Source organism: Hyperoodon ampullatus (assembly GCF_949752795.1).
Source record: "Hyperoodon ampullatus genome assembly, chromosome: X".
Classification (NCBI taxonomy): domain Eukaryota; kingdom Metazoa; phylum Chordata; class Mammalia; order Artiodactyla; family Ziphiidae; genus Hyperoodon; species Hyperoodon ampullatus.
In genome coordinates, this window is record NC_136913.1 from 60,962,816 (window position 1) to 61,034,314 (window position 71,499).

General features: G+C 45.9%; 4 pseudogenes across 4 annotated transcripts; all 4 read right to left on the reverse strand.

Moving 5' to 3' along the window:
• Positions 1-3,233: 3,233 nt before the first annotated feature.
• Positions 3,234-9,194, reverse strand: LOC307069703 (uncharacterized protein CXorf49 homolog; annotated as a pseudogene). Its single transcript has 5 exons — positions 7,975-9,194; positions 6,567-6,643; positions 5,629-5,670; positions 3,606-3,685; positions 3,234-3,529 (listed from the first exon to the last, which is right to left on the reverse strand). The product of its transcript is annotated as an uncharacterized protein CXorf49 homolog (transcript).
• Positions 9,195-20,145: 10,951 nt separating this feature from the next.
• On the reverse strand, positions 20,146-26,122 carry LOC307069704 (uncharacterized protein CXorf49 homolog; annotated as a pseudogene). Its single transcript has 5 exons — positions 24,903-26,122; positions 23,479-23,555; positions 22,541-22,582; positions 20,518-20,597; positions 20,146-20,441 (listed from the first exon to the last, which is right to left on the reverse strand). The product of its transcript is annotated as an uncharacterized protein CXorf49 homolog (transcript).
• Positions 26,123-43,543: 17,421 nt separating this feature from the next.
• On the reverse strand, positions 43,544-47,320 carry LOC307069705 (uncharacterized protein CXorf49 homolog; annotated as a pseudogene). The gene is made up of 4 exons: positions 46,102-47,320; positions 44,682-44,758; positions 44,183-44,291; positions 43,544-43,639 (listed from the first exon to the last, which is right to left on the reverse strand). The product of its transcript is annotated as an uncharacterized protein CXorf49 homolog (transcript).
• A 15,534-nt stretch (positions 47,321-62,854) lies between these two features.
• On the reverse strand, positions 62,855-64,219 carry LOC307069706 (uncharacterized protein CXorf49 homolog; annotated as a pseudogene). Its single transcript has 2 exons — positions 63,001-64,219; positions 62,855-62,902 (listed from the first exon to the last, which is right to left on the reverse strand). The product of its transcript is annotated as an uncharacterized protein CXorf49 homolog (transcript).
• Positions 64,220-71,499: the final 7,280 nt, after the last annotated feature.

Consider the following 71,499-nt stretch of genomic DNA (forward strand, 5'->3'; position numbering starts at 1 on the left):
TTTTTTTTTTCTTGGTCAGTCTGCCTAAGGTTTGTGATTTGTTATCTTTTTAAAAAACCATCGTTTGGTTTCATTGTGTTGTCCAAGAAAATTAATCAATAGTCAATCGAAGAAAAATGGAAATTTTTATTTGAGCCAACCTGAGGACTATAACCTGGGAGACAATCTTCAGAAAACTCTGAGGACTGTTCCACCCATTGGAGGTAAAACCGTGATATAAGTTTTTGAGACAAAGTAGCATATTAATAGTTTACATAGTCCAACAAGGCGAGTAGTGGGTATTAATGAGGCATTACAGGATTGAGAAAGGAAAGTTATCTCTTAAGGAGTTACCTCGCTGATTCCAGGAGGAAATTTCTTTTTCTTCTTTCTTTCTTTCTTTTCTTTCTTTCTTTCTTTCTTTCTTTCTTTCTTTCTTTCTTTCTTTCTTTCTTTTTTTTTCTTTTCTTTTTTTTGGTGTGTGGGCATTCCTGTATCTTTTAAGGGGATCTAGTTAATGTATAATGTGATGCACAAATCACACTAAAGGGGAGAGGGTAGTGGCTCAAATGGGCAGAGAGAGAATTTTATGTTTAAAATGTTTCTTGTCCTGCCTGAAAATAATTTTATTTCATTAATTCCACTTTTGATCATTAATCTTTCAATAGAAAGCATTAGGTGATCAAGTATTTGGTCCCTAAATGCTAGGGTGGTTCTTTACGTGCCTTGGGTCCATCATGTCCCTCGATGCTGGGTCCTAATAGCCCGGTTCTTTCTTTCCTTTTAGGGGGTGCTACTAGTAAGATGTCTGGCAAGGACTAACGGCCAATTCCAAGTTGTCCAATAGGACTTGCACCAATTTTACCTTGCATGTGCATTGTGCATGTCCATTATTTTATAGAGAACTATAGATGTGATCAATAGTTTCCAGTTGTTTAGATATCATTATCTTAGTAGGAGCAGGTGATACACAGTGCAAAAAACAAGAAACTAAAACTTTATAAGTTACACAAACTGTAATCAAAGTTGGAAATAGGAGCAACAATATCATTAGTAAAGATTTAAGCCAATATCCTCTGGAACCATACCATTTTCCTAGCCTTTCCCTTAAACTGGGAAGACGATCATTCAGAGTGGAAATCCAATTTTTCATACGCATCATAAGCGGGGGTTGCATTAGAAGACTCATCAGGTATAAGAACAAAACATTCACTATGTATTACAGCATAAGCTCCCCTTTGGGAAGCTGTTAGAATATTGAGGGCCATGCAGTTCTGTAGGACTGCTTTTCTCATCATGGAAATTTCTGAACTGAGCAAACACACGGCTTGGTTACTATCATTTAAGGCTTGCTGGGTGAATTTTGTTAAAGCCTCTATATGAGTAATGATATCTTCTATTCCAAGTGAAGGAATAAATATTGCAGCCAAATAATCATACCATTGGAAAACTGATTGAACCCAACATGCCCACATTGAAAGCAGGATGACAGCGGCTGTTTTCAAGGCTACCTGTAGGTGACATTGAGCCTAAAGGAAACCAATTGTACACCTTCCTAACCAATCTGGGGAGATCCAAGGTCAAAAATTTGTTGTATAAACCTATTGGGTCCTGTTAGAAGCTATCCCACAACTTTAACATCTGGTGAAAACTGTCTTTCAGACATTGAAACATACACCCAAAGGTTATCAAATATTAGGTAGGATTCATTTGGGATTTAAAAACATTTACTAATGTGTATCTTGAGGCCATCGTTCTGCAACTTGCAGTTTGAAGTCAGGAGGATGCTTTCTTCTTTTAGTGTCTCTCTTGTGGTTTGATGATTTTCTTCAGTGTTATGTTTGTGTTCCTTTCTCTCTAGTTTTGGTATATCTATAGTAGGTCTTTGATTTATGGTTACCATGGAGTTCATTTATGTTGACCTATAACTATTTGATTTAAACCGATAGTCATATATATTCAAACACATTCTGAAAGCTCTACATTTTTTACTCACCTCCCAGCATTTTGTGTTTTTGATGTCATATTTCACATCTTCATGTCTATCATTTAACTGTTTATTGTAGTTACAGTTGATTTTACAATTTTTGTCTTTTAACCTTTGTACTAGCTTATTTAACTGGTAAATACACAGCCTTTATGATATAATTGCTTCACCAGTATATTTTCCCCGTCCTTTAATTCCTTATTTCCTGTTGTAGCCAGTGTTTTTTTTTTTTTTTTTTTTTTTTACTTCAAGAAGACCTTTTAACCCTTCTTGTAAGGTTGGTCTAGTATTGATGAACTCTTTTAATTTTTGCTTGTCTGAGAAGCCTTTATCTCTCCTTCAATTCTGAATGATACCCTTGCTGGGTAAAGTATCCTAGGTTGTAGGGTTTTCCCTCTCAGCACTTTAAATCTTATCCTGCCACTCCCTTCTGACATGCAAAGTTTATGCAGAAAAATTAGCTGATAGGCTTATGGGACTTCCCTTGTATGTGACTCTTGTTTTTCTCTTGCTACCTTTAGAATTCTCTCTTTAACTTTTGCCCTTTTAATTATATGTCTTGATGTGGGTGTGTATGGGTTCATTTTGTTTGGGACTCTCTGTGCTTCCTCTGTGTTTCTTTCTTCAGATTAGGGAAGTTTTCAGCCATAATTTCATCAAATACATTTTCAACCCCTTTCTCTCTCTCTTCTCCTCTGGGACCCCTATAATGCAAATGTGAGTATGCTTGATGTTGTCCCACAGCTCCCTTAAATTATTCACATTAAAAAAATTGTTTTTTGCACTTATGATTGAGTGATTTCCAGTATTCTACTTTCCAGACTGCTTATGTGTTCTTCTCTGTCACCTAATCTGCTGTTAATTCCCTCTAGTGTATTTGTAATTTCAGTTATTATATTCGGCTCTGACTTGTCCTTTTCATATTTTCTAGTTCTTTGTTAAAAATTCTCACTGTGTTCATCTATTCTTTGCCCCAGTTCAGTTAGCATTCATATTACTACTGCTATGAACTCTTCATCAGTTAAATTATTTATCAGTTTCCTTAGGGTTTTTTTCAGCATGTTTTCTTGTCCTTAATTTGAAACATGTTCCCCTGTCTACTCATCTTTTTAAAACTTTCTCTGTCTCTATGAAATTAGGTGAGACAGTTATCTATCCCAGTCTTGAGGGTGTGTTCTTGTGTGGGACCATCCCTGTTCAGTCTGCATGTGCCCAGTGGCTCTGGAGGGAGAGCTAGATATGAAGTGAGCATGGGCTGCATCTTCCCCTAGGGCGTGGTGGCAGTCACTGCCCGGGTGGGAAACAGGTCTGGAGTTGAAGGGGCTAGAGCCAGAATAAGGTGTGAGCTGGGGCTGCTTCTCTGCTCAATGGCCCTCACTGCCCTTTCAGGTGTGGGGTTGGGACCTGAGGGGCCAGAGTTAAGAGCCCTGAGGAAGTTGGGTTTCTCCCAGGTGTGATGGCAGTCTCCACATTGGTCTGGGATATAGCCGGGTCCTGAGGGCTTGGGGCAGTATTTCTCTTCTGGTTTCACTTTTCCCCCAGTGTGCACACTGTGGTTAGAGGCTAGAGGGAATGGGCTCTGAGCCAGAGCGGTTCAGGCCAGAAGGGATGGTGCCATACCACTGAGCTGGTCCCATACCCTCCATAGTGTGCACTGGGAAGAGAGTTCCTGTGATGGTGGTCTCCAGCCTGTACTTAGCTTCACACTCTCTAGAGTGTCTGCAGGGACACAAGACCTGGAATGACTGTCTCTACAGGTTAGAGGCAGGTCCATAGTCTAAGCTGGCTCTGTTTCCTCGAAGTGCACACACACTCATTGGTAATGGCCTCAGCTCAGTGGGGAGCAGTGCCGAAGCAAGAGGGGCTAGAACATAAGCCTGGTACAGGCTGGACTGGGGGGGGGCACTGGGTACATCCTAAGAATCCAGCCAGAGGCCTGGGCAGCAATCAAGCCCACCTTCTCCAGGGAGGGGTTTGAGTGGATTAAGTCCCACGAATGTTCTTTTCTGACCCTGAGGTCTGTGACTGCCCCATCCCACATGTGGTCTGTCCACCTGAGCTCATGCCATGGACTCTGGAAGCGAGTCACTGTGAGAATATGGGGGAAGGGTGGACTCAAGTGCTCCCCATTGTCCAGGCGCAGTCACTCCTTACTTCCCATCCTCACTGCGCCCACCCTGCCCCTGTCCCGGGTAGCTCATGTTGGGTGGTCTCTTATGTGGGTCCCCTGATTCTAAGATGAGCTACTCTGAGGAGCCACTCTTCCCAATCTCATTCCATCCACAACCACAGTAGCTGTCAGACATCATAGGATCACAGAGGAGGATCGAGAGCCTCCTCCAGCGAATCCAACATTTCGAGCATCCCGACACCCTGTCGTGGGGTTTGGTGACTTCTGCACCCTCCCCCGCCTATGCTTTGGGAATTTAACGACAACCCTTGAACAAAACAGATCCGACCCTTGCTTTTGCTCATTCGATGCCTTACAGAACCTGGACCAGCCTCTACTCCCTTTACTCCCTGAATCACATCTTTCTCCCTCAAGGGAGATTATCGCTGATTACTTTTATTCACACACAGGGACACACAGTCACCAACCTTGAATGTCCTATCTACCATCATACCCCCTTTTGTGTAGTAAAACACCGGTCTTTTGGGAAGGGTGCCAGGCAGAATCACTGCACTCAAACACAGATCTGTCCGAGTCTCAGGCTAGTACAGCCCTGGGTCCCGGCTGAGGGAAGGAAGTGCTCCCCAACCTCCAGTGAGGGGGAAATTGAACATGGAGCTCAGACTCAATCTCGTGTGTCGTAAAGAGGCAGTCTGGGAGATTGAGCTGGGACACAGAAATATAATTTCCAGGAAGATCTGTGTCATGGGGCTGGTGGAAGAGTATTTGATGGGGACCATGCAAGAACACAGATCTACTAACCACCCTTGCCATAGAACCTGACGGGCCAATTTCCACTCAAGGGTATAGAGACGACCAGGCTGGAGGAGGGTGGTCAGCTGGTGAGGGCAGGGAGGATGTGAATGCTTCCTGAGTGGAGCTCTGGAAGGGGGTCATGAGTTCCTGCTGATGGGGAGGGTGGATGGCAGAGATGAATGGGAACCACCAGACCCCAAAGGAGGAGGGTGGTTTGGAGAGAATTAGAAGAGGGCCTTCGGGGGCAAGGGAGGACGTGTCAATGTGGCCAGGGAGAGCACACAGAGGACCCAGACCTGGGGCAGTCCGCTGACTTGACTGCAGGGATGGTAGCAGAGGCTGGTCCAGAGTCCCCACCACAGGATGCGACAGATACTGTTCTGGAAAAGGCTCTGACGTGGAGCAGTGCCCCGCCCCGGCACCCTAACCCTACCCCTACCCCTCCAGAGAGAAGGCAGAACAAATAATATTAGAGGTACTTTATTTGGAAACTGCTGTGAAACTGGGAAGGGGGCAAAACAAGGGTAGAGGAAGCCCTAGCTGAGGCAGAACAGGAGGGAACGAGTTTGGCCACAGCTCCCGGGCTCCAAAGGTACCAGCTGCTCCTCTTGCAGGAAGACGATGGGCTCAACCTGTAAAACAGCAGAGTCAGGGAAGAGCCTCAAGCCAGGGCCAGCCCCCAGCCCTGCTCAACAGCCAGGACTGTGGGAAGGGGTACGGTGTGTGTAACACTCACTTCAAAGTGTCAGGATCATGAGAGCCATGTCCTTCATGGTGTCTGCAACAGGGACAGGCATTAGTAGGCACTCCAGAGAGAGGGATATGGAAGCCCGTCCCCCTATCCCCGTGAGGAACCGCGTAGCCCTGAAACCTGAAATCCCCTCCAGACCCGATGCAAAGAGCTCCGGGCCAGATCACTCCCCACCACCTGAATTGAATGTGGAACTGGTTCCTAAAGGGAAACAAAGTGTGCCAGCAGCTCTGATGCTGTGGGCCGTGCCACAACCAGTCAGATCTCGTCACACACACAAACAAACAATCCAACAAGAACCTTAGAAGCCACACCAAGCAGCAGTTCAAGGGAAAATCAACGAGGCATCTCTAAAAGTCCTATCAGAACGAGATTCCCTAGGACTGGTCTGGTTGGCAAAGTGTGCATGCAGTCCAGACAGTACTTTGCTACTTGTACACACGCCCAGCTGTACATGCACAGCCGGCTCCAGGGCCAGGCCTGCTAGGTTCTCCTCCCCACAGTGATGTTGGTCCCTGCGAGGCCGACTGCACCTGCAGCCCAGCCCCACCCCAGGTGCCCACCCGGGTTCTGAACTAAGACACCGCTCTCCGTCCCTGGTTCCTCATACCACGTTTCTTCTTAAGGTCGTCTACTTCTCTCTGTAGCACGAGACACTAGGCCAGCAGACACAGGAGGAAGAGAAATGATTAGTATAATCTGGCCTCCTCTCTCCTCCACCTTCTCCTCTCCACCGGGCCCTGCACCCCAAAGCCGGGTGGCTAGAATGGCAAGCGCTCCTCAGTGGAAAGCAGGTGGGCTCCCTCCATGGGGTACGTGATGGGGGCAGGGGAGGGGTGGCCCCACACATGTCAGCTGAACTTGGACCCAGATCCCACCCTCGAGTTTGGGCCTGCATTTCCAGGAGCCAGACGAAGCATTACCCAAGGACAGCTCGGCATTCCCAGTGGCTGCTGCGGTGTTTCCGGTCTTGGGGGATGGTCAAGTGGCTCCCAGTCACCTGAGAGGGAAAGGACACACAATCCAGCTTCCCAGGCTCCCAGTGAGGTGGAAAGGGTCAAGTGGGGTCTACCGTGAGGTGAGGCAGCACCACCCTCTGCTGGCAACCAGCCGCCCCTGCTCTGTCCAGAAGCCCGAACCTTCTCTCTGGGCCTGCCTCCTCTGTTACCCGGGGGCAGCCATTTCGCCATTGTGGTCCCCAAGCTATGTGCCTCTGGATTCGCCCCTCCCATAGCTGCAGCCACAGCCAGCACGTGGGAGAGCAATGTGGGCGAAAAGGACTTAACAGAAAAGGCTGTTCCCCTGTAAATCTGCACCCGGAGGAGCTGTTTGTGGCACTGCCACCGATCAGCCCCGCCGCACAAACACCACACACAGGATGATGTGGCTCAAGGCCAGCCCTGCCGGCACCCCGTCTCCTGTGGGAGAAGCTGCCTGGGAGAAAGGCTGTGCCCCCAACAGAGACAGAGCCAGAGCTTTCTGCCCTCCACCCCTCTCCCCTCCCCTCATATCAAACCCACGACACTCACCTGAGGGGCCAGGCCCACTGGGCATGACTTCTCCCTGGTTCAGGGCCAAGGGCTCTGAGTTTCCTGGATCTTGGGGGCCTCTGGGGTCGACCTCGCCACTGCTGGCTTTTCCACAATGCATGTGCGGATAAGATGTCCCTGGCCTGTGAGCTGGCAGCTGAAACAAAAATTTTTCACCGATTTGGACTAAGGAAGTGTGTGTGTGTGTGTGTGTGTGTGTGTGTGTGTGTGAGCGAGAGAGAGAGAGAGAGAGAGAGAGAGAGAGTGAGTTGTGTGATTCAGGCCGGGGTGAGGCAGGGAATTGGGAAGGGAACTGAAAGGCTGATCTCATTAGCACTTTCTCCCTCCGTCAGCCCCAGGCCAGCAGGCAGAGGTGATCTAGGGACAACAGTGGGGCACTGAGTAAGCCCAGGGCCCCTGCAAGGAAGGTCTGGGGAACACCTAGGAAATAGGATTCAGGAAGCTGGTGAGTCTAAATACTGAGGCTTTTTGGGGAAGCTTTTAAGGGATCCCCCGACCCAATTCAGCTACCAGCCCTCCCTTCCATCCCAGCCCCAGTCTCTCAGAGGACGCTGGAAACAGGCCAAGGGTGGAGAACCAGGCCCAGCACACCCGAAGTGCTACCTTACTGTTTGTCCCTAGTAAAAGGAGCCCGATCAGGCATCATAATGACCCAGTGACCGAGGGGCACCCAATGACGACCCCTGAGGGGTGGACAGAGGCAGCATGGGTGAAGACGTGTGCTCTGGGTGCGGTGGGGGCGGGGAAGAGTGGGGAGAGAGGAGGAGCCTGGCCTACTCACTTGGCCCTTTGGGGCTGGGTCTCTATTTGGGTCCTTATCTTCTCCCGCCACAGCTTCAGACTCCCTTGTCCACGTGACCACGGATTTCTTCCCAGCGCTGGTGTGCTTGGCCTGTTTGGTTCCGGAAGGGACCAAGGTATACCTCTTGGATCTCCCAAGCAGCGGAATACCAGAGACTGGGGGGAAGGTGGCCGGTTCCAGCGGAGGTGCCCAGATTCGCTGCCCCCAGGAAGGGAAGTTTTTCCCCAGGGCAAGTGTGGAGGCTCCCCCGAGGGATTTCTTCTCCAGGGTCCCCTTCTTCCTAGGAGTGACCTGCGGCAGGCCACCTGCCGTAGCAGCAGCAGCAGCAGCTCCCGGGTAGCTGGGCTTGCTGCCCCCGTTCCCCCAGAGCACGCTCTGCATTTTCTTAGGGGAAGAGATGCCCTGCCCTCCCACGCCCTGCCTTTCCACAACCGAAGAGAGTCGAGCCTGTCACGTGAAGGAAATTCTCCCTGACTTGGGAAATTCGAGTGTCTGGGAGTGTCCCCGGGATCCTCGGGTCTGCTGGGCTCGGCCTGGCCTCCTCCTCCGGGGTAAGTACTCACCGGCATCAGCTCTGTCTCACTGAACTCATCTGAGGACTCGGAGTCGGATAGCTGCCGGGCCAGGCCTTCCTCGGAGAAGCGCTGGTGATCCGCAGCCACGTTCAACCTACGCTTAGTGGCTCTCTTAGGATTCCCCCAGGCCCGGCCCGCTTCGGGCCCACCGAGGTGGAGAGGGCCGGCCAGAGCCGGCGGCGCTTCCCCACAGCTCTGGGCGGTCGCTCCTGGACCGCCGGGACCCGCCTCGAGGCCGGCGGACACTTCGAAGGAGGCGCAGGGCTCCGCTAACGGGTATGTGCAGAAGCCCAGCACGTCCCAGTCGTACAGCTGCTGCGTGGTGCCCGCCGCAGACTCCTCGGCCAGGTCCAGGAGGTCCCTCGTGTCGTCAGCCGGGGAGCCAGGTCGGCCTTCGCGGCCACACAGCACCGGCCCTCCCGCTTCCAGCATCTCCCGCTCTGACTGGAAGCCCCTGGGATCCGGGCAGCCGCTCCCACCCCCGCCGCTCGGCGGCTTCCTGGGCTCGGGGCCGCGGTCGGGTCCCCGCGGAACTGCGCGGCCGGCCGGGTGGACGCCGGCCCGCTCCTCGCCCTCTGGGCCGAAACCCGTTCCCCACACAGACACCTCATCTGGGGAGCTCATGTCGCGACCCGGGCGGCCGCGGAACCGGGGCGACTGTTGATGGCCCGAGTCGCGGTCGCGGTCACGGCGGACGAGGCGGGTGGCGCTCAGAGGGCAGCGCCAACCACCTCAGGCGCCGCACGAGCTCGCCTCAAACGAAACGACGCGCCACTTTCAGAGCACCGCCCACGCCCGCGCCGCGGCCTCCTCATTGGTCCGGCCCCCGCCAACCAGCGGGCGCCTTGTTCGCCTGTCCCCTCGAGGCCTAACCAATGAGGTCGGGGACCTCTTCTTTGCCCTCAAGCCCGTGGGCGGTCCGAGCAGTTGGCTGGTGAAGGGGATGGTGGGAGTGCCTCCCTCTGTCAAGACTCTCGGCCCGCCTCCCCTTTCCAGTTAGAGTCACAGCTCTGAGCCTCCGTTTCCCATCTATACAGGGGGTCGGGGAGTGAGGGCGCCGGGCTCCAGGGGTGGTGAGGATGAAATGTCAAGATGGAGGCACTGGACGCCTAGCACGCGCCGAAAGCATTTGCCAGCCTCCCTTCCACCGCAAGCCTTACGACCCAACAGGAGAATGGGCATGGGAGTCCCGCAGTCAGTGATCAGGGGTCGGCCAGAGAGCAAAGGGATCGTATTTTCGTTCTGTAAGGTCTCTGTCTCAACTGCTCCATGAAATGTGGCTCAGCAAACGTCATTGGCAGGCGGGTTTGGCGGACAGACTGGGGTTGGCGGACAGATTGGGGTTGGCCTCGCTCCATCAGCCCTTCCCCCTCTCTGAGGCAAATTCAAAGAAGAGGAAATCGCAGTGGCCAGTTACACCCCAAAAGATGCTCGCCACCGCTGATCCTGGAGATGTGAACTAAAACCACGAATCGGGTTTCACACACTAGGTTGACAACCTTCAAAGAGCTTAACCATTCCGAGGGTGGGAGAGGTGAGGAGCAAACCCCTGTGGCGGTGGTGCAAGAGACCCATTTGGGAGGTAATTTGGCAGAATCCATTGAAAGCAACTTAGTGCCAGCACGGACTCTGTGCCTGGCACTCTTCTAAGCGCTGGGCATAAATAGTAATGCATCAGCGTGACACTCCTAGAACTATAGTACCAACTATTACTGGCCTCTTACCGGTGAGCAAACAGGCACTGAGAGGTTCAGCCACTGGCCCAAGGTCATTCGGCTCGTGGGGATCAGCGGCAGGATTGAAACCAATCAATCTGACTCCAGAGTCCTTGCTTTGAGCCGAAGACCTTAAAAAGGAAGCAAAAAAAAAAAAAAATAGGTATTTCCTCTATGTTCCGGCAAGTCCGCTGCCTGGTACTTCTCCCGGAGACACGCTGGTACCTGTAGTGTACAGGAGCCCATGCACAAGGGTGTTGGTGATGGGAAAACCTGGGAACACTCCAAATTCCCATCAGTAAGGAAATGGATGAATGCAACGTGGCTTAGCATCCAGTAGCATAAAGCGTGGCAGTCCAACGGAATGCATCAGGCCATTCTCACAGCTTTCGAAAGCACCTGCCTGACTTCAAACTGCAAGTTGCAGAACGATGGCTTTGGATTCACATTTGTAAGTTAAATCACTTGCGTGCGTGGGCACACACACACACCAGTCAATCCTATGTAATATATGAGAATTCATTTAAGTATATGTACAAGTATGTTTTTAAAGTTTTGAAGGACGCACAACCAAGGCCTACCAGTTGTGATGGCGGTCGGTGTGGATAGCCAGGTGTCTCTCAATTTTTCTTGGAACTGTCAGTTCTCAGCTTCCCTGAGCTGAGCAGTACTGATGTCTGGGGGGTGGTGCCTCCCTTGGTTTCTATATGGCCCATGGGTGTTAGAATTTCCCTTGTCTGCCACCCAACTCCTACTCTGACACCCCTCCATTCCTCCCATACCTTCCTTCTGCTCCTTCCCGTTCATACTCCTCTGTCTTCAGTCACCTCTCTCTCCTGCATCCTGCTCTGGCTGACCTCCTGGAGAGTCCTGGCGTGTCTGAACCGCTGTTGCCTGTGGAACCCAAAGGCCCAGTTTTCTGGGCCTGCGTTTCTGCACCTGAGAAGCTAGCCATGCTGGAGAAGTTACAGAGCAGGGGAGACTGGGTGCACTGTAAATCTGCAATCCTCCTCCTCGAGCCTGCCCCCGATGGTGCCTGCCTGTTTGTGGATACCGCCCTCTTCCCCTTCTCCCAGTGACTTTTTAAGGCATGGTGTGCTATTTCAAATATGTTAAAATGGATAAGGAAGGATATAGCAAAATCTCCTGCATCCACCAGCATCCTATGAAACATTACCAGTGGATCCAGTGGAAGCCTCCATCTTCCCTCTCACCAGTTCCATTCCCTTCCTCCCTCCCCCATAGAGAGACTCCCGGAACTTCTCACCTTCTTCACTCTCTTCGTCCCTGTGGCTCTCCTACCTCCTCTTCCCATACATCCCATACGTCTCCAATGATGTCACTAATCTCTGCTTTACCCCGTTATGCTCACCAGGATCCAATACTGGTTTTGACGTACTCTCTTGGCCCGGGGTGGGAGCCAGTGGCAGAGGTTCCTCCTGGCTTTCCCCACCGTGATAGCTCTTACTCCACAGACCAATGACCCAATGTGTAGGTCATTGCTCCAACTGCCAAGTGTATCACTTAGAATTATCAGCTTGGGGACTGGAGAAATGACCACTATGTTTGTCCAGGGACCCAGTCAGCTCACCGTGAACTGATCTCTATCCCCAACTCCTTTTACTGCCAGAACCTCATAAGCCCCACTCTAATGGGGCCCCATCATGACACTTTGGGCTTCCGGGATCAATGTCAGCTCAGAAACTGTGTCCAGTAGTCCTAGATATGTCTGTGTCCGGTGCCAGTGTGCAGTCACCCAAGCATCTAAGAAAAGTGCTATGAACATTTGCATACAGATTTTTTGTGAATATGAGTTTTCATTTCTCTTGGGTAAATATCTAGGAGTTAACTTGCTGGATTGAATCGTTAGTGTATTTTTAACTGTTTCCAGAGAGTCTATACCATTTTTTGCATTCTCACCAACAATGCAGGAGAGTTCTAGCTGTTCCTCAGTCTGTCTAGCACTTGGTATTGTCTGTATTTTGTTTTTATTTCAGCCATGTTTATAGCTATGTTGTCGTATTTCATTCTGGCTTTAGTTATTTCCCTAATGACTAATGAGGTGAAACATCTTCTCAGTAGCTTACTGACCATCCAGTAAGCACAATGTCAGTTCGATTTTTTTTTTTTTGCTCATTGTTTATTGTGTTGTTTGATTTCTCATTACTGAATATCGAATGTTGTTTATCTCTTTCGGATACAAGTTTTTTATCATGTGTGCTTTGCAAATATTGTTTCCCAGTCTGTGGCTTATGCTTTCAAAAACAAAGAAACAGACAAAACCCAAATAACACAATTTAAAAATGGACAAAGGAATTGATTAGATATTTCTCCAAAGAAGACACATAAATGGCCTACAGGTATATGAAAAATGCTCAACATCACTAGTCAACAGGGAAATGCAATTCAAAACCACAATGAGTTATCACCTCACAACTGTTAACATGGCCAGTATTAAAAAAAACAACAACTCAAAATAGCAAGTGTTGGCAAGGTAGTGAAGAAAATGAATTCCTTGTGCATTGCTGGTGGGAGTGTAAAATTGTGCACCCGCCATGGAAAACAGTATGGAAGTTCCTAAAAAAATAAAAATAGAACTCCCATATGATCCAGCATTCTCACTTCCGTATATTTACATTTACATTACAAAATAATTGAAATCAGGATCTTGCATAGATCATTGCACTCCCATGTTCACTGTAGCATTATTCACAATAGCCAAGGGGTGAAGACAACCTAAATATCTATCAACAGGTGAATAGATAAAAGGTGGTGTATATAATGTATACATATAAGAGAATATTATTCAGCCTTTAAAAAGAAGGAAATCTTGCTATATGCTGTAGTATGGATGAACTTTGAGGATATTATACTAAGTGAAGTAAGCCACTCACAAAGGACAAATAGTGCATGTTTCCACTTATATGGGGTACCTAAAGTAGTCAAACTCTTAGAAGCAGAAAGTAGAATCCTGGTTGCCAAGGGCTTGGGGGAGGGGGAAATGGGGAGTTGTTGTTCCACGAGTATAGATTTGCAGTCATGCAAGATGAAGAATTCCAGAGTTCTTATTACAACAATGTTCATATAGTTAACAACACTGTACACTAAAAAATTGTTAATAAGGTAGGTTTCCTATTATGTGTTTTTGCAATAAAAATGAATTAAAAATAAAGTGCCTTATTCAATGGCTTTTCGTATATTCACAGTTGTGCATCTATCACAATCAATTTTAGGATATTTTTGTTAGCCCAAGAAGACACCCTGTATCCCTTACCCAACTCCCCGAACCCCCCAACCCACCCCCAGCCCTATAGGCAAGTAATAAACTACTTTCTGTCTCTATGATTTGCCTATTTAGGAAATTTTGTATAAATGGAATCACACAATATATAGTACATGTTGTCTGGCTTCTTTCACTTAATGTAATGTTTTCGAGGTTCACCCATGTTGTAGCATGTATCAGTACTTCAGTTATTTTTATTGCCAAATAATATTCCATGGTATGGGTATACCACATTCTATTTATACATTCATCAGTTTATGGGCATTTGGGTTGTGTTTAGTTTGGGAATGTTATGGATAATATTCCCAAACTCAATGCTGTTAAGCATATTCATATACATTTTGAGTTCATGAGTTTTTGTGTGAACATGTGTTTTCAGTTCTCTTCGGTAGATCCCTAGGAATGGACATTCTGGATCATATGGTAACTCTATGTTTAACTTTTTAAGAAAACACCAGAATATTTTCCAAAAAGATTCAACTATTTTACATTATCACCAGAAGTGCATGAGGATTCAAATTTCTCCAAACCCAAATATTTGTTATTATCTGTATTTTGGATTATAGCCATCCTATTGTTTTTGCAACATGGTATCTCATTATGGTTTTGATTTATATTTCCCTACTGACTAGTGGTTGTGAACATCCTTTCATATGCTTATTAACCATTTCTATACCTTCTTTGGTTAAATGTCTATACAAATCTTTTACCCAATTTTTTAATGGGATCATTTTCTTATTTATTTATTATTCTTCTTCTTTATTCTGCATACAAGTTCTTTGTTAGATCTGTGACTTTCAAATATTTTCTCCCAGTCTGTACCTTGTCTTTTCATTTTCTGAATAGTGCCTTCTGAAGCATAAATGTTTTAAATTTTGACGAAGTCCAATTTATCAAGTTTTTCTTTTATGGATCATGCTTTTGGTGTTGTATCTAAGAAATCATCGCCTAGCTCCTGCGTACAAATATTTTTCTCCTAGGGTTTCTTTTAACAGATTTATAGTTGTAGGTTTTACTTTTAAGTCTCTGATCCATTTTGCATTAAGTTTTGTGTGTGCTGTGAAGTAAGGTTCTAAGTTTGTATTTTTGCATGATATCCAGTTGTGCCAGCACCATATGTTGAAAAGACTATCCTTTCCCCATTGAATTGAAAATCATTGACCATAAATATAAGGAGAGTTCGTTATTTCTAAACTCTCGATTCTGTTCCATTGATCTATCTCTATGTCAGTATCACACTAACTTGATTATCTGTATTTTTATCGTAAGTTTTGAAATCAGAAAGTGGAATCTTCCAAGTTTGTTCTTTTTTGAAGTAGTTTTGGATATTCTGTTTTGTTTTGTTTTTCATTTCCATATGAATTTTCTGGATCAGCCTGTGAGTTTCTACAAAGAAAGCCTGCTGAAATTTCGATAGAGATTGACTTGAATCTATATGTCAATTTGGGGAGAATTACCATATAAATATTGAGTCTTACAACCATGAGCATGCAATGCCTTTGCATTTATTTCGATCATCTTTAATTTCTCTCAACAAACATCAATTTGTGTTTCTCAGTGCATAAGTATTACATTTGGTTTGTTAAATATATGCCTAAGCATTTTATTCTTTTTGATGCTATTGTAGCTAGAATTAAGTGTTCCTTAATTTCATTTTTGGATTATTTGCTACATGTATATAGCAATAAAATTTGTTTTATATATTACTCTTGTATTCTGTGATCTGTTGAACTTCTTTATTAGTTCTACCGTTAGATCCGTTTTTGTGGATTCCTTAGGATTGTCTGCATATGAAATCATGTCATCTGAGAATAAAACAAACTCCCTTTTTATTTCCTATCTGGATGACTTTTAGTTCTTCTTCTTCCCTGTTTGAACTGGCTCAAACTTCCAGTGCAATAATGAATAAAAGTAGTGAACATGTCTTTGTTGCTGACTTTAGGGAAAAGGTATGCAGTCTTTCACTACTAAATATGATGTTAGCTGTAGGTTTTTCATAGATATCCTTTATGATGCTGAAGAAATTTCTTTCTATTCCTAGGTTTTTTTAATTGTTTTTATCATGAAAGGTGGTGGAATTTTGTCACATGCTCTTTCTGTGTCAGTTAATATGATAATGTTTCAGTGCTTTCTTCTTTTAAACTAGTGTATTACATAAATTGATTTTTAGATGTTAAACCAACCTTGTATTTCTAGAATAAATCCCACTTGGTTATGGTATATAATCCTTTTTATATGTTTCTGAATTCAGTTTGTTAATATTTTCTTGAGGGTTATTTCATCTATATTCATGAGAAAGATTGGTATGCAATTTTCTTTATTTTGGATGTCTTTGTGTGTTTTGGGCATCAGGGTAATTGTGCTGGTCTCAGCCAATCGATAGTGATACTGTCAGCTAGAAATACCTGGAGGCACTTATCTGTACTCCAAGGCGAGCCCCCACAGATATTTCCCCTTTCAGATCCAATGTTGTGGTTGAACTAGCCCTTGTGGTTCTTATTATAATTGCAAGATGCACCTCAGCAATAACCTTTAGGAGGCTGTGAAAGGACGAAGTTTATTACTCATAAGTCATGGAGGGTACATGGCATGCCTTGGACCACACAGAAAGGTTGTGGGTGGAGAAAGAGAGCTGGGCCCTGGGGTTATGTTTTTATCGGGGTCAAGAGTGAGGGGCCTAGGGTTTCTCAGATTCACTCTTTATTGATGAATTTAACACAGAATGGGAATTAAAGCACAAGAAGGGAAAAACAAGCAGCCAAAGGGTCAGTTATCTAAGTCAATCAGAGATCTCTAAAACAAAGGAAACTTCAGGGGTGTGGTGGCCTGACTCTTTACCTAGTCGTGTAGTTGGCAGTTTGTTCTTTTTGATATAGCTGTCTTTGAAGTGGTGCCTCAGCAATCAAAAGCTTAATGTCAGGCACTTGCATTACAATTAAGAAAAAAAAAACTGTCAGAGGCTCACACTACAGTAATATTGGCCTACTAGAGCTATTTTGAAAGTGTTCATTCCTCTTCTATTTTCTGGAAGAATTTCTGGAGTGTTGCTATTATTTCCGTCTGAAATGTTTGATAGCATTCAGCAGTGATGCCATCTGGACAGGAGCATCATTGTGGGAATATTTTTAATTATTAATTTAATTGATTGTCTATTATTGAGTCTGTTTTGAAGTTTGTGTCTCTCTACAAATGTTTTCATTGCATATATGTGTCTAATTTGTTGGTATAAAATTTTTCATACTATTTTCTTATGTTTTTTTAAATTCAATAGGCTCAATGGTGATGTCTCCCTTTTCAGCCCTGATTTTAGGGATTCCTTAGGAATCTTTTTTTTTTCTTGGTCAGTCTGCCTAAGGTTTGTGATTTGTTATCTTTTTAAAAAACCATCGTTTGGTTTCATTGTGTTGTCCAAGAAAATTAATCAATAGTCAATCGAAGAAAAATGGAAATTTTTATTTGAGCCAACCTGAGGACTATAACCTGGGAGACAATCTTCAGAAAACTCTGAGGACTGTTCCACCCATTGGAGGTAAAACCGTGATATAAGTTTTTGAGACAAAGTAGCATATTAATAGTTTACATAGTCCAACAAGGCGAGTAGTGGGTATTAATGAGGCATTACAGGATTGAGAAAGGAAAGTTATCTCTTAAGGAGTTACCTCGCTGATTCCAGGAGGAAATTTCTTTTTCTTCTTTCTTTCTTTCTTTTCTTTCTTTCTTTCTTTCTTTCTTTCTTTCTTTCTTTCTTTCTTTCTTTCTTTCTTTCTTTTTTTTTCTTTTCTTTTTTTTGGTGTGTGGGCATTCCTGTATCTTTTAAGGGGATCTAGTTAATGTATAATGTGATGCACAAATCACACTAAAGGGGAGAGGGTAGTGGCTCAAATGGGCAGAGAGAGAATTTTATGTTTAAAATGTTTCTTGTCCTGCCTGAAAATAATTTTATTTCATTAATTCCACTTTTGATCATTAATCTTTCAATAGAAAGCATTAGGTGATCAAGTATTTGGTCCCTAAATGCTAGGGTGGTTCTTTACGTGCCTTGGGTCCATCATGTCCCTCGATGCTGGGTCCTAATAGCCCGGTTCTTTCTTTCCTTTTAGGGGGTGCTACTAGTAAGATGTCTGGCAAGGACTAACGGCCAATTCCAAGTTGTCCAATAGGACTTGCACCAATTTTACCTTGCATGTGCATTGTGCATGTCCATTATTTTATAGAGAACTATAGATGTGATCAATAGTTTCCAGTTGTTTAGATATCATTATCTTAGTAGGAGCAGGTGATACACGGTGCAAAAAACAAGAAACTAAAACTTTATAAGTTACACAAACTGTAATCAAAGTTGGAAATAGGAGCAACAATATCATTAGTAAAGATTTAAGCCAATATCCTCTGGAACCATACCATTTTCCTAGCCTTTCCCTTAAACTGGGAAGACGATCATTCAGAGTGGAAATCCAATTTTTCATACGCATCATAAGCGGGGGTTGCATTAGAAGACTCATCAGGTATAAGAACAAAACATTCACTATGTATTACAGCATAAGCTCCCCTTTGGGAAGCTGTTAGAATATTGAGGGCCATGCAGTTCTGTAGGACTGCTTTTCTCATCATGGAAATTTCTGAACTGAGCAAACACACGGCTTGGTTACTATCATTTAAGGCTTGCTGGGTGAATTTTGTTAAAGCCTCTATATGAGTAATGATATCTTCTATTCCAAGTGAAGGAATAAATATTGCAGCCAAATAATCATACCATTGGAAAACTGATTGAACCCAACATGCCCACATTGAAAGCAGGATGACAGCGGCTGTTTTCAAGGCTACCTGTAGGTGACATTGAGCCTAAAGGAAACCAATTGTACACCTTCCTAACCAATCTGGGGAGATCCAAGGTCAAAAATTTGTTGTATAAACCTATTGGGTCCTGTTAGAAGCTATCCCACAACTTTAACATCTGGTGAAAACTGTCTTTCAGACATTGAAACATACACCCAAAGGTTATCAAATATTAGGTAGGATTCATTTGGGATTTAAAAACATTTACTAATGTGTATCTTGAGGCCATCGTTCTGCAACTTGCAGTTTGAAGTCAGGAGGATGCTTTCTTCTTTTAGTGTCTCTCTTGTGGTTTGATGATTTTCTTCAGTGTTATGTTTGTGTTCCTTTCTCTCTAGTTTTGGTATATCTATAGTAGGTCTTTGATTTATGGTTACCATGGAGTTCATTTATGTTGACCTATAACTATTTGATTTAAACCGATAGTCATATATATTCAAACACATTCTGAAAGCTCTACATTTTTTACTCACCTCCCAGCATTTTGTGTTTTTGATGTCATATTTCACATCTTCATGTCTATCATTTAACTGTTTATTGTAGTTACAGTTGATTTTACAATTTTTGTCTTTTAACCTTTGTACTAGCTTATTTAACTGGTAAATACACAGCCTTTATGATATAATTGCTTCACCAGTATATTTTCCCCGTCCTTTAATTCCTTATTTCCTGTTGTAGCCAGTGTTTTTTTGTTTTTTTTTTTTTTTTTTTTTTTTTTACTTCAAGAAGACCTTTTAACCCTTCTTGTAAGGTTGGTCTAGTATTGATGAACTCTTTTAATTTTTGCTTGTCTGAGAAGCCTTTATCTCTCCTTCAATTCTGAATGATACCCTTGCTGGGTAAAGTATCCTAGGTTGTAGGGTTTTCCCTCTCAGCACTTTAAATCTTATCCTGCCACTCCCTTCTGACATGCAAAGTTTATGCAGAAAAATTAGCTGATAGGCTTATGGGACTTTCCTTGTATGTGACTCTTGTTTTTCTCTTGCTACCTTTAGAATTCTCTCTTTAACTTTTGCCCTTTTAATTATATGTCTTGATGTGGGTGTGTATGGGTTCATTTTGTTTGGGACTCTCTGTGCTTCCTCTGTGTTTCTTTCTTCAGATTAGGGAAGTTTTCAGCCATAATTTCATCAAATACATTTTCAACCCCTTTCTCTCTCTCTTCTCCTCTGGGACCCCTATAATGCAAATGTGAGTATGCTTGATGTTGTCCCACAGCTCCCTTAAATTATTCGCATTAAAAAAATTGTTTTTTGCACTTATGATTGAGTGATTTCCAGTATTCTACTTTCCAGACTGCTTATGTGTTCTTCTCTGTCACCTAATCTGCTGTTAATTCCCTCTAGTGTATTTGTAATTTCAGTTATTATATTCGGCTCTGACTTGTCCTTTTCATATTTTCTAGTTCTTTGTTAAAAATTCTCACTGTGTTCATCTATTCTTTGCCCCAGTTCAGTTAGCATTCATATTACTACTGCTATGAACTCTTCATCAGTTAAATTATTTATCAGTTTCCTTAGGGTTTTTTTCAGCATGTTTTCTTGTCCTTAATTTGAAACATGTTCCCCTGTCTACTCATCTTTTTAAAACTTTCTCTGTCTCTATGAAATTAGGTGAGACAGTTATCTATCCCAGTCTTGAGGGTGTGTTCTTGTGTGGGACCATCCCTGTTCAGTCTGCATGTGCCCAGTGGCTCTGGAGGGAGAGCTAGATATGAAGTGAGCATGGGCTGCATCTTCCCCTAGGGCGTGGTGGCAGTCACTGCCCGGGTGGGAAACAGGTCTGGAGTTGAAGGGGCTAGAGCCAGAATAAGGTGTGAGCTGGGGCTGCTTCTCTGCTCAATGGCCCTCACTGCCCTTTCAGGTGTGGGGTTGGGACCTGAGGGGCCAGAGTTAAGAGCCCTGAGGAAGTTGGGTTTCTCCCAGGTGTGATGGCAGTCTCCACATTGGTCTGGGATATAGCCGGGTCCTGAGGGCTTGGGGCAGTATTTCTCTTCTGGTTTCACTTTTCCCCCAGTGTGCACACTGTGGTTAGAGGCTAGAGGGAATGGGCTCTGAGCCAGAGCGGTTCAGGCCAGAAGGGATGGTGCCATACCACTGAGCTGGTCCCATACCCTCCATAGTGTGCACTGGGAAGAGAGTTCCTGTGATGGTGGTCTCCAGCCTGTACTTAGCTTCACACTCTCTAGAGTGTCTGCAGGGACACAAGACCTGGAATGACTGTCTCTACAGGTTAGAGGCAGGTCCATAGTCTAAGCTGGCTCTGTTTCCTCGAAGTGCACACACACTCATTGGTAATGGCCTCAGCTCAGTGGGGAGCAGTGCCGAAGCAAGAGGGGCTAGAACATAAGCCTGGTACAGGCTGGACTGGGGGGGGGCACTGGGTACATCCTAAGAATCCAGCCAGAGGCCTGGGCAGCAATCAAGCCCACCTTCTCCAGGGAGGGGTTTGAGTGGATTAAGTCCCACGAATGTTCTTTTCTGACCCTGAGGTCTGTGACTGCCCCATCCCACATGTGGTCTGTCCACCTGAGCTCATGCCATGGACTCTGGAAGCGAGTCACTGTGAGAATATGGGGGAAGGGTGGACTCAAGTGCTCCCCATTGTCCAGGCGCAGTCACTCCTTACTTCCCATCCTCACTGCGCCCACCCTGCCCCTGTCCCGGGTAGCTCATGTTGGGTGGTCTCTTATGTGGGTCCCCTGATTCTAAGATGAGCTACTCTGAGGAGCCACTCTTCCCAATCTCATTCCATCCACAACCACAGTAGCTGTCAGACATCATAGGATCACAGAGTAGGATCGAGAGCCTCCTCCAGCGAATCCAACATTTCGAGCATCCCGACACCCTGTCGTGGGGTTTGGTGACTTCTGCACCCTCCCCCGCCTATGCTTTGGGAATTTAACGACAACCCTTGAAGAAAACAGATCCGACCCTTGCTTTTGCTCATTCGATGCCTTACAGAACCTGGACCAGCCTCTACTCCCTTTACTCCCTGAATCACATCTTTCTCCCTCAAGGGAGATTATCGCTGATTACTTTTATTCACACACAGGGACACACAGTCACCAACCTTGAATGTCCTATCTACCATCATACCCCCTTTTGTGTAGTAAAACACCGGTCTTTTGGGAAGGGTGCCAGGCAGAATCACTGCACTCAAACACAGATCTGTCCGAGTCTCAGGCTAGTACAGCCCTGGGTCCCGGCTGAGGGAAGGAAGTGCTCCCCAACCTCCAGTGAGGGGGAAATTGAACATGGAGCTCAGACTCAATCTCGTGTGTCGTAAAGAGGCAGTCTGGGAGATTGAGCTGGGACACAGAAATATAATTTCCAGGAAGATCTGTGTCATGGGGCTGGTGGAAGAGTATTTGATGGGGACCATGCAAGAACACAGATCTACTAACCACCCTTGCCATAGAACCTGACGGGCCAATTTCCACTCAAGGGTATAGAGACGACCAGGCTGGAGGAGGGTGGTCAGCTGGTGAGGGCAGGGAGGATGTGAATGCTTCCTGAGTGGAGCTCTGGAAGGGGGTCATGAGTTCCTGCTGATGGGGAGGGTGGATGGCAGAGATGAATGGGAACCACCAGACCCCAAAGGAGGAGGGTGGTTTGGAGAGAATTAGAAGAGGGCCTTCGGGGGCAAGGGAGGACGTGTCAATGTGGCCAGGGAGAGCACACAGAGGACCCAGACCTGGGGCAGTCCGCTGACTTGACTGCAGGGATGGTAGCAGAGGCTGGTCCAGAGTCCCCACCACAGGATGCGACAGATACTGTTCTGGAAAAGGCTCTGACGTGGAGCAGTGCCCCGCCCCGGCACCCTAACCCTACCCCTACCCCTCCAGAGAGAAGGCAGAACAAATAATATTAGAGGTACTTTATTTGGAAACTGCTGTGAAACTGGGAAGGGGGCAAAACAAGGGTAGAGGAAGCCCTAGCTGAGGCAGAACAGGAGGGAACGAGTTTGGCCACAGCTCCCGGGCTCCAAAGGTACCAGCTGCTCCTCTTGCAGGAAGACGATGGGCTCAACCTGTAAAACAGCAGAGTCAGGGAAGAGCCTCAAGCCAGGGCCAGCCCCCAGCCCTGCTCAACAGCCAGGACTGTGGGAAGGGGTACGGTGTGTGTAACACTCACTTCAAAGTGTCAGGATCATGAGAGCCATGTCCTTCATGGTGTCTGCAACAGGGACAGGCATTAGTAGGCACTCCAGAGAGAGGGATATGGAAGCCCGTCCCCCTATCCCCGTGAGGAACCGCGTAGCCCTGAAACCTGAAATCCCCTCCAGACCCGATGCAAAGAGCTCCGGGCCAGATCACTCCCCACCACCTGAATTGAATGTGGAACTGGTTCCTAAAGGGAAACAAAGTGTGCCAGCAGCTCTGATGCTGTGGGCCGTGCCACAACCAGTCAGATCTCGTCACACACACAAACAAACAATCCAACAAGAACCTTAGAAGCCACACCAAGCAGCAGTTCAAGGGAAAATCAACGAGGCATCTCTAAAAGTCCTATCAGAACGAGATTCCCTAGGACTGGTCTGGTTGGCAAAGTGTGCATGCAGTCCAGACAGTACTTTGCTACTTGTACACACGCCCAGCTGTACATGCACAGCCGGCTCCAGGGCCAGGCCTGCTAGGTTCTCCTCCCCACAGTGATGTTGGTCCCTGCGAGGCCGACTGCACCTGCAGCCCAGCCCCACCCCAGGTGCCCACCCGGGTTCTGAACTAAGACACCGCTGTCCGTCCCTGGTTCCTCATACCACGTTTCTTCTTAAGGTCGTCTACTTCTCTCTGTAGCACGAGACACTAGGCCAGCAGACACAGGAGGAAGAGAAATGATTAGTATAATCTGGCCTCCTCTCTCCTCCACCTTCTCCTCTCCACCGGGCCCTGCACCCCAAAGCCGGGTGGCTAGAATGGCAAGCGCTCCTCAGTGGAAAGCAGGTGGGCTCCCTCCATGGGGTACGTGATGGGGGCAGGGGAGGGGTGGCCCCACACATGTCAGCTGAACTTGGACCCAGATCCCACCCTCGAGTTTGGGCCTGCATTTCCAGGAGCCAGACGAAGCATTACCCAAGGACAGCTCGGCATTCCCAGTGGCTGCTGCGGTGTTTCCGGTCTTGGGGGATGGTCAAGTGGCTCCCAGTCACCTGAGAGGGAAAGGACACACAATCCAGCTTCCCAGGCTCCCAGTGAGGTGGAAAGGGTCAAGTGGGGTCTACCGTGAGGTGAGGCAGCACCACCCTCTGCTGGCAACCAGCCGCCCCTGCTCTGTCCAGAAGCCCGAACCTTCTCTCTGGGCCTGCCTCCTCTGTTACCCGGGGGCAGCCATTTCGCCATTGTGGTCCCCAAGCTATGTGCCTCTGGATTCGCCCCTCCCATAGCTGCAGCCACAGCCAGCACGTGGGAGAGCAATGTGGGCGAAAAGGACTTAACAGAAAAGGCTGTTCCCCTGTAAATCTGCACCCGGAGGAGCTGTTTGTGGCACTGCCACCGATCAGCCCCGCCGCACAAACACCACACACAGGATGATGTGGCTCAAGGCCAGCCCTGCCGGCACCCCGTCTCCTGTGGGAGAAGCTGCCTGGGAGAAAGGCTGTGCCCCCAACAGAGACAGAGCCAGAGCTTTCTGCCCTCCACCCCTCTCCCCTCCCCTCATATCAAACCCACGACACTCACCTGAGGGGCCAGGCCCACTGGGCATGACTTCTCCCTGGTTCAGGGCCAAGGGCTCTGAGTTTCCTGGATCTTGGGGGCCTCTGGGGTCGACCTCGCCACTGCTGGCTTTTCCACAATGCATGTGCGGATAAGATGTCCCTGGCCTGTGAGCTGGCAGCTGAAACAAAAATTTTTCACCGATTTGGACTAAGGAAGTGTGTGTGTGTGTGTGTGTGTGTGTGTGTGTGTGTGTGAGCGAGAGAGAGAGAGAGAGAGAGAGAGAGAGAGAGAGAGAGAGAGAGTGAGTTGTGTGATTCAGGCCGGGGTGAGGCAGGGAATTGGGAAGGGAACTGAAAGGCTGATCTCATTAGCACTTTCTCCCTCCGTCAGCCCCAGGCCAGCAGGCAGAGGTGATCTAGGGACAACAGTGGGGCACTGAGTAAGCCCAGGGCCCCTGCAAGGAAGGTCTGGGGAACACCTAGGAAATAGGATTCAGGAAGCTGGTGAGTCTAAATACTGAGGCTTTTTGGGGAAGCTTTTAAGGGATCCCCCGACCCAATTCAGCTACCAGCCCTCCCTTCCATCCCAGCCCCAGTCTCTCAGAGGACGCTGGAAACAGGCCAAGGGTGGAGAACCAGGCCCAGCACACCCGAAGTGCTACCTTACTGTTTGTCCCTAGTAAAAGGAGCCCGATCAGGCATCATAATGACCCAGTGACCGAGGGGCACCCAATGACGACCCCTGAGGGGTGGACAGAGGCAGCATGGGTGAAGACGTGTGCTCTGGGTGTGGTGGGGGCGGGGAAGAGTGGGGAGAGAGGAGGAGCCTGGCCTACTCACTTGGCCCTTTGGGGCTGGGTCTCTATTTGGGTCCTTATCTTCTCCCGCCACAGCTTCAGACTCCCTTGTCCACGTGACCACGGATTTCTTCCCAGCGCTGGTGTGCTTGGCCTGTTTGGTTCCGGAAGGGACCAAGGTATACCTCTTGGATCTCCCAAGCAGCGGAATACCAGAGACTGGGGGGAAGGTGGCCGGTTCCAGCGGAGGTGCCCAGATTCGCTGCCCCCAGGAAGGGAAGTTTTTCCCCAGGGCAAGTGTGGAGGCTCCCCCGAGGGATTTCTTCTCCAGGGTCCCCTTCTTCCTAGGAGTGACCTGCGGCAGGCCACCTGCCGTAGCAGCAGCAGCAGCAGCTCCCGGGTAGCTGGGCTTGCTGCCCCCGTTCCCCCAGAGCACGCTCTGCATTTTCTTAGGGGAAGAGATGCCCTGCCCTCCCACGCCCTGCCTTTCCACAACCGAAGAGAGTCGAGCCTGTCACGTGAAGGAAATTCTCCCTGACTTGGGAAATTCGAGTGTCTGGGAGTGTCCCCGGGATCCTCGGGTCTGCTGGGCTCGGCCTGGCCTCCTCCTCCGGGGTAAGTACTCACCGGCATCAGCTCTGTCTCACTGAACTCATCTGAGGACTCGGAGTCGGATAGCTGCCGGGCCAGGCCTTCCTCGGAGAAGCGCTGGTGATCCGCAGCCACGTTCAACCTACGCTTAGTGGCTCTCTTAGGATTCCCCCAGGCCCGGCCCGCTTCGGGCCCACCGAGGTGGAGAGGGCCGGCCAGAGCCGGCGGTGCTTCCCCACAGCTCTGGGCGGTCGCTCCTGGACCGCCGGGACCCGCCTCGAGGCCGGCGGACACTTCGAAGGAGGCGCAGGGCTCCGCTAACGGGTATGTGCAGAAGCCCAGCACGTCCCAGTCGTACAGCTGCTGCGTGGTGCCCGCCGCAGACTCCTCGGCCAGGTCCAGGAGGTCCCTCGTGTCGTCAGCCGGGGAGCCAGGTCGGCCTTCGCGGCCACACAGCACCGGCCCTCCCGCTTCCAGCATCTCCCGCTCTGACTGGAAGCCCCTGGGATCCGGGCAGCCGCTCCCACCCCCGCCGCTCGGCGGCTTCCTGGGCTCGGGGCCGCGGTCGGGTCCCCGCGGAACTGCGCGGCCGGCCGGGTGGACGCCGGCCCGCTCCTCGCCCTCTGGGCCGAAACCCGTTCCCCACACAGACACCTCATCTGGGGAGCTCATGTCGCGACCCGGGCGGCCGCGGAACCGGGGCGACTGTTGATGGCCCGAGTCGCGGTCGCGGTCACGGCGGACGAGGCGGGTGGCGCTCAGAGGGCAGCGCCAACCACCTCAGGCGCCGCACGAGCTCGCCTCAAACGAAACGACGCGCCACTTTCAGAGCACCGCCCACGCCCGCGCCGCGGCCTCCTCATTGGTCCGGCCCCCGCCAACCAGCGGGCGCCTTGTTCGCCTGTCCCCTCGAGGCCTAACCAATGAGGTCGGGGACCTCTTCTTTGCCCTCAAGCCCGTGGGCGGTCCGAGCAGTTGGCTGGTGAAGGGGATGGTGGGAGTGCCTCCCTCTGTCAAGACTCTCGGCCCGCCTCCCCTTTCCAGTTAGAGTCACAGCTCTGAGCCTCCGTTTCCCATCTATACAGGGGGTCGGGGAGTGAGGGCGCCGGGCTCCAGGGGTGGTGAGGATGAAATGTCAAGATGGAGGCACTGGACGCCTAGCACGCGCCGAAAGCATTTGCCAGCCTCCCTTCCACCGCAAGCCTTACGACCCAACAGGAGAATGGGCATGGGAGTCCCGCAGTCAGTGATCAGGGGTCGGCCAGAGAGCAAAGGGATCGTATTTTCGTTCTGTAAGGTCTCTGTCTCAACTGCTCCATGAAATGTGGCTCAGCAAACGTCATTGGCAGGCGGGTTTGGCGGACAGACTGGGGTTGGCGGACAGATTGGGGTTGGCCTCGCTCCATCAGCCCTTCCCACTCTCTGAGGCAAATTCAAAGAAGAGGAAATCGCAGTGGCCAGTTACACCCCAAAAGATGCTCGCCACCGCTGATCCTGGAGATGTGAACTAAAACCACGAATCGGGTTTCACACACTAGGTTGACAACCTTCAAAGAGCTTAACCATTCCGAGGGTGGGAGAGGTGAGGAGCAAACCCCTGTGGCGGTGGTGCAAGAGACCCATTTGGGAGGTAATTTGGCAGAATCCATTGAAAGCAACTTAGTGCCAGCACGGACTCTGTGCCTGGCACTCTTCTAAGCGCTGGGCATAAATAGTAATGCATCAGCGTGACACTCCTAGAACTATAGTACCAACTATTACTGGCCTCTTACCGGTGAGCAAACAGGCACTGAGAGGTTCAGCCACTGGCCCAAGGTCATTCGGCTCGTGGGGATCAGCGGCAGGATTGAAACCAATCAATCTGACTCCAGAGTCCTTGCTTTGAGCCGAAGACCTTAAAAAGGAAGCAAAAAAAAAAAAAAAAAGGTATTTCCTCTATGTTCCGGCAAGTCCGCTGCCTGGTACTTCTCCCGGAGACACGCTGGTACCTGTAGTGTACAGGAGCCCATGCACAAGGGTGTTGGTGATGGGAAAACCTGGGAACACTCCAAATTCCCATCAGTAAGGAAATGGATGAATGCAACGTGGCTTAGCATCCAGTAGCATAAAGCGTGGCAGTCCAACGGAATGCATCAGGCCATTCTCACAGCTTTCGAAAGCACCTGCCTGACTTCAAACTGCAAGTTGCAGAACGATGGCTTTGGATTCACATTTGTAAGTTAAATCACTTGCGTGCGTGGGCACACACACACACCAGTCAATCCTATGTAATATATGAGAATTCATTTAAGTATATGTACAAGTATGTTTTTAAAGTTTTGAAGGACGCACAACCAAGGCCTACCAGTTGTGATGGCGGTCGGTGTGGATAGCCAGGTGTCTCTCAATTTTTCTTGGAACTGTCAGTTCTCAGCTTCCCTGAGCTGAGCAGTACTGATGTCTGGGGGGTGGTGCCTCCCTTGGTTTCTATATGGCCCATGGGTGTTAGAATTTCCCTTGTCTGCCACCCAACTCCTACTCTGACACCCCTCCATTCCTCCCATACCTTCCTTCTGCTCCTTCCCGTTCATACTCCTCTGTCTTCAGTCACCTCTCTCTCCTGCATCCTGCTCTGGCTGACCTCCTGGAGAGTCCTGGCGTGTCTGAACCGCTGTTGCCTGTGGAACCCAAAGGCCCAGTTTTCTGGGCCTGCGTTTCTGCACCTGAGAAGCTAGCCATGCTGGAGAAGTTACAGAGCAGGGGAGACTGGGTGCACTGTAAATCTGCAATCCTCCTCCTCGAGCCTGCCCCCGATGGTGCCTGCCTGTTTGTGGATACCGCCCTCTTCCCCTTCTCCCAGTGACTTTTTAAGGCATGGTGTGCTATTTCAAATATGTTAAAATGGATAAGGAAGGATATAGCAAAATCTCCTGCATCCACCAGCATCCTATGAAACATTACCAGTGGATCCAGTGGAAGCCTCCATCTTCCCTCTCACCAGTTCCATTCCCTTCCTCCCTCCCCCATAGAGAGACTCCCGGAACTTCTCACCTTCTTCACTCTCTTCGTCCCTGTGGCTCTCCTACCTCCTCTTCCCATACATCCCATACGTCTCCAATGATGTCACTAATCTCTGCTTTACCCCGTTATGCTCACCAGGATCCAATACTGGTTTTGACGTACTCTCTTGGCCCGGGGTGGGAGCCAGTGGCAGAGGTTCCTCCTGGCTTTCCCCACCGTGATAGCTCTTACTCCACAGACCAATGACCCAATGTGTAGGTCATTGCTCCAACTGCCAAGTGTATCACTTAGAATTATCAGCTTGGGGACTGGAGAAATGACCACTATGTTTGTCCAGGGACCCAGTCAGCTCACCGTGAACTGATCTCTATCCCCAACTCCTTTTACTGCCAGAACCTCATAAGCCCCACTCTAATGGGGCCCCATCATGACACTTTGGGCTTCCGGGATCAATGTCAGCTCAGAAACTGTGTCCAGTAGTCCTAGATATGTCTGTGTCCGGTGCCAGTGTGCAGTCACCCAAGCATCTAAGAAAAGTGCTATGAACATTTGCATACAGATTTTTTGTGAATATGAGTTTTCATTTCTCTTGGGTAAATATCTAGGAGTTAACTTGCTGGATTGAATCGTTAGTGTATTTTTAACTGTTTCCAGAGAGTCTATACCATTTTTTGCATTCTCACCAACAATGCAGGAGAGTTCTAGCTGTTCCTCAGTCTGTCTAGCACTTGGTATTGTCTGTATTTTGTTTTTATTTCAGCCATGTTTATAGCTATGTTGTCGTATTTCATTCTGGCTTTAGTTATTTCCCTAATGACTAATGAGGTGAAACATCTTCTCAGTAGCTTACTGACCATCCAGTAAGCACAATGTCAGTTCGATTTTTTTTTTTTTGCTCATTGTTTATTGTGTTGTTTGATTTCTCATTACTGAATATCGAATGTTGTTTATCTCTTTCGGATACAAGTTTTTTATCATGTGTGCTTTGCAAATATTGTTTCCCAGTCTGTGGCTTATGCTTTCAAAAACAAAGAAACAGACAAAACCCAAATAACACAATTTAAAAATGGACAAAGGAATTGATTAGATATTTCTCCAAAGAAGACACATAAATGGCCTACAGGTATATGAAAAATGCTCAACATCACTAGTCAACAGGGAAATGCAATTCAAAACCACAATGAGTTATCACCTCACAACTGTTAACATGGCCAGTATTAAAAAAAACAACAACTCAAAATAGCAAGTGTTGGCAAGGTAGTGAAGAAAATGAATTCCTTGTGCATTGCTGGTGGGAGTGTAAAATTGTGCACCCGCCATGGAAAACAGTATGGAAGTTCCTAAAAAAATAAAAATAGAACTCCCATATGATCCAGCATTCTCACTTCCGTATATTTACATTTACATTACAAAATAATTGAAATCAGGATCTTGCATAGATCATTGCACTCCCATGTTCACTGTAGCATTATTCACAATAGCCAAGGGGTGAAGACAACCTAAATATCTATCAACAGGTGAATAGATAAAAGGTGGTGTATATAATGTATACATATAAGAGAATATTATTCAGCCTTTAAAAAGAAGGAAATCTTGCTATATGCTGTAGTATGGATGAACTTTGAGGATATTATACTAAGTGAAGTAAGCCACTCACAAAGGACAAATAGTGCATGTTTCCACTTATATGGGGTACCTAAAGTAGTCAAACTCTTAGAAGCAGAAAGTAGAATCCTGGTTGCCAAGGGCTTGGGGGAGGGGGAAATGGGGAGTTGTTGTTCCACGAGTATAGATTTGCAGTCATGCAAGATGAAGAATTCCAGAGTTCTTATTACAACAATGTTCATATAGTTAACAACACTGTACACTAAAAAATTGTTAATAAGGTAGGTTTCCTATTATGTGTTTTTGCAATAAAAATGAATTAAAAATAAAGTGCCTTATTCAATGGCTTTTCGTATATTCACAGTTGTGCATCTATCACAATCAATTTTAGGATATTTTTGTTAGCCCAAGAAGACACCCTGTATCCCTTACCCAACTCCCCGAACCCCCCAACCCACCCCCAGCCCTATAGGCAAGTAATAAACTACTTTCTGTCTCTATGATTTGCCTATTTAGGAAATTTTGTATAAATGGAATCACACAATATATAGTACATGTTGTCTGGCTTCTTTCACTTAATGTAATGTTTTCGAGGTTCACCCATGTTGTAGCATGTATCAGTACTTCAGTTATTTTTATTGCCAAATAATATTCCATGGTATGGGTATACCACATTCTATTTATACATTCATCAGTTTATGGGCATTTGGGTTGTGTTTAGTTTGGGAATGTTATGGATAATATTCCCAAACTCAATGCTGTTAAGCATATTCATATACATTTTGAGTTCATGAGTTTTTGTGTGAACATGTGTTTTCAGTTCTCTTCGGTAGATCCCTAGGAATGGACATTCTGGATCATATGGTAACTCTATGTTTAACTTTTTAAGAAAACACCAGAATATTTTCCAAAAAGATTCAACTATTTTACATTATCACCAGAAGTGCATGAGGATTCAAATTTCTCCAAACCCAAATATTTGTTATTATCTGTATTTTGGATTATAGCCATCCTATTGTTTTTGCAACATGGTATCTCATTATGGTTTTGATTTATATTTCCCTACTGACTAGTGGTTGTGAACATCCTTTCATATGCTTATTAACCATTTCTATACCTTCTTTGGTTAAATGTCTATACAAATCTTTTACCCAATTTTTTAATGGGATCATTTTCTTATTTATTTATTATTCTTCTTCTTTATTCTGCATACAAGTTCTTTGTTAGATCTGTGACTTTCAAATATTTTCTCCCAGTCTGTACCTTGTCTTTTCATTTTCTGAATAGTGCCTTCTGAAGCATAAATGTTTTAAATTTTGACGAAGTCCAATTTATCAAGTTTTTCTTTTATGGATCATGCTTTTGGTGTTGTATCTAAGAAATCATCGCCTAGCTCCTGCGTACAAATATTTTTCTCCTAGGGTTTCTTTTAACAGATTTATAGTTGTAGGTTTTACTTTTAAGTCTCTGATCCATTTTGCATTAAGTTTTGTGTGTGCTGTGAAGTAAGGTTCTAAGTTTGTATTTTTGCATGATATCCAGTTGTGCCAGCACCATATGTTGAAAAGACTATCCTTTCCCCATTGAATTGAAAATCATTGACCATAAATATAAGGAGAGTTCGTTATTTCTAAACTCTCGATTCTGTTCCATTGATCTATCTCTATGTCAGTATCACACTAACTTGATTATCTGTATTTTTATCGTAAGTTTTGAAATCAGAAAGTGGAATCTTCCAAGTTTGTTCTTTTTTGAAGTAGTTTTGGATATTCTGTTTTGTTTTGTTTTTCATTTCCATATGAATTTTCTGGATCAGCCTGTGAGTTTCTACAAAGAAAGCCTGCTGAAATTTCGATAGAGATTGACTTGAATCTATATGTCAATTTGGGGAGAATTACCATATAAATATTGAGTCTTACAACCATGAGCATGCAATGCCTTTGCATTTATTTCGATCATCTTTAATTTCTCTCAACAAACATCAATTTGTGTTTCTCAGTGCATAAGTATTACATTTGGTTTGTTAAATATATGCCTAAGCATTTTATTCTTTTTGATGCTATTGTAGCTAGAATTAAGTGTTCCTTAATTTCATTTTTGGATTATTTGCTACATGTATATAGCAATAAAATTTGTTTTATATATTACTCTTGTATTCTGTGATCTGTTGAACTTCTTTATTAGTTCTACCGTTAGATCCGTTTTTGTGGATTCCTTAGGATTGTCTGCATATGAAATCATGTCATCTGAGAATAAAACAAACTCCCTTTTTATTTCCTATCTGGATGACTTTTAGTTCTTCTTCTTCCCTGTTTGAACTGGCTCAAACTTCCAGTGCAATAATGAATAAAAGTAGTGAACATGTCTTTGTTGCTGACTTTAGGGAAAAGGTATGCAGTCTTTCACTACTAAATATGATGTTAGCTGTAGGTTTTTCATAGATATCCTTTATGATGCTGAAGAAATTTCTTTCTATTCCTAGGTTTTTTTAATTGTTTTTATCATGAAAGGTGGTGGAATTTTGTCACATGCTCTTTCTGTGTCAGTTAATATGATAATGTTTCAGTGCTTTCTTCTTTTAAACTAGTGTATTACATAAATTGATTTTTAGATGTTAAACCAACCTTGTATTTCTAGAATAAATCCCACTTGGTTATGGTATATAATCCTTTTTATATGTTTCTGAATTCAGTTTGTTAATATTTTCTTGAGGGTTATTTCATCTATATTCATGAGAAAGATTGGTATGCAATTTTCTTTATTTTGGATGTCTTTGTGTGTTTTGGGCATCAGGGTAATTGTGCTGGTCTCAGCCAATCGATAGTGATACTGTCAGCTAGAAATACCTGGAGGCACTTATCTGTACTCCAAGGCGAGCCCCCACAGATATTTCCCCTTTCAGAACCAATGTTGTGGTTGAACTAGCCCTTGTGGTTCTTATTATAATTGCAAGATGCACCTCAGCAATAACCTTTAGGAGGCTGTGAAAGGACGAAGTTTATTACTCATAAGTCATGGAGGGTACATGGCATGCCTTGGACCACACAGAAAGGTTGTGGGTGGAGAAAGAGAGCTGGGCCCTGGGGTTATGTTTTTATCGGGGTCAAGAGTGAGGGGCCTAGGGTTTCTCAGATTCACTCTTTATTGATGAATTTAACACAGAATGGGAATTAAAGCACAAGAAGGGAAAAACAAGCAGCCAAAGGGTCAGTTATCTAAGTCAATCAGAGATCTCTAAAACAAAGGAAACTTCAGGGGTGTGGTGGCCTGACTCTTTACCTAGTCGTGTAGTTGGCAGTTTGTTCTTTTTGATATAGCTGTCTTTGAAGTGGTGCCTCAGCAATCAAAAGCTTAATGTCAGGCACTTGCATTACAATTAAGAAAAAAAAAACTGTCAGAGGCTCACACTACAGTAATATTGGCCTACTAGAGCTATTTTGAAAGTGTTCATTCCTCTTCTATTTTCTGGAAGAATTTCTGGAGTGTTGCTATTATTTCCGTCTGAAATGTTTGATAGCATTCAGCAGTGATGCCATCTGGACAGGAGCATCATTGTGGGAATATTTTTAATTATTAATTTAATTGATTGTCTATTATTGAGTCTGTTTTGAAGTTTGTGTCTCTCTACAAATGTTTTCATTGCATATATGTGTCTAATTTGTTGGTATAAAATTTTTCATACTATTTTCTTATGTTTTTTTAAATTCAATAGGCTCAATGGTGATGTCTCCCTTTTCAGCCCTGATTTTAGGGATTCCTTAGGAATCTTTTTTTTTTCTTGGTCAGTCTGCCTAAGGTTTGTGATTTGTTATCTTTTTAAAAAACCATCGTTTGGTTTCATTGTGTTGTCCAAGAAAATTAATCAATAGTCAATCGAAGAAAAATGGAAATTTTTATTTGAGCCAACCTGAGGACTATAACCTGGGAGACAATCTTCAGAAAACTCTGAGGACTGTTCCACCCATTGGAGGTAAAACCGTGATATAAGTTTTTGAGACAAAGTAGCATATTAATAGTTTACATAGTCCAACAAGGCGAGTAGTGGGTATTAATGAGGCATTACAGGATTGAGAAAGGAAAGTTATCTCTTAAGGAGTTACCTCGCTGATTCCAGGAGGAAATTTCTTTTTCTTCTTTCTTTCTTTCTTTTCTTTCTTTCTTTCTTTCTTTCTTTCTTTCTTTCTTTCTTTCTTTCTTTCTTTCTTTCTTTTTTTTTCTTTTCTTTTTTTTGGTGTGTGGGCATTCCTGTATCTTTTAAGGGGATCTAGTTAATGTATAATGTGATGCACAAATCACACTAAAGGGGAGAGGGTAGTGGCTCAAATGGGCAGAGAGAGAATTTTATGTTTAAAATGTTTCTTGTCCTGCCTGAAAATAATTTTATTTCATTAATTCCACTTTTGATCATTAATCTTTCAATAGAAAGCATTAGGTGATCAAGTATTTGGTCCCTAAATGCTAGGGTGGTTCTTTACGTGCCTTGGGTCCATCATGTCCCTCGATGCTGGGTCCTAATAGCCCGGTTCTTTCTTTCCTTTTAGGGGGTGCTACTAGTAAGATGTCTGGCAAGGACTAACGGCCAATTCCAAGTTGTCCAATAGGACTTGCACCAATTTTACCTTGCATGTGCATTGTGCATGTCCATTATTTTATAGAGAACTATAGATGTGATCAATAGTTTCCAGTTGTTTAGATATCATTATCTTAGTAGGAGCAGGTGATACACGGTGCAAAAAACAAGAAACTAAAACTTTATAAGTTACACAAACTGTAATCAAAGTTGGAAATAGGAGCAACAATATCATTAGTAAAGATTTAAGCCAATATCCTCTGGAACCATACCATTTTCCTAGCCTTTCCCTTAAACTGGGAAGACGATCATTCAGAGTGGAAATCCAATTTTTCATACGCATCATAAGCGGGGGTTGCATTAGAAGACTCATCAGGTATAAGAACAAAACATTCACTATGTATTACAGCATAAGCTCCCCTTTGGGAAGCTGTTAGAATATTGAGGGCCATGCAGTTCTGTAGGACTGCTTTTCTCATCATGGAAATTTCTGAACTGAGCAAACACACGGCTTGGTTACTATCATTTAAGGCTTGCTGGGTGAATTTTGTTAAAGCCTCTATATGAGTAATGATATCTTCTATTCCAAGTGAAGGAATAAATATTGCAGCCAAATAATCATACCATTGGAAAACTGATTGAACCCAACATGCCCACATTGAAAGCAGGATGACAGCGGCTGTTTTCAAGGCTACCTGTAGGTGACATTGAGCCTAAAGGAAACCAATTGTACACCTTCCTAACCAATCTGGGGAGATCCAAGGTCAAAAATTTGTTGTATAAACCTATTGGGTCCTGTTAGAAGCTATCCCACAACTTTAACATCTGGTGAAAACTGTCTTTCAGACATTGAAACATACACCCAAAGGTTATCAAATATTAGGTAGGATTCATTTGGGATTTAAAAACATTTACTAATGTGTATCTTGAGGCCATCGTTCTGCAACTTGCAGTTTGAAGTCAGGAGGATGCTTTCTTCTTTTAGTGTCTCTCTTGTGGTTTGATGATTTTCTTCAGTGTTATGTTTGTGTTCCTTTCTCTCTAGTTTTGGTATATCTATAGTAGGTCTTTGATTTATGGTTACCATGGAGTTCATTTATGTTGACCTATAACTATTTGATTTAAACCGATAGTCATATATATTCAAACACATTCTGAAAGCTCTACATTTTTTACTCACCTCCCAGCATTTTGTGTTTTTGATGTCATATTTCACATCTTCATGTCTATCATTTAACTGTTTATTGTAGTTACAGTTGATTTTACAATTTTTGTCTTTTAACCTTTGTACTAGCTTATTTAACTGGTAAATACACAGCCTTTATGATATAATTGCTTCACCAGTATATTTTCCCCGTCCTTTAATTCCTTATTTCCTGTTGTAGCCAGTGTTTTTTTTTTTTTTTTTTTTTTTTTTTTTTTTTTTTTTTTGCGGTACGCGGGCCTCTCACTGTTGTGGCCTCTCCCGTTGCGGAGCACAGGCTCCGGACGCTCAAGCTCAGCGGCCATGGCTCAAGGGCCCAGCCACTCCGCGGCATGTGGGATCTTCCCGAACTGGGGCACGAACCCGTGTCCCCTGCATCGGCAGGCGGACTCTCAACCACTGCGCCACCAGAGAGGCCCAAATATTGAGTCTTACAACCATGAGCATGCAATGCCTTTGCATTTATTTCGATCATCTTTAATTTCTCTCAACAAACATCAATTTGTGTTTCTCAGTGCATAAGTATTACATTTGGTTTGTTAAATATATGCCTAAGCATTTTATTCTTTTTGATGCTATTGTAGCTAGAATTAAGTGTTCCTTAATTTCATTTTTGGATTATTTGCTACATGTATATAGCAATAAAATTTGTTTTATATATTACTCTTGTATTCTGTGATCTGTTGAACTTCTTTATTAGTTCTACCGTTAGATCCGTTTTTGTGGATTCCTTAGGATTGTCTGCATATGAAATCATGTCATCTGAGAATAAAACAAACTCCCTTTTTATTTCCTATCTGGATGACTTTTAGTTCTTCTTCTTCCCTGTTTGAACTGGCTCAAACTTCCAGTGCAATAATGAATAAAAGTAGTGAACATGTCTTTGTTGCTGACTTTAGGGAAAAGGTATGCAGTCTTTCACTACTAAATATGATGTTAGCTGTAGGTTTTTCATAGATATCCTTTATGATGCTGAAGAAATTTCTTTCTATTCCTAGGTTTTTTAAATTGTTTTTATCATGAAAGGTGGTGGAATTTTGTCACATGCTCTTTCTGTGTCAGTTAATATGATAATGTTTCAGTGCTTTCTTCTTTTAAACTAGTGTATTACATAAATTGATTTTTAGATGTTAAACCAACCTTGTATTTCTAGAATAAATCCCACTTGGTTATGGTATATAATCCTTTTTATATGTTTCTGAATTCAGTTTGTTAATATTTTCTTGAGGGTTATTTCATCTATATTCATGAGAAAGATTGGTATGCAATTTTCTTTATTTTGGATGTCTTTGTGTGTTTTGGGCATCAGGCTAATTGTGCTGGTCTCAGCCAATCGATAGTGATACTGTCAGCTAGAAATACCTGGAGGCACTTATCTGTACTCCAAGGCGAGCCCCCACAGATATTTCCCCTTTCAGATCCAATGTTGTGGTTGAACTAGCCCTTGTGGTTCTTATTATAATTGCAAGATGCACCTCAGCAATAACCTTTAGGAGGCTGTGAAAGGACGAAGTTTATTACTCATAAGTCATGGAGGGTACATGGCATGCCTTGGACCACACAGAAAGGTTGTGGGTGGAGAAAGAGAGCTGGGCCCTGGGGTTATGTTTTTATCGGGGTCAAGAGTGAGGGGCCTAGGGTTTCTCAGATTCACTCTTTATTGATGAATTTAACACAGAATGGGAATTAAAGCACAAGAAGGGAAAAACAAGCAGCCAAAGGGTCAGTTATCTAAGTCAATCAGAGATCTCTAAAACAAAGGAAACTTCAGGGGTGTGGTGGCCTGACTCTTTACCTAGTCGTGTAGTTGGCAGTTTGTTCTTTTTGATATAGCTGTCTTTGAAGTGGTGCCTCAGCAATCAAAAGCTTAATGTCAGGCACTTGCATTACAATTAAGAAAAAAAAAACTGTCAGAGGCTCACACTACAGTAATATTGGCCTACTAGAGCTATTTTGAAAGTGTTCATTCCTCTTCTATTTTCTGGAAGAATTTCTGGAGTGTTGCTATTATTTCCGTCTGAAATGTTTGATAGCATTCAGCAGTGATGCCATCTGGACAGGAGCATCATTGTGGGAATATTTTTAATTATTAATTTAATTGATTGTCTATTATTGAGTCTGTTTTGAAGTTTGTGTCTCTCTACAAATGTTTTCATTGCATATATGTGTCTAATTTGTTGGTATAAAATTTTTCATACTATTTTCTTATGTTTTTTTAAATTCAATAGGCTCAATGGTGATGTCTCCCTTTTCAGCCCTGATTTTAGGGATTCCTTAGGAATCTTTTTTTTTTCTTGGTCAGTCTGCCTAAGGTTTGTGATTTGTTATCTTTTTAAAAAACCATCGTTTGGTTTCATTGTGTTGTCCAAGAAAATTAATCAATAGTCAATCGAAGAAAAATGGAAATTTTTATTTGAGCCAACCTGAGGACTATAACCTGGGAGACAATCTTCAGAAAACTCTGAGGACTGTTCCACCCATTGGAGGTAAAACCGTGATATAAGTTTTTGAGACAAAGTAGCATATTAATAGTTTACATAGTCCAACAAGGCGAGTAGTGGGTATTAATGAGGCATTACAGGATTGAGAAAGGAAAGTTATCTCTTAAGGAGTTACCTCGCTGATTCCAGGAGGAAATTTCTTTTTCTTCTTTCTTTCTTTCTTTTCTTTCTTTCTTTCTTTCTTTCTTTCTTTCTTTTTTTTTCTTTTCTTTTTTTTTTGGTGTGTGGGCATTCCTGTATCTTTTAAGGGGATCTAGTTAATGTATAATGTGATGCACAAATCACACTAAAGGGGAGGGGGTAGTGGCTCAAATGGGCAGAGAGAGAATTTTATGTTTAAAATGTTTCTTGTCCTGCCTGAAAATAATTTTATTTCATTAATTCCACTTTTGATCATTAATCTTTCAATAGAAAGCATTAGGTGATCAAGTATTTGGTCCCTAAATGCTAGGGTGGTTCTTTACGTGCCTTGGGTCCATCATGTCCCTCGATGCTGGGTCCTAATAGCCCGGTTCTTTCTTTCCTTTTAGGGGGTGCTACTAGTAAGATGTCTGGCAAGGACTAACGGCCAATTCCAAGTTGTCCAATAGGACTTGCACCAATTTTACCTTGCATGTGCATTGTGCATGTCCATTATTTTATAGAGAACTATAGATGTGATCAATAGTTTCCAGTTGTTTAGATATCATTATCTTAGTAGGAGCAGGTGATACACAGTGCAAAAAACAAGAAACTAAAACTTTATAAGTTACACAAACTGTAATCAAAGTTGGAAATAGGAGCAACAATATCATTAGTAAAGATTTAAGCCAATATCCTCTGGAACCATACCATTTTCCTAGCCTTTCCCTTAAACTGGGAAGACGATCATTCAGAGTGGAAATCCAATTTTTCATACGCATCATAAGCGGGGGTTGCATTAGAAGACTCATCAGGTATAAGAACAAAACATTCACTATGTATTACAGCATAAGCTCCCCTTTGGGAAGCTGTTAGAATATTGAGGGCCATGCAGTTCTGTAGGACTGCTTTTCTCATCATGGAAATTTCTGAACTGAGCAAACACACGGCTTGGTTACTATCATTTAAGGCTTGCTGGGTGAATTTTGTTAAAGCCTCTATATGAGTAATGATATCTTCTATTCCAAGTGAAGGAATAAATATTGCAGCCAAATAATCATACCATTGGAAAACTGATTGAACCCAACATGCCCACATTGAAAGCAGGATGACAGCGGCTGTTTTCAAGGCTACCTGTAGGTGACATTGAGCCTAAAGGAAACCAATTGTACACCTTCCTAACCAATCTGGGGAGATCCAAGGTCATAAATTTGTTGTATAAACCTATTGGGTCCTGTTAGAAGCTATCCCACAACTTTAACATCTGGTGAAAACTGTCTTTCAGACATTGAAACATACACCCAAAGGTTATCAAATATTAGGTAGGATTCATTTGGGATTTAAAAACATTTACTAATGTGTATCTTGAGGCCATCGTTCTGCAACTTGCAGTTTGAAGTCAGGAGGATGCTTTCTTCTTTTAGTGTCTCTCTTGTGGTTTGATGATTTTCTTCAGTGTTATGTTTGTGTTCCTTTCTCTCTAGTTTTGGTATATCTATAGTAGGTCTTTGATTTATGGTTACCATGGAGTTCATTTATGTTGACCTATAACTATTTGATTTAAACCGATAGTCATATATATTCAAACACATTCTGAAAGCTCTACATTTTTTACTCACCTCCCAGCATTTTGTGTTTTTGATGTCATATTTCACATCTTCATGTCTATCATTTAACTGTTTATTGTAGTTACAGTTGATTTTACAATTTTTGTCTTTTAACCTTTGTACTAGCTTATTTAACTGGTAAATACACAGCCTTTATGATATAATTGCTTCACCAGTATATTTTCCCCGTCCTTTAATTCCTTATTTCCTGTTGTAGCCAGTGTTTTTTTTTTTTTTTTTTTTTTTTTTTTTTTTTTTTTTTTTTTTTACTTCAAGAAGACCTTTTAACCCTTCTTGTAAGGTTGGTCTAGTATTGATGAACTCTTTTAATTTTTGCTTGTCTGAGAAGCCTTTATCTCTCCTTCAATTCTGAATGATACCCTTGCTGGGTAAAGTATCCTAGGTTGTAGGGTTTTCCCTCTCAGCACTTTAAATCTTATCCTGCCACTCCCTTCTGACATGCAAAGTTTATGCAGAAAAATTAGCTGATAGGCTTATGGGACTTCCCTTGTATGTGACTCTTGTTTTTCTCTTGCTACCTTTAGAATTCTCTCTTTAACTTTTGCCCTTTTAATTATATGTCTTGATGTGGGTGTGTATGGGTTCATTTTGTTTGGGACTCTCTGTGCTTCCTCTGTGTTTCTTTCTTCAGATTAGGGAAGTTTTCAGCCATAATTTCATCAAATACATTTTCAACCCCTTTCTCTCTCTCTTCTCCTCTGGGACCCCTATAATGCAAATGTGAGTATGCTTGATGTTGTCCCACAGCTCCCTTAAATTATTCGCATTAAAAAAATTGTTTTTTGCACTTATGATTGAGTGATTTCCATTATTCTACTTTCCAGACTGCTTATGTGTTCTTCTCTGTCACCTAATCTGCTGTTAATTCCCTCTAGTGTATTTGTAATTTCAGTTATTATATTCGGCTCTGACTTGTCCTTTTCATATTTTCTAGTTCTTTGTTAAAAATTCTCACTGTGTTCATCTATTCTTTGCCCCAGTTCAGTTAGCATTCATATTACTACTGCTATGAACTCTTCATCAGTTAAATTATTTATCAGTTTCCTTAGGGTTTTTTTCAGCATGTTTTCTTGTCTTTAATTTGAAACATGTTCCCCTGTCTACTCATCTTTTTAAAACTTTCTCTGTCTCTATGAAATTAGGTGAGACAGTTATCTATCCCAGTCTTGAGGGTGTGTTCTTGTGTGGGACCATCCCTGTTCAGTCTGCATGTGCCCAGTGGCTCTGGAGGGAGAGCTAGATATGAAGTGAGCATGGGCTGCATCTTCCCCTAGGGCGTGGTGGCAGTCACTGCCCGGGTGGGAAACAGGTCTGGAGTTGAAGGGGCTAGAGCCAGAATAAGGTGTGAGCTGGGGCTGCTTCTCTGCTCAATGGCCCTCACTGCCCTTTCAGGTGTGGGGTTGGGACCTGAGGGGCCAGAGTTAAGAGCCCTGAGGAAGTTGGGTTTCTCCCAGGTGTGATGGCAGTCTCCACATTGGTCTGGGATATAGCCGGGTCCTGAGGGCTTGGGGCAGTATTTCTCTTCTGGTTTCACTTTTCCCCCAGTGTGCACACTGTGGTTAGAGGCTAGAGGGAATGGGCTCTGAGCCAGAGCGGTTCAGGCCGGAAGGGATGGTGCCATACCACTGAGCTGGTCCCATACCCTCCATAGTGTGCACTGGGAAGAGAGTTCCTGTGATGGTGGTCTCCAGCCTGTACTTAGCTTCACACTCTCCAGAGTGTCTGCAGGGACACAAGACCTGGAATGACTGTCTCTACAGGTTAGAGGCAGGTCCATAGTCTAAGCTGGCTCTGTTTCCTCGAAGTGCACACACACTCATTGGTAATGGCCTCAGCTCAGTGGGGAGCAGTGCCGAAGCAAGAGGGGCTAGAACATAAGCCTGGTACAGGCTGGACTGGGGGGGGGCACTGGGTACATCCTAGGAATCCAGCCAGAGGCCTGGGCAGCAATCAAGCCCACCTTCTCCAGGGAGGGGTTTGAGTGGATTAAGTCCCACGAATGTTCTTTTCTGACCCTGAGGTCTGTGACTGCCCCATCCCACATGTGGTCTGTCCACCTGAGCTCATGCCATGGACTCTGGAAGCGAGTCACTGTGAGAATATGGGGGAAGGGTGGACCCAAGTTCTCCCCATTGTCCAGGCGCAGTCACTCCTTACTTCCCATCCTCACTGCGCCCACCCTGCCCCTGTCCCGGGTAGCTCATGTTGGGTGGTCTCTTATATGGGTCCCCTGATTCTAAGATGAGCTACTCTGAGGAGCCACTCTTCCCAATCTCATTCCATCCACAACCACAGTAGCTGTCAGACATCATAGGATCACAGAGTAGGATCGAGAGCCTCCTCCAGCGAATCCAACATTTCGAGCATCCCGACACCCTGCCGTGGGGTTTGGTGACTTCTGCATCCTCCCCCGCCTATGCTTTGGGAATTTAACGACAACCCTTGAACAAAACAGATCCGACCCTTGCTTTTGCTCATTCGATGCCTTACAGAACATGGACCAGCCTCTACTCCCTTTACTCCCTGAATCACATCTTTCTCCCTCAAGGGAGATTATCGCTGATTACTTTTATTCACACACAGGGACACACAGTCACCAACCTTGAATGTCCTATCTACCATCATACCCCCTTTTGTGTAGTAAAACACCGGTCTTTTGGGAAGGGTGCCAGGCAGAATCACTGCACTCAAACACAGATCTGTCCGAGTCTCAGGCTAGTACAGCCCTGGGTCCCGGCTGAGGGAAGGAAGTGCTCCCCAACCTCCAGTGAGGGGGAAATTGAACATGGAGCTCAGACTCAATCTCATGTGTCGTAAAGAGGCAGTCTGGGAGATTGAGCTGGGACACAGAAATATAATTTCCAGGAAGATCTGTGTCATGGGGCTGGTGGAAGAGTATTTGACAGGGACCATGCAAGAACACAGACCTACTAACCACCCTTGCCATAGAACCTGACGGGCCAATTTCCACTCAAGGGTATAGAGACGACCAGGCTGGAGGAGGGTGGTCAGCTGGTGAGGGCAGGGAGGATGTGAATGCTTCCAGATTGGAGCTCTGGAAGGGGGTCATGAGTTCCTGCTGATGGGGAGGGTGGATGGCAGAGATGAATGGGAACCACCAGACCCCAAAGGAGGAGGGTGGTTTGGAGAGAATTAGAAGAGGGCCTTCGGGGGCAAGGGAGGACGTGTCAATGTGGCCAGGGAGAGCACACAGAGGACCCAGACCTGGGGCAGTCCGCTGACTTGACTGCAGGGATGGTAGCAGAGGCTTGTCCAGAGTCCCCACCACAGGATGCGACAGATACTGTTCTGGAAAAGGCTCTGACGTGGAGCAGTGCCCCGCCCCGGCCCCCTAACCCTACCCCTACCCCTCCAGAGAGAAGGCAGAACAAATAATATTAGAGGTACTTTATTTGGAAACTGCTGTGAAACTGGGAAGGGGGCAAAACAAGGGTAGAGGAAGCCCTAGCTGAGGCAGAACAGGAGGGAACGAGTTTGGCCACAGCTCCCGGGCTCCAAAGGTACCAGCTGCTCCTCTTGCAGGAAGACGATGGGCTCAACCTGTAAAACAGCAGAGTCAGGGAAGAGCCTCAAGCCAGGGCCAGCCCCCAGCCCTGCTCAACAGCCAGGACTGTGGGAAGGGGTACGGTGTGTGTAACACTCACTTCAAAGTGTCAGGATCATGAGAGCCATGTCCTTCATGGTGTCTGCAACAGGGACAGGCATTAGTAGGCACTCCAGAGAGAGGGATATGGAAGCCCGTCCCCCTATCCCCGTGAGGAACCGCGTAGCCCTGAAACCTGAAATCCCCTCCAGACCCGATGCAAAGAGCTCCGGGCCAGATCACTCCCCACCACCTGAATTGAATGTGGAACTGGTTCCTAAAGGGAAACAAAGTGTGCCAGCAGCTCTGATGCTGTGGGCCGTGCCACAACCAGTCAGATCTCGTCACACACACAAACAAACAATCCAACAAGAACCTTAGAAGCCACACCAAGCAGCAGTTCAAGGGAAAATCAACGAGGCATCTCTAAAAGTCCTATCAGAACGAGATTCCCTAGGACTGGTCTGGTTGGCAAAGTGTGCATGCAGTCCAGACAGTACTTTGCTACTTGTACACTCGCCCAGTTGTACATGCACAGCCGGCTCCAGGGCCAGGCCTGCTAGGTTCTCCTCCCCACAGTGATGTTGGTCCCTGCGAGGCCGACTGAACCTGCAGCCCAGCCCCACCCCAGGTGCCCACCCGGGTTCTGAACTAAGACACCGCTCTCCGTCCCTGGTTCCTCATACCAAGTTTCTTCTTAAGGTCGTCTACTTCTCTCTGTAGCACGAGACACTAGGCCAGCAGACACAGGAGGAAGAGAAATGATTAGTATAATCTGGCCTCCTCTCTCCTCCACCTTCTCCTCTCCACCGGGCCCTGCACCCCAAAGCCGGGTGGCTAGAATGGCAAGCGCTCCTCAGTGGAAAGCAGGTGGGCTCCCTCCATGGGGTACGTGATGGGGGCAGGGGAGGGGTGGCCCCACACATGTCAGCTGAACTTGGACCCAGATCCCACCCTCGAGTTTGGGCCTGCATTTCCAGGAGCCAGACGAAGCATTACCCAAGGACAGCTCGGCATTCCCAGTGGCTGCTGCGGCGTTTCCGGTCTTGGGGGATGGTCAAGTGGCTCCCAGTCACCTGAGAGGGAAAGGACACACAATCCAGCTTCCCAGGCTCCCAGTGAGGTGGAAAGGGTCAAGTGGGGTCTACCGTGAGGTGAGGCAGCACCACCCTCTGCTGGCAACCAGCCGCCCCTGCTCTGTCCAGAAGCCCGAACCTTCTCTCTGGGCCTGCCTCCTCTGTTACCCGGGGGCAGCCATTTCGCCATTGTGGTCCCCAAGCTATGTGCCTCTGGATTCGCCCCTCCCATAGCTGCAGCCACAGCCAGCACGTGGGAGAGCAATGTGGGCGAAAAGGACTTAACAGAAAAGGCTGTTCCCCTGTAAATCTGCACCCGGAGGAGCTGTTTGTGGCACTGCCACCGATCAGCCCTGCCGCACAAACACCACACACAGGATGATGTGGCTCAAGGCCAGCCCTGCCGGCACCCCGTCTCCTGTGGGAGAAGCTGCCTGGGAGAAAGGCTGTGCCCCCAACAGAGACAGAGCCAGAGCTTTCTGCCCTCCACCCCTCTCCCCTCCCCTCATATCAAACCCACGACACTCACCTGAGGGGCCAGGCCCACTGGGCATGACTTCTCCCTGGTTCAGGGCCAAGGGCTCTGAGTTTCCTGGATCTTGGGGGCCTCTGGTGTCGACCTCGCCACTGCTGGCTTTTCCACAATGCATGTGCGGATAAGATGTCCCTGGCCTGTGAGCTGGCAGCTGAAACAAAAATTTTTCACCGATTTGGACTAAGGAAGTGTGTGTGTGTGTGTGTGTGTGTGTGTGTGAGAGAGAGAGAGAGAGAGAGAGAGAGAGAGAGAGAGTGAGAGAGAGAGAGAGTGAGTTGTGTGATTCGGGCCGGGGTGAGGCAGGGAATTGGGAAGGGAACTGAAAGGCTGATCTCATTAGCACTTTCTCCCTCCGTCAGCCCCAGGCCAGCAGGCAGAGGTGATCTAGGGACAACAGTGGGGCACTGAGTAAGCCCAGGGCCCCTGCAAGGAAGGTCTGGGGAACACCTAGGAAATAGGATTCAGGAAGCTGGTGAGTCTAAATACTGAGGCTTTTTGGGGAAGCTTTTAAGGGATCCCCCGACCCAATTCAGCTACCAGCCCTCCCTTCCATCCCAGCCCCAGTCTCTCAGAGGACGCTGGAAACAGGCCAAGGGTGGAGAACCAGGCCCAGCACACCCGAAGTGCTACCTTACTGTTTGTCCCTAGTAAAAGGAGCCTGATCAGGCATCATAATGACCCAGTGACCGAGGGGCACCCAATGACGACCCCTGAGGGGTGGACAGAGGCAGCATGGGTGAAGACGTGTGCTCTGGGTGTGGTGGGGGCGGGGAAGAGTGGGGAGAGAGGAGGAGCCTGGCCTACTCACTTGGCCCTTTGGGGCTGGGTCTCTATTTGGGTCCTTATCTTCTCCCGCCACAGCTTCAGACTCCCTTGTCCACGTGACCACGGATTTCTTCCCAGCGCTGGTGTGCTTGGCCTGTTTGGTTCCGGAAGGGACCAAGGTATACCTCTTGGATCTCCCAAGCAGCGGAATACCAGAGACTGGGGGGAAGGTGGCCGGTTCCAGCGGAGGTGCCCAGATTCGCTGCCCCCAGGAAGGGAAGTTTTTCCCCAGGGCAAGTGTGGAGGCTCCCCCGAGGGATTTCTTCTCCAGGGTCCCCTTCTTCCTAGGAGTGACCTGCGGCAGGCCACCTGCCGTAGCAGCAGCAGCAGCAGCTCCCGGGTAGCTGGGCTTGCTGCCCCCGTTCCCCCAGAGCACGCTCTGCATTTTCTTAGGGGAAGAGATGCCCTGCCCTCCCACGCCCTGCCTTTCCACAACCGAAGAGAGTCGAGCCTGTCACATGAAGGAAATTCTCCCTGACTTGGAAATTCGAGTGTCTGGGAGTGTCCCCGGGATCCTCGGGTCTGCTGGGCTCAGCCTGGCCTCCTCCTCCGGGGTAAGTACTCACCGTCATCAGCTCTGTCTCACTGAACTCATCTGAGGACTCGGAGTCGGATAGCTGCCGGGCCAGGCCTTCATCGGAGAAGCGCTGGCGATCCACAGCCACGTTCAACCTACGCTTAGTGGCTCTCTTAGGATTCCTCCAGGCCCGGCCCGCTTCGGGCCCACCGAGGTGGAGAGGGCCGGCCAGAGCCGGCGGTGCTTCCCCACAGCTCTGGGCGGTCGCTCCTGGACCGCCGGGACCCGCCTCGAGGCCGGCGGACACTTCGAAGGAGGCGCAGGGCTCCGCTAACGGGTATGTGCAGAAGCCCAGCACGTCCCAGTCGTACAGCTGCTGCGTGGTGCCCGCCGCAGACTCCTCGGCCAGGTCCAGGAGGTCCCTCGTGTCGTCAGCCGGGGAGCCAGGTCGGCCTTCGCGGCCACACAGCACCGGCCCTCCCGCTTCCAGCATCTCCCGCTCTGACTGGAAGCCCCTGGGATCCGGGCAGCCGCTCCCACCCCCGCCGCTCGGCGGCTTCCTGGGCTCGGGGCCGCGGTCGGGTCCCCGCGGAACTGCGCGGCCGGCCGGGTGGACGCCGGCCCGCTCCTCGCCCTCTGGGCCGAAACCCGTTCCCCACACAGACACCTCATCTGGGGAGCTCATGTCGCGACCCGGGCGGCCGCGGAACCGGGGCGACTGTTGATGGCCCGAGTCGCGGTCGCGGTCACGGCGGACGAGGCGGGTGGCGCTCAGAGGGCAGCGCCAACCACCTCAGGCGCCGCACGAGCTCGCCTCAAACGAAACGACGCGCCACTTTCAGAGCACCGCCCACGCCCGCGCCGTGGCCTCCTCATTGGTCCGGCCCCCGCCAACCAGCGGGCGCCTTGTTCGCCTGTCCCCTCGAGGCCTAACCAATGAGGTCGGGGACCTCTTCTTTGCCCTCAAGCCCGTGGGCGGTCCGAGCAGTTGGCTGGTGAAGGGGATGGTGGGAGTGCCCCCCTCTGTCAAGACTCTCGGCCCGCCTCCCCTTTCCAGTTAGAGTCACAGCTCTGAGCCTCCGTTTCCCATCTATACAGGGGGTCGGGGAGTGAGGGCGCCGGGCTCCAGGGGTGGTGAGGATGAAATGTCAAGATGGAGGCACTGGACGCCTAGCACGCGCCGAAAGCATTTGCCAGCCTCCCTTCCACCGCAAGCCTTACGACCCAACAGGAGAATGGGCATGGGAGTCCCGCAGTCAGTGATCAGGGGTCGGCCAGAGAGCAAAGGGATCGTATTTTCGTTCTGTAAGGTCTCTGTCTCAACTGCTCCATGAAATGTGGCTCAGCAAACGTCATTGGCAGGCGGGTTTGGCGGACAGACTGGGGTTGGCGGACAGATTGGGGTTGGCCTCGCTCCATCAGCCCTTCCCCCTCTCTGAGGCAAATTCAAAGAAGAGGAAATCGCAGTGGCCAGTTACACCCCAAAAGATGCTCGCCACCGCTGATCCTGGAGATGTGAACTAAAACCACGAATCGGGTTTCACACACTAGGTTGACAACCTTCAAAGAGCTTAACCATTCCGAGGGTGGGAGAGGTGAGGAGCAAACCCCTGTGGCGGTGGTGCAAGAGACCCATTTGGGAGGTAATTTGGCAGAATCCATTGAAAGCAACTTAGTGCCAGCACAGACTCTGTGCCTGGCACTCTTCTAAGCGCTGGGCATAAATAGTAATGCATCAGCGTGACACTCCTAGAACTATAGTACCAACTATTACTGGCCTCTTACCGGTGAGCAAACAGGCACTGAGAGGTTCAGCCACTGGCCCAAGGTCATTCGGCTCGTGGGGATCAGCGGCAGGATTGAAACCAATCAATCTGACTCCAGAGTCCTTGCTTTGAGCCGAAGACCTTAAAAAGGAAGCAAAAAAAAAAATAGGTATTTCCTCTATGTTCCGGCAAGTCCGCTGCCTGGTACTTCTCCCGGAGACACGCTGGTACCTGTAGTGTACAGGAGCCCATGCACAAGGGTGTTGGTGATGGGAAAACCTGGGAACACTCCAAATTCCCATCAGTAAGGAAATGGATGAATGCAACGTGGCTTAGCATCCAGTAGCATAAAGCGTGGCAGTCCAACGGAATGCATCAGGCCATTCTCACAGCTTTCGAAAGCACCTGCCTGACTTCAAACTGCAAGTTGCAGAACGATGGCTTTGGATTCACATTTGTAAGTTAAATCACTTGCGTGCGTGGGCACACACACACACCAGTCAATCCTATGTAATATATGAGAATTCATTTAAGTATATGTACAAGTATGTTTTTAAAGTTTTGAAGGACGCACAACCAAGGCCTACCAGTTGTGATGGCGGTCGGTGTGGATAGCCAGGTGTCTCTCAATTTTTCTTGGAACTGTCAGTTCTCAGCTTCCCTGAGCTGAGCAGTACTGATGTCTGGGGGGTGGTGCCTCCCTTGGTTTCTATATGGCCCATGGGTGTTAGAATTTCCCTTGTCTGCCACCCAACTCCTACTCTGACACCCCTCCATTCCTCCCATACCTTCCTTCTGCTCCTTCCCGTTCATACTCCTCTGTCTTCAGTCACCTCTCTCTCCTGCATCCTGCTCTGGCTGACCTCCTGGAGAGTCCTGGCGTGTCTGAACCGCTGTTGCCTGTGGAACCCAAAGGCCCAGTTTTCTGGGCCTGCGTTTCTGCACCTGAGAAGCTAGCCATGCTGGAGAAGTTACAGAGCAGGGGAGACTGGGTGCACTGTAAATCTGCAATCCTCCTCCTTGAGCCTGCCCCCGATGGTGCCTGCCTGTTTGTGGATACCGCCCTCTTCCCCTTCTCCCAGTGACTTTTTAAGGCATGGTGTGCTATTTCAAATATGTTAAAATGGATAAGGAAGGATATAGCAAAATCTCCTGCATCCACCAGCATCCTATGAAACATTACCAGTGGATCCAGTGGAAGCCTCATTCTTCCCTCTCACCAGTTCCATTCCCTTCCTCCCTCCCCCATAGAGAGACTCCCGGAACTTCTCACCTTCTTCACTCTCTTCGTCCCTGTGGCTCTCCTACCTCCTCTTCCCATACATCCCATACGTCTCCAATGATGTCACTAATCTCTGCTTTACCCCGTTATGCTCACCAGGATCCAATACTGGTTTTGACGTACTCTCTTGGCCCGGGGTGGGAGCCAGTGGCAGAGGTTCCTCTTGGCTTTCCCCACCGTGATAGCTCTTACTCCACAGACCAATGACCCAATGTGTAGGTCATTGCTCCAACTGCCAAGTGTATCACTTAGAATTATCAGCTTGGGGACTGGAGAAATGACCACTATGTTTGTCCAGGGACCCAGTCAGCTCACCGTGAACTGATCTCTATCCCCAACTCCTTTTACTGCCAGAACCTCATAAGCCCCACTCTAATGGGGCCCCATCATGACACTTTGGGCTTCCGGGATCAATGTCAGCTCAGAAACTGTGTCCAGTAGTCCTAGATATGTCTGTGTCCGGTGCCAGTGTGCAGTCACCCAAGCATCTAAGAAAAGTGCTATGAACATTTGCATACAGATTTTTTGTGAATATGAGTTTTCATTTCTCTTGGGTAAATATCTAGGAGTTAACTTGCTGGATTGAATCGTTAGTGTATTTTTAACTGTTTCCAGAGAGTCTATACCATTTTTTGCATTCTCACCAACAATGCAGGAGAGTTCTAGCTGTTCCTCAGTCTGTCTAGCACTTGGTATTGTCTGTATTTTGTTTTTATTTCAGCCATGTTTATAGCTATGTTGTCGTATTTCATTCTGGCTTTAGTTATTTCCCTAATGACTAATGAGGTGAAACATCTTCTCAGTAGCTTACTGACCATCCAGTAAGCACAATGTCAGTTCGATTTTTTTTTTTTTTGCTCATTGTTTATTGTGTTGTTTGATTTCTCATTACTGAATATCGAATGTTGTTTATCTCTTTCGGATACAAGTTTTTTATCATGTGTGCTTTGCAAATATTGTTTCCCAGTCTGTGGCTTATGCTTTCAAAAACAAAGAAACAGACAAAACCCAAATAACACAATTTAAAAATGGACAAAGGAATTGATTAGATATTTCTCCAAAGAAGACACATAAATGGCCTACAGGTATATGAAAAATGCTCAACATCACTAGTCAACAGGGAAATGCAATTCAAAACCACAATGAGTTATCACCTCACAACTGTTAACATGGCCAGTATTAAAAAAAACAACAACTCAAAATAGCAAGTGTTGGCAAGGTAGTGAAGAAAATGAATTCCTTGTGCATTGCTGGTGGGAGTGTAAAATTGTGCACCCGCCATGGAAAACAGTATGGAAGTTCCTAAAAAAATAAAAATAGAACTCCCATATGATCCAGCATTCTCACTTCCGTATATTTACATTTACATTACAAAATAATTGAAATCAGGATCTTGCATAGATCATTGCACTCCCATGTTCACTGTAGCATTATTCACAATAGCCAAGGGGTGAAGACAACCTAAATATCTATCAACAGGTGAATAGATAAAAGGTGGTGTATATAATGTATACATATAAGAGAATATTATTCAGCCTTTAAAAAGAAGGAAATCTTGCTATATGCTGTAGTATGGATGAACTTTGAGGATATTATACTAAGTGAAGTAAGCCACTCACAAAGGACAAATAGTGCATGTTTCCACTTATATGGGGTACCTAAAGTAGTCAAACTCTTAGAAGCAGAAAGTAGAATCCTGGTTGCCAAGGGCTTGGGGGAGGGGGAAATGGGGAGTTGTTGTTCCACGAGTATAGATTTGCAGTCATGCAAGATGAAGAATTCCAGAGTTCTTATTACAACAATGTTCATATAGTTAACAACACTGTACACTAAAAAATTGTTAATAAGGTAGGTTTCCTATTATGTGTTTTTGCAATAAAAATGAATTAAAAATAAAGTGCCTTATTCAATGGCTTTTCGTATATTCACAGTTGTGCATCTATCACAATCAATTTTAGGATATTTTTGTTAGCCCAAGAAGACACCCTGTATCCCTTACCCAACTCCCCGAACCCCCCAACCCACCCCCAGCCCTATAGGCAAGTAATAAACTACTTTCTGTCTCTATGATTTGCCTATTTAGGAAATTTTGTATAAATGGAATCACACAATATATAGTACATGTTGTCTGGCTTCTTTCACTTAATGTAATGTTTTCGAGGTTCACCCATGTTGTAGCATGTATCAGTACTTCAGTTATTTTTATTGCCAAATAATATTCCATGGTATGGGTATACCACATTCTATTTATACATTCATCAGTTTATGGGCATTTGGGTTGTGTTTAGTTTGGGAATGTTATGGATAATATTCCCAAACTCAATGCTGTTAAGCATATTCATATACATTTTGAGTTCATGAGTTTTTGTGTGAACATGTGTTTTCAGTTCTCTTCGGTAGATCCCTAGGAATGGACATTCTGGATCATATGGTAACTCTATGTTTAACTTTTTAAGAAAACACCAGAATATTTTCCAAAAAGATTCAACTATTTTACATTATCACCAGAAGTGCATGAGGATTCAAATTTCTCCAAACCCAAATATTTGTTATTATCTGTATTTTGGATTATAGCCATCCTATTGTTTTTGCAACATGGTATCTCATTATGGTTTTGATTTATATTTCCCTACTGACTAGTGGTTGTGAACATCCTTTCATATGCTTATTAACCATTTCTATACCTTCTTTGGTTAAATGTCTATACAAATCTTTTACCCAATTTTTTAATGGGATCATTTTCTTATTTATTTATTATTCTTCTTCTTTATTCTGCATACAAGTTCTTTGTTAGATCTGTGACTTTCAAATATTTTCTCCCAGTCTGTACCTTGTCTTTTCATTTTCTGAATAGTGCCTTCTGAAGCATAAATGTTTTAAATTTTGACGAAGTCCAATTTATCAAGTTTTTCTTTTATGGATCATGCTTTTGGTGTTGTATCTAAGAAATCATCGCCTAGCTCCTGCGTACAAATATTTTTCTCCTAGGGTTTCTTTTAACAGATTTATAGTTGTAGGTTTTACTTTTAAGTCTCTGATCCATTTTGCATTAAGTTTTGTGTGTGCTGTGAAGTAAGGTTCTAAGTTTGTATTTTTGCATGATATCCAGTTGTGCCAGCACCATATGTTGAAAAGACTATCCTTTCCCCATTGAATTGAAAATCATTGACCATAAATATAAGGAGAGTTCGTTATTTCTAAACTCTCGATTCTGTTCCATTGATCTATCTCTATGTCAGTATCACACTAACTTGATTATCTGTATTTTTATCGTAAGTTTTGAAATCAGAAAGTGGAATCTTCCAAGTTTGTTCTTTTTTGAAGTAGTTTTGGATATTCTGTTTTGTTTTGTTTTTCATTTCCATATGAATTTTCTGGATCAGCCTGTGAGTTTCTACAAAGAAAGCCTGCTGAAATTTCGATAGAGATTGACTTGAATCTATATGTCAATTTGGGGAGAATTACCATATAAATATTGAGTCTTACAACCATGAGCATGCAATGCCTTTGCATTTATTTCGATCATCTTTAATTTCTCTCAACAAACATCAATTTGTGTTTCTCAGTGCATAAGTATTACATTTGGTTTGTTAAATATATGCCTAAGCATTTTATTCTTTTTGATGCTATTGTAGCTAGAATTAAGTGTTCCTTAATTTCATTTTTGGATTATTTGCTACATGTATATAGCAATAAAATTTGTTTTATATATTACTCTTGTATTCTGTGATCTGTTGAACTTCTTTATTAGTTCTACCGTTAGATCCGTTTTTGTGGATTCCTTAGGATTGTCTGCATATGAAATCATGTCATCTGAGAATAAAACAAACTCCCTTTTTATTTCCTATCTGGATGACTTTTAGTTCTTCTTCTTCCCTGTTTGAACTGGCTCAAACTTCCAGTGCAATAATGAATAAAAGTAGTGAACATGTCTTTGTTGCTGACTTTAGGGAAAAGGTATGCAGTCTTTCACTACTAAATATGATGTTAGCTGTAGGTTTTTCATAGATATCCTTTATGATGCTGAAGAAATTTCTTTCTATTCCTAGGTTTTTTTAATTGTTTTTATCATGAAAGGTGGTGGAATTTTGTCACATGCTCTTTCTGTGTCAGTTAATATGATAATGTTTCAGTGCTTTCTTCTTTTAAACTAGTGTATTACATAAATTGATTTTTAGATGTTAAACCAACCTTGTATTTCTAGAATAAATCCCACTTGGTTATGGTATATAATCCTTTTTATATGTTTCTGAATTCAGTTTGTTAATATTTTCTTGAGGGTTATTTCATCTATATTCATGAGAAAGATTGGTATGCAATTTTCTTTATTTTGGATGTCTTTGTGTGTTTTGGGCATCAGGGTAATTGTGCTGGTCTCAGCCAATCGATAGTGATACTGTCAGCTAGAAATACCTGGAGGCACTTATCTGTACTCCAAGGCGAGCCCCCACAGATATTTCCCCTTTCAGAACCAATGTTGTGGTTGAACTAGCCCTTGTGGTTCTTATTATAATTGCAAGATGCACCTCAGCAATAACCTTTAGGAGGCTGTGAAAGGACGAAGTTTATTACTCATAAGTCATGGAGGGTACATGGCATGCCTTGGACCACACAGAAAGGTTGTGGGTGGAGAAAGAGAGCTGGGCCCTGGGGTTATGTTTTTATCGGGGTCAAGAGTGAGGGGCCTAGGGTTTCTCAGATTCACTCTTTATTGATGAATTTAACACAGAATGGGAATTAAAGCACAAGAAGGGAAAAACAAGCAGCCAAAGGGTCAGTTATCTAAGTCAATCAGAGATCTCTAAAACAAAGGAAACTTCAGGGGTGTGGTGGCCTGACTCTTTACCTAGTCGTGTAGTTGGCAGTTTGTTCTTTTTGATATAGCTGTCTTTGAAGTGGTGCCTCAGCAATCAAAAGCTTAATGTCAGGCACTTGCATTACAATTAAGAAAAAAAAAACTGTCAGAGGCTCACACTACAGTAATATTGGCCTACTAGAGCTATTTTGAAAGTGTTCATTCCTCTTCTATTTTCTGGAAGAATTTCTGGAGTGTTGCTATTATTTCCGTCTGAAATGTTTGATAGCATTCAGCAGTGATGCCATCTGGACAGGAGCATCATTGTGGGAATATTTTTAATTATTAATTTAATTGATTGTCTATTATTGAGTCTGTTTTGAAGTTTGTGTCTCTCTACAAATGTTTTCATTGCATATATGTGTCTAATTTGTTGGTATAAAATTTTTCATACTATTTTCTTATGTTTTTTTAAATTCAATAGGCTCAATGGTGATGTCTCCCTTTTCAGCCCTGATTTTAGGGATTCCTTAGGAATCTTTTTTTTTTCTTGGTCAGTCTGCCTAAGGTTTGTGATTTGTTATCTTTTTAAAAAACCATCGTTTGGTTTCATTGTGTTGTCCAAGAAAATTAATCAATAGTCAATCGAAGAAAAATGGAAATTTTTATTTGAGCCAACCTGAGGACTATAACCTGGGAGACAATCTTCAGAAAACTCTGAGGACTGTTCCACCCATTGGAGGTAAAACCGTGATATAAGTTTTTGAGACAAAGTAGCATATTAATAGTTTACATAGTCCAACAAGGCGAGTAGTGGGTATTAATGAGGCATTACAGGATTGAGAAAGGAAAGTTATCTCTTAAGGAGTTACCTCGCTGATTCCAGGAGGAAATTTCTTTTTCTTCTTTCTTTCTTTCTTTTCTTTCTTTCTTTCTTTCTTTCTTTCTTTCTTTCTTTCTTTCTTTCTTTCTTTCTTTTTTTTTCTTTTCTTTTTTTTGGTGTGTGGGCATTCCTGTATCTTTTAAGGGGATCTAGTTAATGTATAATGTGATGCACAAATCACACTAAAGGGGAGAGGGTAGTGGCTCAAATGGGCAGAGAGAGAATTTTATGTTTAAAATGTTTCTTGTCCTGCCTGAAAATAATTTTATTTCATTAATTCCACTTTTGATCATTAATCTTTCAATAGAAAGCATTAGGTGATCAAGTATTTGGTCCCTAAATGCTAGGGTGGTTCTTTACGTGCCTTGGGTCCATCATGTCCCTCGATGCTGGGTCCTAATAGCCCGGTTCTTTCTTTCCTTTTAGGGGGTGCTACTAGTAAGATGTCTGGCAAGGACTAACGGCCAATTCCAAGTTGTCCAATAGGACTTGCACCAATTTTACCTTGCATGTGCATTGTGCATGTCCATTATTTTATAGAGAACTATAGATGTGATCAATAGTTTCCAGTTGTTTAGATATCATTATCTTAGTAGGAGCAGGTGATACACAGTGCAAAAAACAAGAAACTAAAACTTTATAAGTTACACAAACTGTAATCAAAGTTGGAAATAGGAGCAACAATATCATTAGTAAAGATTTAAGCCAATATCCTCTGGAACCATACCATTTTCCTAGCCTTTCCCTTAAACTGGGAAGACGATCATTCAGAGTGGAAATCCAATTTTTCATACGCATCATAAGCGGGGGTTGCATTAGAAGACTCATCAGGTATAAGAACAAAACATTCACTATGTATTACAGCATAAGCTCCCCTTTGGGAAGCTGTTAGAATATTGAGGGCCATGCAGTTCTGTAGGACTGCTTTTCTCATCATGGAAATTTCTGAACTGAGCAAACACACGGCTTGGTTACTATCATTTAAGGCTTGCTGGGTGAATTTTGTTAAAGCCTCTATATGAGTAATGATATCTTCTATTCCAAGTGAAGGAATAAATATTGCAGCCAAATAATCATACCATTGGAAAACTGATTGAACCCAACATGCCCACATTGAAAGCAGGATGACAGCGGCTGTTTTCAAGGCTACCTGTAGGTGACATTGAGCCTAAAGGAAACCAATTGTACACCTTCCTAACCAATCTGGGGAGATCCAAGGTCATAAATTTGTTGTATAAACCTATTGGGTCCTGTTAGAAGCTATCCCACAACTTTAACATCTGGTGAAAACTGTCTTTCAGACATTGAAACATACACCCAAAGGTTATCAAATATTAGGTAGGATTCATTTGGGATTTAAAAACATTTACTAATGTGTATCTTGAGGCCATCGTTCTGCAACTTGCAGTTTGAAGTCAGGAGGATGCTTTCTTCTTTTAGTGTCTCTCTTGTGGTTTGATGATTTTCTTCAGTGTTATGTTTGTGTTCCTTTCTCTCTAGTTTTGGTATATCTATAGTAGGTCTTTGATTTATGGTTACCATGGAGTTCATTTATGTTGACCTATAACTATTTGATTTAAACCGATAGTCATATATATTCAAACACATTCTGAAAGCTCTACATTTTTTACTCACCTCCCAGCATTTTGTGTTTTTGATGTCATATTTCACATCTTCATGTCTATCATTTAACTGTTTATTGTAGTTACAGTTGATTTTACAATTTTTGTCTTTTAACCTTTGTACTAGCTTATTTAACTGGTAAATACACAGCCTTTATGATATAATTGCTTCACCAGTATATTTTCCCCGTCCTTTAATTTCTTATTTCCTGTTGTAGCCAGTGTTTTTTTTTTTTTTTTTTACTTCAAGAAGACCTTTTAACCCTTCTTGTAAGGTTGGTCTAGTATTGATGAACTCTTTTAATTTTTGCTTGTCTGAGAAGCCTTTATCTCTCCTTCAATTCTGAATGATACCCTTGCTGGGTAAAGTATCCTAGGTTGTAGGGTTTTCCCTCTCAGCACTTTAAATCTTATCCTGCCACTCCCTTCTGACATGCAAAGTTTATGCAGAAAAATTAGCTGATAGGTTTATGGGACTTCCCTTGTATGTGACTCTTGTTTTTCTCTTGCTACCTTTAGAATTCTCTCTTTAACTTTTGCCCTTTTAATTATATGTCTTGATGTGGGTGTGTATGGGTTCATTTTGTTTGGGACTCTCTGTGCTTCCTCTGTGTTTCTTTCTTCAGATTAGGGAAGTTTTCAGCCATAATTTCATCAAATACATTTTCAACCCCTTTCTCTCTCTCTTCTCCTCTGGGACCCCTATAATGCAAATGTGAGTATGCTTGATGTTGTCCCACAGCTCCCTTAAATTATTTGCATTAAAAAAATTGTTTTTTGCACTTATGATTGAGTGATTTCCATTATTCTACTTTCCAGACTGCTTATGTGTTCTTCTCTGTCACCTAATCTGCTGTTAATTCCCTCTAGTGTATTTGTAATTTCAGTTATTATATTCGGCTCTGACTTGTCCTTTTCATATTTTCTAGTTCTTTGTTAAAAATTCTCACTGTGTTCATCTATTCTTTGCCCCAGTTCAGTTAGCATTCATATTACTACTGCTATGAACTCTTCATCAGTTAAATTATTTATCAGTTTCCTTAGGGTTTTTTTCAGCATGTTTTCTTGTCTTTAATTTGAAACATGTTCCCCTGTCTACTCATCTTTTTAAAACTTTCTCTGTCTCTATGAAATTAGGTGAGACAGTTATCTATCCCAGTCTTGAGGGTGTGTTCTTGTGTGGGACCATCCCTGTTCAGTCTGCATGTGCCCAGTGGCTCTGGAGGGAGAGCTAGATATGAAGTGAGCATGGGCTGCATCTTCCCCTAGGGCGTGGTGGCAGTCACTGCCCGGGTGGGAAACAGGTCTGGAGTTGAAGGGGCTAGAGCCAGAATAAGGTGTGAGCTGGGGCTGCTTCTCTGCTCAATGGCCCTCACTGCCCTTTCAGGTGTGGGGTTGGGACCTGAGGGGCCAGAGTTAAGAGCCCTGAGGAAGTTGGGTTTCTCCCAGGTGTGATGGCAGTCTCCACATTGGTCTGGGATATAGCCGGGTCCTGAGGGCTTGGGGCAGTATTTCTCTTCTGGTTTCACTTTTCCCCCAGTGTGCACACTGTGGTTAGAGGCTAGAGGGAATGGGCTCTGAGCCAGAGCGGTTCAGGCCGGAAGGGATGGTGCCATACCACTGAGCTGGTCCCATACCCTCCATAGTGTGCACTGGGAAGAGAGTTCCTGTGATGGTGGTCTCCAGCCTGTACTTAGCTTCACACTCTCCAGAGTGTCTGCAGGGACACAAGACCTGGAATGACTGTCTCTACAGGTTAGAGGCAGGTCCATAGTCTAAGCTGGCTCTGTTTCCTCGAAGTGCACACACACTCATTGGTAATGGCCTCAGCTCAGTGGGGAGCAGTGCCGAAGCAAGAGGGGCTAGAACATAAGCCTGGTACAGGCTGGACTGGGGGGGGCACTGGGTACATCCTAGGAATCCAGCCAGAGGCCTGGGCAGCAATCAAGCCCACCTTCTCCAGGGAGGGGTTTGAGTGGATTAAGTCCCACGAATGTTCTTTTCTGACCCTGAGGTCTGTGACTGCCCCATCCCACATGTGGTCTGTCCACCTGAGCTCATGCCATGGACTCTGGAAGCGAGTCACTGTGAGAATATGGGGGAAGGGTGGACCCAAGTTCTCCCCATTGTCCAGGCGCAGTCACTCCTTACTTCCCATCCTCACTGCGCCCACCCTGCCCCTGTCCCGGGTAGCTCATGTTGGGTGGTCTCTTATATGGGTCCCCTGATTCTAAGATGAGCTACTCTGAGGAGCCACTCTTCCCAATCTCATTCCATCCACAACCACAGTAGCTGTCAGACATCATAGGATCACAGAGTAGGATCGAGAGCCTCCTCCAGCGAATCCAACATTTCGAGCATCCCGACACCCTGCCGTGGGGTTTGGTGACTTCTGCATCCTCCCCCGCCTATGCTTTGGGAATTTAACGACAACCCTTGAACAAAACAGATCCGACCCTTGCTTTTGCTCATTCGATGCCTTACAGAACATGGACCAGCCTCTACTCCCTTTACTCCCTGAATCACATCTTTCTCCCTCAAGGGAGATTATCGCTGATTACTTTTATTCACACACAGGGACACACAGTCACCAACCTTGAATGTCCTATCTACCATCATACCCCCTTTTGTGTAGTAAAACACCGGTCTTTTGGGAAGGGTGCCAGGCAGAATCACTGCACTCAAACACAGATCTGTCCGAGTCTCAGGCTAGTACAGCCCTGGGTCCCGGCTGAGGGAAGGAAGTGCTCCCCAACCTCCAGTGAGGGGGAAATTGAACATGGAGCTCAGACTCAATCTCATGTGTCGTAAAGAGGCAGTCTGGGAGATTGAGCTGGGACACAGAAATATAATTTCCAGGAAGATCTGTGTCATGGGGCTGGTGGAAGAGTATTTGACAGGGACCATGCAAGAACACAGACCTACTAACCACCCTTGCCATAGAACCTGACGGGCCAATTTCCACTCAAGGGTATAGAGACGACCAGGCTGGAGGAGGGTGGTCAGCTGGTGAGGGCAGGGAGGATGTGAATGCTTCCAGATTGGAGCTCTGGAAGGGGGTCATGAGTTCCTGCTGATGGGGAGGGTGGATGGCAGAGATGAATGGGAACCACCAGACCCCAAAGGAGGAGGGTGGTTTGGAGAGAATTAGAAGAGGGCCTTCGGGGGCAAGGGAGGACGTGTCAATGTGGCCAGGGAGAGCACACAGAGGACCCAGACCTGGGGCAGTCCGCTGACTTGACTGCAGGGATGGTAGCAGAGGCTTGTCCAGAGTCCCCACCACAGGATGCGACAGATACTGTTCTGGAAAAGGCTCTGACGTGGAGCAGTGCCCCGCCCCGGCCCCCTAACCCTACCCCTACCCCTCCAGAGAGAAGGCAGAACAAATAATATTAGAGGTACTTTATTTGGAAACTGCTGTGAAACTGGGAAGGGGGCAAAACAAGGGTAGAGGAAGCCCTAGCTGAGGCAGAACAGGAGGGAACGAGTTTGGCCACAGCTCCCGGGCTCCAAAGGTACCAGCTGCTCCTCTTGCAGGAAGACGATGGGCTCAACCTGTAAAACAGCAGAGTCAGGGAAGAGCCTCAAGCCAGGGCCAGCCCCCAGCCCTGCTCAACAGCCAGGACTGTGGGAAGGGGTACGGTGTGTGTAACACTCACTTCAAAGTGTCAGGATCATGAGAGCCATGTCCTTCATGGTGTCTGCAACAGGGACAGGCATTAGTAGGCACTCCAGAGAGAGGGATATGGAAGCCCGTCCCCCTATCCCCGTGAGGAACCGCGTAGCCCTGAAACCTGAAATCCCCTCCAGACCCGATGCAAAGAGCTCCGGGCCAGATCACTCCCCACCACCTGAATTGAATGTGGAACTGGTTCCTAAAGGGAAACAAAGTGTGCCAGCAGCTCTGATGCTGTGGGCCGTGCCACAACCAGTCAGATCTCGTCACACACACAAACAAACAATCCAACAAGAACCTTAGAAGCCACACCAAGCAGCAGTTCAAGGGAAAATCAACGAGGCATCTCTAAAAGTCCTATCAGAACGAGATTCCCTAGGACTGGTCTGGTTGGCAAAGTGTGCATGCAGTCCAGACAGTACTTTGCTACTTGTACACTCGCCCAGTTGTACATGCACAGCCGGCTCCAGGGCCAGGCCTGCTAGGTTCTCCTCCCCACAGTGATGTTGGTCCCTGCGAGGCCGACTGAACCTGCAGCCCAGCCCCACCCCAGGTGCCCACCCGGGTTCTGAACTAAGACACCGCTCTCCGTCCCTGGTTCCTCATACCAAGTTTCTTCTTAAGGTCGTCTACTTCTCTCTGTAGCACGAGACACTAGGCCAGCAGACACAGGAGGAAGAGAAATGATTAGTATAATCTGGCCTCCTCTCTCCTCCACCTTCTCCTCTCCACCGGGCCCTGCACCCCAAAGCCGGGTGGCTAGAATGGCAAGCGCTCCTCAGTGGAAAGCAGGTGGGCTCCCTCCATGGGGTACGTGATGGGGGCAGGGGAGGGGTGGCCCCACACATGTCAGCTGAACTTGGACCCAGATCCCACCCTCGAGTTTGGGCCTGCATTTCCAGGAGCCAGACGAAGCATTACCCAAGGACAGCTCGGCATTCCCAGTGGCTGCTGCGGCGTTTCCGGTCTTGGGGGATGGTCAAGTGGCTCCCAGTCACCTGAGAGGGAAAGGACACACAATCCAGCTTCCCAGGCTCCCAGTGAGGTGGAAAGGGTCAAGTGGGGTCTACCGTGAGGTGAGGCAGCACCACCCTCTGCTGGCAACCAGCCGCCCCTGCTCTGTCCAGAAGCCCGAACCTTCTCTCTGGGCCTGCCTCCTCTGTTACCCGGGGGCAGCCATTTCGCCATTGTGGTCCCCAAGCTATGTGCCTCTGGATTCGCCCCTCCCATAGCTGCAGCCACAGCCAGCACGTGGGAGAGCAATGTGGGCGAAAAGGACTTAACAGAAAAGGCTGTTCCCCTGTAAATCTGCACCCGGAGGAGCTGTTTGTGGCACTGCCACCGATCAGCCCTGCCGCACAAACACCACACACAGGATGATGTGGCTCAAGGCCAGCCCTGCCGGCACCCCGTCTCCTGTGGGAGAAGCTGCCTGGGAGAAAGGCTGTGCCCCCAACAGAGACAGAGCCAGAGCTTTCTGCCCTCCACCCCTCTCCCCTCCCCTCATATCAAACCCACGACACTCACCTGAGGGGCCAGGCCCACTGGGCATGACTTCTCCCTGGTTCAGGGCCAAGGGCTCTGAGTTTCCTGGATCTTGGGGGCCTCTGGTGTCGACCTCGCCACTGCTGGCTTTTCCACAATGCATGTGCGGATAAGATGTCCCTGGCCTGTGAGCTGGCAGCTGAAACAAAAATTTTTCACCGATTTGGACTAAGGAAGTGTGTGTGTGTGTGTGTGTGTGTGTGTGTGAGAGAGAGAGAGAGAGAGAGAGAGAGAGAGAGAGAGTGAGAGAGAGAGAGAGTGAGTTGTGTGATTCGGGCCGGGGTGAGGCAGGGAATTGGGAAGGGAACTGAAAGGCTGATCTCATTAGCACTTTCTCCCTCCGTCAGCCCCAGGCCAGCAGGCAGAGGTGATCTAGGGACAACAGTGGGGCACTGAGTAAGCCCAGGGCCCCTGCAAGGAAGGTCTGGGGAACACCTAGGAAATAGGATTCAGGAAGCTGGTGAGTCTAAATACTGAGGCTTTTTGGGGAAGCTTTTAAGGGATCCCCCGACCCAATTCAGCTACCAGCCCTCCCTTCCATCCCAGCCCCAGTCTCTCAGAGGACGCTGGAAACAGGCCAAGGGTGGAGAACCAGGCCCAGCACACCCGAAGTGCTACCTTACTGTTTGTCCCTAGTAAAAGGAGCCTGATCAGGCATCATAATGACCCAGTGACCGAGGGGCACCCAATGACGACCCCTGAGGGGTGGACAGAGGCAGCATGGGTGAAGACGTGTGCTCTGGGTGTGGTGGGGGCGGGGAAGAGTGGGGAGAGAGGAGGAGCCTGGCCTACTCACTTGGCCCTTTGGGGCTGGGTCTCTATTTGGGTCCTTATCTTCTCCCGCCACAGCTTCAGACTCCCTTGTCCACGTGACCACGGATTTCTTCCCAGCGCTGGTGTGCTTGGCCTGTTTGGTTCCGGAAGGGACCAAGGTATACCTCTTGGATCTCCCAAGCAGCGGAATACCAGAGACTGGGGGGAAGGTGGCCGGTTCCAGCGGAGGTGCCCAGATTCGCTGCCCCCAGGAAGGGAAGTTTTTCCCCAGGGCAAGTGTGGAGGCTCCCCCGAGGGATTTCTTCTCCAGGGTCCCCTTCTTCCTAGGAGTGACCTGCGGCAGGCCACCTGCCGTAGCAGCAGCAGCAGCAGCTCCCGGGTAGCTGGGCTTGCTGCCCCCGTTCCCCCAGAGCACGCTCTGCATTTTCTTAGGGGAAGAGATGCCCTGCCCTCCCACGCCCTGCCTTTCCACAACCGAAGAGAGTCGAGCCTGTCACATGAAGGAAATTCTCCCTGACTTGGAAATTCGAGTGTCTGGGAGTGTCCCCGGGATCCTCGGGTCTGCTGGGCTCAGCCTGGCCTCCTCCTCCGGGGTAAGTACTCACCGTCATCAGCTCTGTCTCACTGAACTCATCTGAGGACTCGGAGTCGGATAGCTGCCGGGCCAGGCCTTCATCGGAGAAGCGCTGGCGATCCACAGCCACGTTCAACCTACGCTTAGTGGCTCTCTTAGGATTCCTCCAGGCCCGGCCCGCTTCGGGCCCACCGAGGTGGAGAGGGCCGGCCAGAGCCGGCGGTGCTTCCCCACAGCTCTGGGCGGTCGCTCCTGGACCGCCGGGACCCGCCTCGAGGCCGGCGGACACTTCGAAGGAGGCGCAGGGCTCCGCTAACGGGTATGTGCAGAAGCCCAGCACGTCCCAGTCGTACAGCTGCTGCGTGGTGCCCGCCGCAGACTCCTCGGCCAGGTCCAGGAGGTCCCTCGTGTCGTCAGCCGGGGAGCCAGGTCGGCCTTCGCGGCCACACAGCACCGGCCCTCCCGCTTCCAGCATCTCCCGCTCTGACTGGAAGCCCCTGGGATCCGGGCAGCCGCTCCCACCCCCGCCGCTCGGCGGCTTCCTGGGCTCGGGGCCGCGGTCGGGTCCCCGCGGAACTGCGCGGCCGGCCGGGTGGACGCCGGCCCGCTCCTCGCCCTCTGGGCCGAAACCCGTTCCCCACACAGACACCTCATCTGGGGAGCTCATGTCGCGACCCGGGCGGCCGCGGAACCGGGGCGACTGTTGATGGCCCGAGTCGCGGTCGCGGTCACGGCGGACGAGGCGGGTGGCGCTCAGAGGGCAGCGCCAACCACCTCAGGCGCCGCACGAGCTCGCCTCAAACGAAACGACGCGCCACTTTCAGAGCACCGCCCACGCCCGCGCCGCGGCCTCCTCATTGGTCCGGCCCCCGCCAACCAGCGGGCGCCTTGTTCGCCTGTCCCCTCGAGGCCTAACCAATGAGGTCGGGGACCTCTTCTTTGCCCTCAAGCCCGTGGGCGGTCCGAGCAGTTGGCTGGTGAAGGGGATGGTGGGAGTGCCCCCCTCTGTCAAGACTCTCGGCCCGCCTCCCCTTTCCAGTTAGAGTCACAGCTCTGAGCCTCCGTTTCCCATCTATACAGGGGGTCGGGGAGTGAGGGCGCCGGGCTCCAGGGGTGGTGAGGATGAAATGTCAAGATGGAGGCACTGGACGCCTAGCACGCGCCGAAAGCATTTGCCAGCCTCCCTTCCACCGCAAGCCTTACGACCCAACAGGAGAATGGGCATGGGAGTCCCGCAGTCAGTGATCAGGGGTCGGCCAGAGAGCAAAGGGATCGTATTTTCGTTCTGTAAGGTCTCTGTCTCAACTGCTCCATGAAATGTGGCTCAGCAAACGTCATTGGCAGGCGGGTTTGGCGGACAGACTGGGGTTGGCGGACAGATTGGGGTTGGCCTCGCTCCATCAGCCCTTCCCCCTCTCTGAGGCAAATTCAAAGAAGAGGAAATCGCAGTGGCCAGTTACACCCCAAAAGATGCTCGCCACCGCTGATCCTGGAGATGTGAACTAAAACCACGAATCGGGTTTCACACACTAGGTTGACAACCTTCAAAGAGCTTAACCATTCCGAGGGTGGGAGAGGTGAGGAGCAAACCCCTGTGGCGGTGGTGCAAGAGACCCATTTGGGAGGTAATTTGGCAGAATCCATTGAAAGCAACTTAGTGCCAGCACGGACTCTGTGCCTGGCACTCTTCTAAGCGCTGGGCATAAATAGTAATGCATCAGCGTGACACTCCTAGAACTATAGTACCAACTATTACTGGCCTCTTACCGGTGAGCAAACAGGCACTGAGAGGTTCAGCCACTGGCCCAAGGTCATTCGGCTCGTGGGGATCAGCGGCAGGATTGAAACCAATCAATCTGACTCCAGAGTCCTTGCTTTGAGCCGAAGACCTTAAAAAGGAAGCAAAAAAAAAAAAAGGTATTTCCTCTATGTTCCGGCAAGTCCGCTGCCTGGTACTTCTCCCGGAGACACGCTGGTACCTGTAGTGTACAGGAGCCCATGCACAAGGGTGTTGGTGATGGGAAAACCTGGGAACACTCCAAATTCCCATCAGTAAGGAAATGGATGAATGCAACGTGGCTTAGCATCCAGTAGCATAAAGCGTGGCAGTCCAACGGAATGCATCAGGCCATTCTCACAGCTTTCGAAAGCACCTGCCTGACTTCAAACTGCAAGTTGCAGAACGATGGCTTTGGATTCACATTTGTAAGTTAAATCACTTGCGTGCGTGGGCACACACACACACCAGTCAATCCTATGTAATATATGAGAATTCATTTAAGTATATGTACAAGTATGTTTTTAAAGTTTTGAAGGACGCACAACCAAGGCCTACCAGTTGTGATGGCGGTCGGTGTGGATAGCCAGGTGTCTCTCAATTTTTCTTGGAACTGTCAGTTCTCAGCTTCCCTGAGCTGAGCAGTACTGATGTCTGGGGGGTGGTGCCTCCCTTGGTTTCTATATGGCCCATGGGTGTTAGAATTTCCCTTGTCTGCCACCCAACTCCTACTCTGACACCCCTCCATTCCTCCCATACCTTCCTTCTGCTCCTTCCCGTTCATACTCCTCTGTCTTCAGTCACCTCTCTCTCCTGCATCCTGCTCTGGCTGACCTCCTGGAGAGTCCTGGCGTGTCTGAACCGCTGTTGCCTGTGGAACCCAAAGGCCCAGTTTTCTGGGCCTGCGTTTCTGCACCTGAGAAGCTAGCCATGCTGGAGAAGTTACAGAGCAGGGGAGACTGGGTGCACTGTAAATCTGCAATCCTCCTCCTCGAGCCTGCCCCCGATGGTGCCTGCCTGTTTGTGGATACCGCCCTCTTCCCCTTCTCCCAGTGACTTTTTAAGGCATGGTGTGCTATTTCAAATATGTTAAAATGGATAAGGAAGGATATAGCAAAATCTCCTGCATCCACCAGCATCCTATGAAACATTACCAGTGGATCCAGTGGAAGCCTCCATCTTCCCTCTCACCAGTTCCATTCCCTTCCTCCCTCCCCCATAGAGAGACTCCCGGAACTTCTCACCTTCTTCACTCTCTTCGTCCCTGTGGCTCTCCTACCTCCTCTTCCCATACATCCCATACGTCTCCAATGATGTCACTAATCTCTGCTTTACCCCGTTATGCTCACCAGGATCCAATACTGGTTTTGACGTACTCTCTTGGCCCGGGGTGGGAGCCAGTGGCAGAGGTTCCTCTTGGCTTTCCCCACCGTGATAGCTCTTACTCCACAGACCAATGACCCAATGTGTAGGTCATTGCTCCAACTGCCAAGTGTATCACTTAGAATTATCAGCTTGGGGACTGGAGAAATGACCACTATGTTTGTCCAGGGACCCAGTCAGCTCACCGTGAACTGATCTCTATCCCCAACTCCTTTTACTGCCAGAACCTCATAAGCCCCACTCTAATGGGGCCCCATCATGACACTTTGGGCTTCCGGGATCAATGTCAGCTCAGAAACTGTGTCCAGTAGTCCTAGATATGTCTGTGTCCGGTGCCAGTGTGCAGTCACCCAAGCATCTAAGAAAAGTGCTATGAACATTTGCATACAGATTTTTTGTGAATATGAGTTTTCATTTCTCTTGGGTAAATATCTAGGAGTTAACTTGCTGGATTGAATCGTTAGTGTATTTTTAACTGTTTCCAGAGAGTCTATACCATTTTTTGCATTCTCACCAACAATGCAGGAGAGTTCTAGCTGTTCCTCAGTCTGTCTAGCACTTGGTATTGTCTGTATTTTGTTTTTATTTCAGCCATGTTTATAGCTATGTTGTCGTATTTCATTCTGGCTTTAGTTATTTCCCTAATGACTAATGAGGTGAAACATCTTCTCAGTAGCTTACTGACCATCCAGTAAGCACAATGTCAGTTCGATTTTTTTTTTTTTGCTCATTGTTTATTGTGTTGTTTGATTTCTCATTACTGAATATCGAATGTTGTTTATCTCTTTCGGATACAAGTTTTTTATCATGTGTGCTTTGCAAATATTGTTTCCCAGTCTGTGGCTTATGCTTTCAAAAACAAAGAAACAGACAAAACCCAAATAACACAATTTAAAAATGGACAAAGGAATTGATTAGATATTTCTCCAAAGAAGACACATAAATGGCCTACAGGTATATGAAAAATGCTCAACATCACTAGTCAACAGGGAAATGCAATTCAAAACCACAATGAGTTATCACCTCACAACTGTTAACATGGCCAGTATTAAAAAAAACAACAACTCAAAATAGCAAGTGTTGGCAAGGTAGTGAAGAAAATGAATTCCTTGTGCATTGCTGGTGGGAGTGTAAAATTGTGCACCCGCCATGGAAAACAGTATGGAAGTTCCTAAAAAAATAAAAATAGAACTCCCATATGATCCAGCATTCTCACTTCCGTATATTTACATTTACATTACAAAATAATTGAAATCAGGATCTTGCATAGATCATTGCACTCCCATGTTCACTGTAGCATTATTCACAATAGCCAAGGGGTGAAGACAACCTAAATATCTATCAACAGGTGAATAGATAAAAGGTGGTGTATATAATGTATACATATAAGAGAATATTATTCAGCCTTTAAAAAGAAGGAAATCTTGCTATATGCTGTAGTATGGATGAACTTTGAGGATATTATACTAAGTGAAGTAAGCCACTCACAAAGGACAAATAGTGCATGTTTCCACTTATATGGGGTACCTAAAGTAGTCAAACTCTTAGAAGCAGAAAGTAGAATCCTGGTTGCCAAGGGCTTGGGGGAGGGGGAAATGGGGAGTTGTTGTTCCACGAGTATAGATTTGCAGTCATGCAAGATGAAGAATTCCAGAGTTCTTATTACAACAATGTTCATATAGTTAACAACACTGTACACTAAAAAATTGTTAATAAGGTAGGTTTCCTATTATGTGTTTTTGCAATAAAAATGAATTAAAAATAAAGTGCCTTATTCAATGGCTTTTCGTATATTCACAGTTGTGCATCTATCACAATCAATTTTAGGATATTTTTGTTAGCCCAAGAAGACACCCTGTATCCCTTACCCAACTCCCCGAACCCCCCAACCCACCCCCAGCCCTATAGGCAAGTAATAAACTACTTTCTGTCTCTATGATTTGCCTATTTAGGAAATTTTGTATAAATGGAATCACACAATATATAGTACATGTTGTCTGGCTTCTTTCACTTAATGTAATGTTTTCGAGGTTCACCCATGTTGTAGCATGTATCAGTACTTCAGTTATTTTTATTGCCAAATAATATTCCATGGTATGGGTATACCACATTCTATTTATACATTCATCAGTTTATGGGCATTTGGGTTGTGTTTAGTTTGGGAATGTTATGGATAATATTCCCAAACTCAATGCTGTTAAGCATATTCATATACATTTTGAGTTCATGAGTTTTTGTGTGAACATGTGTTTTCAGTTCTCTTCGGTAGATCCCTAGGAATGGACATTCTGGATCATATGGTAACTCTATGTTTAACTTTTTAAGAAAACACCAGAATATTTTCCAAAAAGATTCAACTATTTTACATTATCACCAGAAGTGCATGAGGATTCAAATTTCTCCAAACCCAAATATTTGTTATTATCTGTATTTTGGATTATAGCCATCCTATTGTTTTTGCAACATGGTATCTCATTATGGTTTTGATTTATATTTCCCTACTGACTAGTGGTTGTGAACATCCTTTCATATGCTTATTAACCATTTCTATACCTTCTTTGGTTAAATGTCTATACAAATCTTTTACCCAATTTTTTAATGGGATCATTTTCTTATTTATTTATTATTCTTCTTCTTTATTCTGCATACAAGTTCTTTGTTAGATCTGTGACTTTCAAATATTTTCTCCCAGTCTGTACCTTGTCTTTTCATTTTCTGAATAGTGCCTTCTGAAGCATAAATGTTTTAAATTTTGACGAAGTCCAATTTATCAAGTTTTTCTTTTATGGATCATGCTTTTGGTGTTGTATCTAAGAAATCATCGCCTAGCTCCTGCGTACAAATATTTTTCTCCTAGGGTTTCTTTTAACAGATTTATAGTTGTAGGTTTTACTTTTAAGTCTCTGATCCATTTTGCATTAAGTTTTGTGTGTGCTGTGAAGTAAGGTTCTAAGTTTGTATTTTTGCATGATATCCAGTTGTGCCAGCACCATATGTTGAAAAGACTATCCTTTCCCCATTGAATTGAAAATCATTGACCATAAATATAAGGAGAGTTCGTTATTTCTAAACTCTCGATTCTGTTCCATTGATCTATCTCTATGTCAGTATCACACTAACTTGATTATCTGTATTTTTATCGTAAGTTTTGAAATCAGAAAGTGGAATCTTCCAAGTTTGTTCTTTTTTGAAGTAGTTTTGGATATTCTGTTTTGTTTTGTTTTTCATTTCCATATGAATTTTCTGGATCAGCCTGTGAGTTTCTACAAAGAAAGCCTGCTGAAATTTCGATAGAGATTGACTTGAATCTATATGTCAATTTGGGGAGAATTACCATATAAATATTGAGTCTTACAACCATGAGCATGCAATGCCTTTGCATTTATTTCGATCATCTTTAATTTCTCTCAACAAACATCAATTTGTGTTTCTCAGTGCATAAGTATTACATTTGGTTTGTTAAATATATGCCTAAGCATTTTATTCTTTTTGATGCTATTGTAGCTAGAATTAAGTGTTCCTTAATTTCATTTTTGGATTATTTGCTACATGTATATAGCAATAAAATTTGTTTTATATATTACTCTTGTATTCTGTGATCTGTTGAACTTCTTTATTAGTTCTACCGTTAGATCCGTTTTTGTGGATTCCTTAGGATTGTCTGCATATGAAATCATGTCATCTGAGAATAAAACAAACTCCCTTTTTATTTCCTATCTGGATGACTTTTAGTTCTTCTTCTTCCCTGTTTGAACTGGCTCAAACTTCCAGTGCAATAATGAATAAAAGTAGTGAACATGTCTTTGTTGCTGACTTTAGGGAAAAGGTATGCAGTCTTTCACTACTAAATATGATGTTAGCTGTAGGTTTTTCATAGATATCCTTTATGATGCTGAAGAAATTTCTTTCTATTCCTAGGTTTTTTTAATTGTTTTTATCATGAAAGGTGGTGGAATTTTGTCACATGCTCTTTCTGTGTCAGTTAATATGATAATGTTTCAGTGCTTTCTTCTTTTAAACTAGTGTATTACATAAATTGATTTTTAGATGTTAAACCAACCTTGTATTTCTAGAATAAATCCCACTTGGTTATGGTATATAATCCTTTTTATATGTTTCTGAATTCAGTTTGTTAATATTTTCTTGAGGGTTATTTCATCTATATTCATGAGAAAGATTGGTATGCAATTTTCTTTATTTTGGATGTCTTTGTGTGTTTCGGGCATCAGGGTAATTGTGCTGGTCTCAGCCAATCGATAGTGATACTGTCAGCTAGAAATACCTGGAGGCACTTATCTGTACTCCAAGGCGAGCCCCCACAGATATTTCCCCTTTCAGATCCAATGTTGTGGTTGAACTAGCCCTTGTGGTTCTTATTATAATTGCAAGATGCACCTCAGCAATAACCTTTAGGAGGCTGTGAAAGGACGAAGTTTATTACTCATAAGTCATGGAGGGTACATGGCATGCCTTGGACCACACAGAAAGGTTGTGGGTGGAGAAAGAGAGCTGGGCCCTGGGGTTATGTTTTTATCGGGGTCAAGAGTGAGGGGCCTAGGGTTTCTCAGATTCACTCTTTATTGATGAATTTAACACAGAATGGGAATTAAAGCACAAGAAGGGAAAAACAAGCAGCCAAAGGGTCAGTTATCTAAGTCAATCAGAGATCTCTAAAACAAAGGAAACTTCAGGGGTGTGGTGGCCTGACTCTTTACCTAGTCGTGTAGTTGGCAGTTTGTTCTTTTTGATATAGCTGTCTTTGAAGTGGTGCCTCAGCAATCAAAAGC